At 41.9% G+C, this 71,724-nt stretch overlaps 3 protein-coding genes across 4 annotated transcripts in view; all 3 read left to right on the forward strand.

Moving 5' to 3' along the window:
* Window positions 1-6,028: 6,028 nt before the first annotated feature.
* Window positions 6,029-22,160, forward strand: LOC130868229 (vomeronasal type-2 receptor 26-like). Its single transcript, XM_057760486.1, has 6 exons — window positions 6,029-6,237; window positions 9,869-10,160; window positions 12,400-13,197; window positions 15,198-15,407; window positions 18,250-18,373; window positions 21,184-22,160. Exons 1-6 carry the CDS (start codon window positions 6,029-6,031, stop codon window positions 22,158-22,160), a joined length of 2,610 nt encoding a protein of 869 aa, XP_057616469.1.
* A 5,056-nt stretch (window positions 22,161-27,216) lies between these two features.
* On the forward strand, window positions 27,217-56,913 carry Znf606 (zinc finger protein 606). Of its 2 annotated transcripts, XM_057762160.1 has the most exons (7): window positions 27,217-27,517; window positions 28,856-28,935; window positions 30,321-30,377; window positions 30,814-30,905; window positions 49,864-49,990; window positions 50,263-50,358; window positions 53,982-56,913. In XM_057762160.1, the coding sequence occupies exons 2-7, from the start codon at window positions 28,905-28,907 to the stop codon at window positions 55,955-55,957; spliced, it is 2,379 nt and encodes a 792-aa protein (XP_057618143.1). In that variant the 5' UTR covers window positions 27,217-27,517; window positions 28,856-28,904; the 3' UTR covers window positions 55,958-56,913. The 2 variants fall into 2 exon arrangements, with proteins under 2 accessions (XP_057618143.1, XP_057618144.1); XM_057762161.1 differs by lacking the exon at window positions 28,856-28,935.
* Window positions 56,914-68,431: 11,518 nt separating this feature from the next.
* C2H19orf18 (chromosome 2 C19orf18 homolog) overlaps window positions 68,432-71,724 on the forward strand; it is an 18,025-nt gene continuing 14,732 nt past the window's right edge. Inside the window, exons 1-3 of the mRNA XM_057760498.1 lie at window positions 68,432-68,537; window positions 68,643-68,729; window positions 71,297-71,392. Of these exons, the coding sequence (XP_057616481.1) occupies window positions 68,432-68,537; window positions 68,643-68,729; window positions 71,297-71,392 (289 nt within the window). The remainder of the gene's footprint in view (window positions 68,538-68,642; window positions 68,730-71,296; window positions 71,393-71,724) is intronic.

Below are 71,724 nucleotides of genomic sequence, written 5' to 3' on the forward strand. Positions count from 1 at the left end.
ATTTTCTTTCTTGGTTGGGTCTTTGTGTGGTTTTGGTGTCAGAGTTACTGTGGCTTCATAAAAGGAATTTGGCAATGACTCTTCTGTTTCTATATTGTGAAATACCTTAAGGAGTATAGGTATTAGGTCTTCTTGGAAGTTCTGGTAGAATTCCGCATTGAAACCATCTGGTCCTGGACTTTTTTTGGAAGGGAGGTTTTTGATAACCGCTTCTAATTCTTCATGACTAACAGGTCTATTTAGGTTGTTCACCTGGTCCTGGTTTAACTTTGGTATATGGTACTTATCTAAAAAAGTGTCCATTTCTTTAACATTTTCCAGTTTTGTGGCATACAGGCTTTTGTAGTAAGATCTAATGATTCTCTGAATTTCCTCTGTGTCTGTGGTTATGTCTCCCTTTTCATTCTGATCTTATTAATTTGCAGATTCTCTCTCTGCCGTTTGATTAGTTTGGATAGGGGTTTATCAATCTTGTTGATTTTCTCCAGGAACCAGCTTTTTGATTTATTGATTCTTTCAGTTGTTTTCTGTGTTTCTATTTTGTTGATTTCAGCCCTCAGTTTGATTATTTCCAGTCTTCTACCCCTTCTAGGTGAGTCTGCTTCTTTTTTTTCTAGAGCTTTCAGGTGGGCTGTTAAGTCTCCAATGTGTGCTTTCTCTGTTTTCTTTAAGTGGGCAGTTAGTGCTATGATCTTTCCTCTCAGGACTGCTTTCATAGTGTCCCATAGGTTTGAGTATGTTGTTTCTTTATTTTCATTGTCTTCAAGGAAGGCTTTAATTTCTTTTTTTATTTCTTCCTTAATCCAGGTATGGTTCAGTAGTTGACTATTCAGTTTCCATGAGTTTGTAGGCTTTCTGGGGCTAGCATTGTTGCTGAATTCTAGCTTTAATCCATGGTGATCTGATAAGATACAGGTGGTTATTAATATTTTTTTGTAACTGTGAATGTTTGCTTTGTTACCGAGTATGTGGTCGATTTTTGAGAAGGTTCCATGAGCTGCAGAGAAGAAGGTATATTCTTTCCTATTTGGGTGGAATATTCTATAGATGTCTGTTAAGTCCATTTGATTCATTACCTCCATTAATTCTCTTATTTCTCTGTTAGGTTTCTGTCTAATTGACCTGTCCATTGGTGAGAGAGGAGTATTAAAGCCTCCTACTATTAATGTGTGCGGTTTGATGGCTGCCTTGAGTTTTAACAATGTTTCTTTTACGTACGTGGGTGCTTTTATATTAGGGGCATAGATATTCAGGATTGAGATTTCATCCTGATGAATTGTTCCTGTTATGAGTAGAAAATGCCCTCTCCATCTCTTCTGATTGATTTAAGTTTGAAGTCAACTTTGTTAGAAATTAGTATGGCCACACCTGCTTGTTTCCTAGGTCCATTTACTTGATAAGCCTTATCCCAGCCCTTTACTCTGAGTAGGTGCCTGTCTTTGTGGTTGAGGTGTGTTTCTTGTAAACAGCAGAATGTTGGATCCTGTTTTCGTATCCAATCTCTTAGTCTGTGCCTTTTTATAGGTGAATTGAGTCCATTGACATTAAGTGATACTAATGACCAGTGGTTGTTAACTCCGGTCATTTTTTTTTAGTGGTAGATTTTGTGTGTTTCCCTTCTTTGAGATGTGCTGGTAAAGGGTCTCTAGATGTCTGAGTTACTGTGGTCATTGTTGGACTCCTTGATTAATGATTTTCCTTCGATTACTTTCTGTAAGGCTGGATTTGTGGCTACATATTGTTTAAATTTGTTTTTATCCTGGAAAATTTTGTTTTCTCCATTTATAGTGAACGAGAGCTTGGCTGGGTATAGTAGTCTGGGCTTGCATCCATGGTCTCGTAGTTTCTGCAGTACATCTATCCAGGACCTTCTGGCTTTCATGGTTTCCATAGAGAAGTCATGTGTAAGTCTGATAGGTTTACCTTTATAAGTAACTTGGCCTTTTTCCTTTGCTGCTCTTAGTATTCTTTCTTTATTCTGTATGCTTTGTGTTTTGATTATTATATGGCAAGAGGATGTTTTTTTTTGATCCAGCCTATTCGGTGTTCTGTATGCTTCTTGAACCTTCATAGGTATATCTTTCTTTAGGTTGGGAAAGTTTTCTTCTATAATTTTATTAAATATATTTTCTGGACCGTTGAGCTGCGCTTCTTCCCCTTCTTCTATTCCTATTATTCTTAGGTTTGGTCTTTTTATTGTGTCCCATATTTCTTGAATGTTTTGTGATGAGAATTTGTTGGCCTTGCTGTTTTCTTTGATCAGTGTGTTTATTTTCTCTATGGTATCTTCAGAATCTGAGATTCTTTCTTCTATCTCTTGTATCTGTTGGTTATGCTTGCTTCTGTAGTCTCTATTCATTTACCTAGATTTTCCCTGTCCAGCTGGCCTTCTGTTTGTGTTTTCTTCTTTGCCTCCATTTCAGTTTTTAAGTCTTGAACTGTTTCCATTATCTGTTTGATTGTTTTTCCTTGGTTTCCTAGGGTATCATTCACTGATTTACTCAGTTCTTCAAACTTTCTGTTATACTTCTCATCCATTTCTATAAGGGCATTTTTTACATGCTGTTTAAGGGCATCAATCACTTTCATAAAGTCAATTTTATCTACTTCTTCATGATTAAGGTGTTCATGTCCTCCTGTTGGGAGGTCGCTGGGTTCTGTTGGTTTCATATAGTTTTTCAGATTGTTGGGTGAATTCTTGCATTGGCACCTGCCCATCTCTTTCTCCGAATGCTCCCCTATGGATCTTCTTTTACCGGATCAGGTCTCCTTGCCTACTGATGTACCTTCCCAGTGATGGCACCCTGCAGTGATAGCTCTCCTGGTGCTCCAGTGATGTCTCTCCTGGTACCAATATCAGATCTCCGTGCCCAAAGACGGCTCTCCTGGTACCCAGATTAGCTCTCCCACTGATGGCTCTCCTGGTGCCAAGATCAGATTTCTGTGCAGGTTGGGTAGTTCATAAAAAAAGCTCCTACCTTGCTTGGTGCAGGCAGGCCAGTGAGACAAAGGAAGTCTCGCCTGCCTACTTGCCCTGAGGATTTGCCCCCAGCGCCAGACAGACTGAGCTGGATGGTGTTATGTGCCCAAAGAGGAAAGGGGGCAGAAGGAAGAAGGGTTCTGGATGCAAGCTGGGTGGGACAAGAAGAGAGAGGCAGTATGCAGGGTGTAGAGCCCCTGCAGGGAGCCCAGGGAGTATAGGGTGGGGGATGAGGAACTTCAGAGTTCCCTGTCCAGGGCTGCTTCCGCCGCCGCTGGTCACAAACTCACCCGGCTGCTGTCTCTCCTGGTGCCTAGATCAGATCTCCCTGCAGGTTGGGTAGTTTGTAAACAAAGCCCTTACCTTCTTGTTGCAGGCAGGCCAGTGAGACAAAGGAAGTCTCGCCTGCCTACTTGCCCTGAGGATTTGCCCCTAGCGCCAGACAGACTGAGCTGGATGGTGTTATGTGCCCAAAGAGGAAAGGGGGCAGAAGGAAGAAGGGTTCTGGATGCAAGCTGGGTGGGACAAGAAGAGAGAGGCAGTATGCAGGGTGTAGAGCCCCTGCAGGGAGCTCAGCGGCTCTGTACTTCTTTAAATCAAAGCTTGTTGTTAAAAGGAACATTCAGAGTTTCTGTTTTATTTATTTGTTCGTACTTTATGCATGTGTTGGAGGAGGGTCAGCTTATTTGTCCTGGCTGCCCAGCTATCTTAACACTGAAATAATCATAGAGAAATTGTATTAATTAAAACACCACTTGGCCCATTAGCTCTAGCTTGTTATTGGCTAACTCTTACATCTTAATTTAAGCCATTTCTATTAATCTGTATGTCATCACGAGGTCGTGATCTGCTAGCAAAGTTTCAGCATGTCTATCTCTGGTGGTGGCTCCATAGTGTCTCTCTCTCTGTGCCTTCCTTCTCCCAGCATTCTGTTTAGCTTTTCCTGCCTAGCTCTGTTCCCCTACAGCTCTGCTGTAGGCCCAAAACAGTTCCTTTATTAACCAATGAAAGCAACACATAGACAGAAGGACCTCCTACATCATTTCCCCTTTTCTGTTTAAACAAAAAGGAAGGCTTTATATCAAAACAGGTATCAAACAAGAACTACAGTTACAATATTTATATCTACTTTATCTTTTATTATAACTAAGGAAAACTATAACTATAAATTCTTCAACTCCATCAAAGACTCCAGAAGGATATAATATTACCTAAGTAATCAGGAAGTGCATTGTAAGCAACTTCCAAAACTCTAGAATTGACAAAGACATCTCACTACCTGGACAGTTACCCAAAGTTCTTCTGTACTGTTGGGGCATCAATCTTCGGCCCATAGGCCCATTGTATCTGGCAGACTTTTCCATGAAGCAGGAAATTTTAGACAGTTCAGTCATTTCTTCTGTGTCCTGCAGAATGTCTCGCAGACTCTTTCATGAAACAGGAACCCCAAAGGATCATCTCACCTTTAGGCAACTTCAATAGTCATTTCTCTGTGAGTCCTGCATGTCCAGTGAAGCAATCCAGGCATTCTTGCCCAAATGGCTAACCAACTCCATAAGGAGCCTCTTCAACGCCCATCATCCTTTGAAGTAGCTTGGTGCTGCCAGGAGAAGATGTGTCTCACCATCATGGAAAGTCTTAAGTTCTTAAACATTTTAAATGCCATATTCTGAAGCTCTCTGAAAGATTTGAAGAATACCTGTCCATCTGAAATACATCATTGAACATCTAGAAAATCTAACTAACATGACTACAATATTGACTTTTATAGATAATTTTCTATTAACCTAAATGAACTACATAATCTCAACATTTTAATCAAGAGCAGAAATATACATATACATATAGCAATATTGACCTTAAATTTGTTATCAATAAATCAAGATCTATACCAATGCAAATCTCTATGGCAGTGTGTGCATGTTTCTGTCCATGTTTTTGGAGATGCAAGTGTCAAGGCACTATGTAGAGATCAGAGAGTAAGTTTCAAAAGTCAGTTCTTTCCTCCAATCATGTGGGAGGGACTTGGTGATTTAACTAAAGTCATTAGGTTGCCTTTACCTGCTAAGAGGATGAGCTATCCTTTAGACACTATTTTTGACTTCATATGGGAATTATGATTGTGTTGAAAAATTCATTTATCTGTTGAACTAACACTTTGGAATTTGTCTCCTTACTTGAATTTATTTTGTATGTGAAGTGTGCATGTGTATGTGTGAATACACACAGGTGTATGTCATAATTTCCATGTTGAGTCAGAGGATAAGTGTATAGAGTTGATTCTCTCCTTCTAACTTTATGCTGATTTTTGGGATCACACACAGGCCATCAGGCTAGTATATCAAGTGAATTTACCTGAAAACAACCTTGGCAACCTTGGAATCTGTTTTCAAATGATAGACAAATAGGCTCAGTACCTTGGGAAGATGAGCAATGGCTCTACAAAGACATGGATATTGTTTTATGGTGTTTGGTTGTGTGTTATTTCCAAATTGTGCTAGATAAACTTTTCTGAAAATTCCTTAAGGAACAGCAAAGACCACCCCGAACATGGATTGGTGGATCAACACAGTGGAGACACATGGAGGATCTATGCAGTGGCTATAGAGTGTGAACAGTGTGCTAAATATTTCACTTCAGCTACTGGGCTGTTTGCTTCTTGTACTCACCTGGGGTTTCTCTACCAAACATTGTCCTGAGCACAGCTGCTCCTGGGCTTGCAAGTCCCTCAGGAGACAATCAGACCCATTGCTGCCCTTCCTGTAGTCTGCAAATGATGCACAGAACTGTGACTGTGAATGCAAAGAGGCTAGGAAACCTCAGAAGGAGGAGATAAAAGTTTTAATGACTCTGGGATTTAGTGGTCACCCACCTCCATCATGTCATGATCAATATTCTCCTCACAGCCTGCAAACCTAGAATTCCCAGTGTGGTCTTAGCCTCAGGTCCTTGATTGGGAGCTTCCTCACAGATAAAAAGCCCCCTTCACTGCTCGCCACTGCTCCATATGAGGCCCTCCTGTCACTAATTGCCTGGTGCCCAGCAGGCATGTGGCTGTGTACTCTCTTTCCTGTTGTCTTTGGCTGTGTCTCTGTGTCTTCTCTTTCTGCACCAAGAGCCTGGCTGTTGCCAAGGCAGAGGCTTCACTTTGACCGTCCTGGGGATGTAATGGTGGGGGGCAGCTTCTCCATCTTTGATCTCTCTATTGGTACCCTGTCTGACTTCACTGTCCCACCATCTGGACTGCTGGCTTCAGAGTAAGTGTTGGATGTGGAATGGGAGTCTCTGAAACCCAGCAGCAGCTTTACAAGGTTGTGTGAAGCCTTGGATAGGGGTTGATTCTCAGAGTCCCAGCTAGATGGCCACCACCTTCTCTGTGTATCCATGCAGTAGCTCTGTTGTTCTTCTTTTACATCACCTCTGTCTGTCTGTCCTTCTTGTTTGTCCTGGACTGAAGTATGGGTGCTCTTGTACTGGGTGTAATGTCTGCCCTCCGTAGGCCAGGTGGGGCTTCTTGATTTGTCTGTATATCCAAGGTTCTTAAATAGTGTCTATGTAGGTGTGTTTGCTGAATGGATTAATGTGTAAATAATAGATTTTCATCAATTATCAGCCTCTGTGATTCCTCTGTGCTGTATTCCTTTTGCTTGTTATTTTTTCTAAGCATCATAGAGTCTTTTTTTTTTTTTGGTTTTTCGAGACAGGGTTTCTCTGTGGTTTTGGAGCCTGTCCTGGAACTAGCTCTGTAGATAATGTTTTTTTTTTTTATTTTTTTTATCATAGAGTCTTGAATTCACTAGGTAGTCAAAGATGAGCTTGAGTTTCTGTTAGTCATACTTCTACCTTCTGAGTGCTGAGATAGTGGGGCCACATCACCACATTCAGTCTATGGTCCTGGAGATCAAACTTAAGAAGTGAGCCATATTCACAATCCCACTTTTGGATATTTTTATTTCAGCTTTTGCAATACGATGTTTCTCCGTGTAGTTTACAAAACAAGTTTCTTGGTTATTTATTTATTTTTATTTTTTTTAAAGATTTATTTTTTTGTTTTGTTATTATGTATACAGTTTTCTGCCTGCATATATGCCTCAAAGCCAGAAGAGGGCACCAGATCTCATTCTAGATGGTTATGAGCCACCCTGAGGTTGTTGGAAATTGGACTCATGATCTCTGGAAGAGCAGCCAGTGTTCTTAATGTCTGCGCCATCTCTCCAGCCCCAATTATTTATTTTTTAAATGTTTATATTTAGCTTTATTTGTTTTTAATTGCTGCCATGACTGAGCATAGGGCATATGGCTGTACTCCCACAATGCAGGAAGCTGAGGCAGGAGTATTATTAGTTCCAGGCAAGATTGGGGTATATGATGAGATCTAAGTCAAAAAAGTTGTTAAGTGGTTTTTTTTTAAAGTAACATCCATCTCTTTTTATTCAGCCACAAACAGAAGAGAGTTTCATTACTGATTTTTTTACATTTGCCATTACTATTTTCTTTTGAGATAGTATTGCACTTTGTGTTCAGGCTAGTCTGGAACTCCTTTTGTAGTTCAAGCAAGCCCTCAAACACAGGACTTCAGGCATGAGCCAACACATTGGCCACATTGGCTTGTCCTTGAATTTTTTTTTTTTTGAGAGAGAGAGGCTCTTACTGTGTAGATGAGGCTAGCCTAGAACTCACTATCTTCTTGAATGCTGGAATCATAAGTATATGCCACCATACCTGGATCCCATGTTATTTTTTAAGCCAATGAGTAATAATTGTATGTATGTATTGGGTACATTGCATTATATTTATAGAATGATTAATCAAGCTCACCCCACTCACAAATCCATCATTGTGTATACTTAATTTTTGCTGATGTGAATGTTTATAATCTACCATGGGAGGCAGAGACAGGAGAATCTGAAAGTGAAGGTCTTAATGAAGTGTCTGCTGTGCAAGCATTAAGACCTGAGTTTGATTCCCAAAACCCTCATGAAAGTCTGGCATTTTGAGCATCTGTAACCCTGGTTAGGAACAGAGAGACAGGCAGAGCCCTAAAGGTCGCTGGCCACTGAGCCTATCTGAATGGATGAGGTCCAGGTTCAGTTAGATGACATGTCTCAAAAAATAAGGTGAGTAGCCTTATGGGGGAAAGTGCTTGGCATGCAAGCCTGATGGATGACCTGGCCCTTCCTGGAACCCACATAAAGGTGGAAGGAAGGAATTGACTCTCAAAGTTGTTTCCTGACCTCCATGTGTTCTAGCTTGTGTGAGTATACAGACATACCACATACACACATGAACACAGGATAATGTTTTTTTTAAAGGTGGAGAAAGTATTGTGAAAAATATCCTGATATTCCATCAGTCTTCACCTTTTAAGGGGAAACACCCATGCACACAAATACAACACCACACACATACACATGCACATGCACACATACAAACACAGAACACGCTTAAAGACAGTACTAGTTGTCAGCTTCTGGCTTATACATACACATACACATCCATTGAAAATTCATCATCATTCTTGGTTATATAGTGAGTGTGAGGTCAGACTGGGGGACAAGGAGACTCTGCCTCAAAACAAAGCAAATCTACTCTCAACATTAATTCTGAACAATTTAATTAACATAAATAACATCAGCTGGATATGGTGACATTTTGTTTTAATTCCAGCATTCAAGAGGCAGAGGCAGGCAGATACCTTTGGATTCCAGACCAACAAAGGCCATAAAGAAATTCTTTGTCTGAACATCCCCATGTATCTATCTGTATCCTTATATCTATATCTTTGTCTATATCTATATATATATATACAGCTATATCTATCTATCTATCTATCTATCTATCTATCTATCTATCTATCTATCTATCTATCTATCTATTCCTCTACTCCTTCCAACGCTTCCCATTAGCCCTTCTTTTCTCTCAAATTTATGGCCTTTTATTTTTAATTATTATTGCTTAAACATGCAAGCAAATATATTAATACATAAATGAGACCTGTTGATTCTTTTTCATTTCATTTTATTTTTTTGAGACAGGTTTTCTCTGTTAGCCCTGGCAGTTCTGGAACTCACTCTGTGGTCCAGGCTATCCTCAAATTCGTAAATATTTGCTTGCCTATGCCTCCCCAGTTCTGAGATGAAAGGCACGCGCTGTCCCCACCCAGATATGACCCACTGAAATTAACCAAGGCTGTCTGTGTGGCTGAAGGTTTGGAACTGTACAATGGAGTTTTGGGGTTCATCAGTTGGGTATGTGTCTAAAGACAGTGAGTGTCTTTTTGCCAGATTACATCCATTGCCAATAGTTCAGCAGGGAAGAGTAGGGCCACACAAGGAATTTTCCAATGCATGATTGGCTGTTGGCAGACTCAGATGTCTGCATCAAGTCCTGAAGACAGTATTTCACATCTCCTCTCCCTGTCTTCTGGCTCTTACTTTGAGCAATTCTAAAACAGATGTTAGTTACTGTTAATTCTAAGCAAGTTTACTGTGCAATAGAATTTTCTTTGCTTACATGAGAAAGGGTCTCTCTATGTAGCTCCTGGTACTTGGGTCTGTCTCTGTGTAATCCATGCTGGTCTCCACCTCTCAAAGTTCCATCTGCTCTACCTCCAGAGAGCTATTAAACTATTAAACAAGTGTGCCACCACACCCAGCCTGTTCAATAGATCTTCAGGTATCCATTCTGTCTTCTGAAACTGTCCCCTCTGATTACTGGCTCCACATTCCCTCTGGCTCCCCTTTGAGTATTCTGAACTGTGCTCCTCTGCACATCGGTGTAGAAATACTTGTGGAGATGTTGTTCTACCTGTATCTCTTGAGTTCCTGTGTTTATTCTTGTTCAGTTTACCCCATCATGAGGGATAAATGTGGGCTTCTCTTCCCTCAGCGTTTCCAAGTGGGGCTACCGGGTGGCCCAGAGTTTCGTCTTTGCCATCGAGGAGATTAATAGGAGTGCTCACTTGTTGCCCAATTTGACTCTGGGCTTCTCCATTCGAAACTCTGGGGACTCAGTGCATGGAGCCCTCTACCAGACAATGAGCTTTCTTTCGAGGCAGGAGGAGCCCATCCCCAACTATACATGCCAGCATGGCTCTCCTCAGGCTGCTCTGGTTGGGGACACACGGTCATCCCTGTCTGTCTCCATGGCCAGACTTCTGGGGCTGTACAAGTTTCCCCAGGTGAGTTACTCAAGCCTTCTTCCTTCATGAATGTAGTGCAGTCCCTTAATGATGATAGAGAAACAGATGGTGATGGCCACAGGCGTGAGCAGCTCTGCAGTGGAGCCAGGCTCCCTGCACGTATTCTCCATGTGCAACATGGTTCCCCTCCATATACAGATAAAGATAGTTTAGAGAGAACTATCATCCCTCTCAGTGAGGTATTGAAAATTTTTTTATTTTAAAATATATCTTTACAGAGTTTTTTATTTTTATTAGTGTATATGACTATGTACATTCTTATATATATTATAGATGTGCTACACATTTGTGGTACATATCTACATATATAGTCATATGAAACATACATCTTTCATATATATATATATACACACACACACACACACACACACACGCATGCACGCACTCCATGCCTGGTGCCAATGGACATTCACAAAAGGTCATTGGCTTCCCTGGAAGTTGAGTTACAATTTTTTTTTTAACTGCTGCTAGGGTGTTGGGGTTTGAACCCAGCTCCTCTGAAAGAACAGCAAGTACTGTTAACCACTGCACCACCTCTTTAGCACTGTGTGTGTGTGTGTGTGTGTGTGTGTGTGTGTGCATGTGAAACCAGTGCAATGGTGTCCATGTGCAGGTCAGAAGACAAATTTAGTGTGTCAGTTATTCTACTTTTTTGATTTTGGGGCTTAAACTCAGGTTATCAGACTGGTGGCCAATACCTTTACCTGGGGAGACATCTTTCCAGCTCCTAAAGAAATAAGTTATTTTATTTGTTTTTTAAATAAGTTGATCAGTAATTTTGCTTGGCTGTAGGTTCTTGCAATTTCAATCTAGGCAATTGGGCTCATGCTACTTGCACCCATCTACCCTCTGGTTATGTAACCCAGACATTAGCATCATTCCCACAATGGAGGCTGTGTTTGACAATTATCTCTTTAGTATATGGTTTTAAGAGGTGACTTGAAGATAATTTATGCATTTAAGGTTAGCACTTCAGTGACTTTCATCTTAGGATGAGTACCTCAGTTGATTTGAGAACATTTTTCATTCTCTTGCGAAAATGCATTCTCCTGAATCCCATTGGTACCATATCCCATCATTCCTACGCTGAGGCAACCTATGAAATATGTCTGATCTTTACATATGTACCACACACACAAACACACACACACGCACGCACACACCACCTATTTTAAAAATAACAACCTATCCTCAAGACCCAGTAATACCACTTTTGGGTATATATCCAAAGGATGCTCAATCGTGCCACAAGGACATGTGCTCAACTATGTTCATAGCAGCTTTGTTTGTCATAGCCAGAACCTAGAAACAACCTAAATGCCCCTCAACCAAAGAGTAGGCAAGGAAAATGTGGTACATTTATACATTTACACAGCAGAAAGAAAATGACATCTTGAATTTTGCAGGAAAATGAATGGAGCTAGAAAACATCATTTTGAATAAGGTAACCCAGACACAGAAAGACAATTATCACATGTACTCACTCATAGGTAGTTTGTAAACATAAAGCAAAGAAAACCAGCCTACAAACCACAATCTCAGAGAATTTAGACAACAATGAGGACCCTAAGAGAGACATACATAGATCTAATTTACATGGGAAGTAGAAAAAGACAAGATCTCCTGAGTAAATTGGGAGCATGGGGACCTTGGGAGAGGGTTGAATTGGAGGGGAGAGGCAGGGAGGGGAGCAGAGAAAACTGTAGAGCTCAATAAAAGAAAAAATAGCCCCAACAGTTTTGTGCAAAGCACACAGTCGCAGACCTTGCTGAGGCACAGGAATGAAGTATTACAGGACAGGTGAAGGACAGATGCTGAGAGGAGAGCAGGTAAAGCTATGGTTCTGGGTTCATTCCAGAAGCCACCAGGCTGTAGAACCAACACAGTGCAGGATGCTCAAGTTCTTTACTGAAAATTATGTTTTAATATTTAATGTGTGTGTGTGTTTGTCTGTCTGTGTGTCTGTGTGAGTCTATACAGATGCAGGAGGAAGCCAGATGAAGGTATCAGATTTCCTTGACTCAGAGTTGTAAGGAGATGTGAGCCCTCTGCTGTGTGTGCTAGGACTTGAACTTGGGTCTTCTACAAGAAGAACAAGGGCTCTGAATTGCTGAGCCATGTCTCAAGCCTCCTCCTTCCCACCTTTAAACCAGATCATCAGCCTATGCGTAAGTCCCAGTCTCATTCACCCTTCTATTGCCTGGCTCTTCCTTGACAGGTCAGTTATGCATCCTCACTACCCAGCCTTAGTGACAAGATCCAGTTCCCATCTTTCCTTCGGACCGTGACTAGTGACCTCACATCTTGCCGTGCAGTGACCCAGCTGATCGTTCACTTTCAGTGGTCCTGGGTGATCATTCTGGCCCATGATGATGACTTTGGGCAGCAGGCCAGCTTTCTGGCCAATCAGGAGCTGAGCCCAGCTGGTGTGTGCATTGAGTTCACCCTCCACGTCCCTTCCCATGAGTCCATGGGGAAGATCGGAGAGATTGTCCAGAAGATGCAGAAATGCACAGCCAGGGTTGTTTTGGTTTTTCTAAGCAATGTAAATTTCCAGGCCATTTTGCATGGCTTACAAGACGCCCCTGTCTCAGGACAGGTCTGGGTCAGCAAGGACACTACGCACATGGCACTTGCCCTGTCTGTTCCAGGCATTTCCCATGTATTGCATGGCACATTTGGCCTTCTGCTTCATAGCAGCAGGGCAATTGGCTTCCCGGAGTTCCTTGCTCACCTGCGCCCCAGCCGGACTCCAGAAGACATGTTTATAAAGAAGTTTTGGGAGTTCACGTTTGATTGCACATGGCCCCACCAGAGCATCACAGTGACAGAGGGTGTCCAGCTGTGCTCAGGGAATGAGAGTCTGATAAACAAGCAGTACCCTTTCCCAGAAGTGAGTAAAATTGATATTGCTTACACAGCTGTCTACAGCATTGCCCATGCCCTGCAAGACATGATAACCAGTGGACAGCAGGATGGGAAAAGTACAGATTCCCAGGACTTCCAGCCCTGGCAGGTGAGAGAGACATGTGCAGAGCGGGTGATTTAGGACTGCTTGGGGAAGAGGACATTGGTTCTCACTAGGCTGAAGAAAAGCTGTCTATTTTCTTCAGCAAGGATGCCTCCTACTTGCAACTGAGGGGCATCTTAGAAGGAACAATGGACAAGGATTCCATGCAATGTGTGAATCTCAGATGAATCCAGTCCTTATAAGGTTGCTTGTCTTAGCAAATAAAGGATGCCTAGTAAAATTAAAATACCTGAGAATAGTAAATAGAAATATTTTAGTGTCTTTACATTGAATTTTAATACAGTGGTTGATTTTTAGTATAGGCATACTACAAATCATAATTTCAAAGAAATATCAAATTCATTTGTCCTCTTTTGGATGTGTGATGCTTGTCTGTGGTCACATGTGCATAGGCATGCAGGTATATGTGGTGGGGTGTGCACTCATGTGTACGTACATGTGGGAAAGTCAGAGAATGATATGAGAAATCATCTTCCTATCACTCTTCAACCTTATTAGTTAGGGCAGGGTCTCTCATTCAGTCACAGAGCTTGTTGATGTGGCTAGAATTGCTGGCCAGCTTGCTCTGGGCACCTCCTGTGTCCACCTTCTTAGGCTGTAACTACATATGTGTCGTCACACCCACCTAACATTTAGGTGGGTTCCAGGTATCTGAAGTCCAAACCTCAAACTTTTATTGCGTGTGTTTTTCAATCACTGAGCCAACTCCCAAATCCTTACTTATCATTCTTTTTAAAAATATTACTGATAAATTCATATACATATAATGCATTTTGGTTTTCTTGGCAAAAGCCTATCTATCTATCTATCTATCTATCTATCTATCTATCTATCTATCTATCTATCATCTATCATCTTCTCAACTCCATTCAGGATAGCATAAGCCTACATATGTAAGTGGACCCTTGGAAGAAATGTTGCTCACTGGTGAGGTAACTAGTGAGAGTGGTGGCCAAGGAGGGGGTATATTTTTATCACTTGCTCTAAGATGACCTGAGTCTCTACTGAGTGTCTGGTGAATGCTCATTTGGTTATCAACCATATGCATAGTGATTGTTGCTGTCTCTTTGGCTGAGAATGACAGATTACAAATTACACAAGATCTGACTTGGTGATCCATGCCTGTCATGCCAGCACACAGGAGGTTGAGGCCATAAAATCCTGAATTCAAGGCCAAATAGGACTATACAGCACGAACAAGATGACTGTGGTTATAACAGTGTGTGTATTCTATGAATAGGATAGAAAGTAGACGGAGTGAGGAGTGAGGGAAAGAAGGAAAATTTTCTCCTTGTGTGGAAATATCTGAATTTCTGACAAGAGGATGAGAAGTCTCATCTTGGGAAAAAGTGCAGATAGCAGGGACAGCACGTATCAAGACTCTAGAATGGAGACACATAGCAGAGTCACATAGGTGGACTGATGAACTGTGGGAGACTGGTTAGAGTTGTTGGGCAGTCTAGGTGGCCTGGGGCCAGTCTGCGGAATTCTTACTAGAGTTTGGAATCTGCTGAGTGTAATGGGAAGACTGAGGACAGCAGTGCACAGCCAAATGAGACTCTGGAGCAGGAATCACATTGTCATGTTTGGGGATTTAATTTTAAGGCTGCTGAGATGGCTCGGTGGGTAAAGATATTTTTCCCCAAGCATAAGTTGGATTCCTAAGTCCCACATGGCAGCAGAAGGAGAGAATATTCCTGAGAGTTGTTCTCTAATTCTATAGTGTGAGCTGTATACACAGACAACACAGTATTAGGTTTAAAAATTATCTGGATTAAAGATTATACACTATTAATTATTAAGCCTAATCATATTTGTGATTCCCTGAAAATATCACAGGTCCTTTATTTTCCTCATGCCTAATGGTGCCTAATGTCTTTGGTTGAAATGACTCTGTCTCATTGCAGAGGTGAATGGTATGTTGCATTTTAGACAAAATCCTGAGCTAGTCCTTGTCAGTGAACAATATCTCCCTTTCTTGTCAGCTGCTTTATGCTCTGAGGAAGGTGCACTTCAAGACTCCTGATGGAATCGAGATTATGTTTGATGGAAATGGAGATTTGGTGTCAATATTTGATATTCTCCAAGGGCAGAAGACCACTGAGGGTGTATTCCACTTGGTCCATGTAGGAATGATAGACCCTCAAGTCTCTTCGGGGAACAAAATGATGGTCCATTTGAAGGAGGAAATCCAAGTGAGTTGCCTGAATGCAGAGATGACTCCTGTTCTGGTGTGTTAAAGTCACAGGGAAATTCCAAGTCCAGGGGTCTTTATTGCTCGGGGTGCATGAAGTTGATGCGGCTCTGATTGGGTCAGTCAGTTATAACTCGTTATGTTGTTTATCTCATTAGAGATCTTTCTCTGAATGATATTGATTCAGCAGCTAAAAGGAAAATATAAAAGGTGGGGTTGGGAGATTGCTCAGTGGTCAAAGTGTTTTGTATGAGAGCACAAGAACTAAACTTTAGATCTCCAGAACACTTGGACATGCTGAGTGGACAGTGGGTCTCACCTGTAAATTCATCCCTGGCAGATGGAAACAAGGTGATGTCTATAGAAACCTGACGAGTATGACTAGCCGTATCAGTGAACTCTGGGTTTTCCTTTGAGCCTCTGCCTCAGTGAACACAGTGGGAAAGCAACTGAGGATGATTCCCAACATTAACCTTGGACCTCCACATGTGCTTGTTTATACATGAACACAAGTCCACATAGATGTACAAATGCATGCATACATATTTACACCATAAACACATAAACACTGGGGAAAAGAATCTATCAGATTCACAAATAGAGTGAGAATCTGCACCTGGTGATGCCTTGGCAGTATTTTCACAATGTCTGTGTTCAGGATATTCTCTGAGAAGACAGTGAGTGACACACTCAACCAGCTGGGAAGTGGGCTTGATAGACATTCAGTTTACTTGCTAAGTTAGTTTATTTTCCCCTCCATCACAAATACCTGAGAGTGAATTTCAAGTCAGGAAAGGTTTTTAATGCCTCATGGTTTGAGACATCCAGTTTGAGATGTATCCATTGCTTTGGGTGTGTGTGGTTGAGGCAGTAGGTCACGAATGGAAGCAGGCAGCATGCCTTTGTGGTGAAAGAGGTTGTTCAGTTCATGGGCCAAGGGAGTGAGGAGGTGAAGAGCTGGACAGATAGGTAACCAAGTTACACTGTATGAGTGCATTGTCCCAGGACCCACTCCCCCATCTAGGTCCCACATCCTATTTACAATATCTGTAATAATTCATCAAATTATGATTCCATTGAGAAATCAGTCCACTGATTTGGTCAGAGGCATCAAGACCCAATCATACTTCAAAACCCTACCATCTGGTAACTCATGGTCCAAAACATGAGACTTTGGGAACATTTGAGATTCAAACCATGACAATTTATTAACAAAATTAGGAACAGTGTTGACATAGGTATGTCTATGTATGGAGTCTGGTACATAGAAATGGCTCAGCTCCCTGTCCTGTGCCAGTGAAGAATGAGTCCCCTCCTCTGCAACTTTGTCTAAGTTTTGTTCTGGTGGCCTCTCCAGTCAATGGTGGCCTTAAGTTTTTCTACATGAGAATGAGGTTCCCATTCTTGGATTTCTAAAGCAGAAATGATACATGCTAAGTGTTCATAGGATTCTTTTGAAGAATCTTTCAATGGTCTTGATCTGGGTGGGAAGTTTCTGCTGTCTTCTTTTGTGGTAGAGATGTCAGCACCCCACACTTTCGTCTTTGTGATCCTTGCCTGGACCTAGAATTTTGCTATGAGAAATTGAATCATCCTTGGCAAGTCCAAGGTAAATGAGAAGACTACCACGTGTGTTGTGAAGGTGTGTGTATGTGTGCATGCATATAGTTGGACTTTTCTTTGGTCTACTAGCCATAGATAAAGACATGGAGGCTTATTAATTATCAATGGTTGGACTTAGCTTATGCATTTCCTCAACTAGCTCTTATAACTTAAATTAGCCCATCTATATTAATCTATGTTCTGCCATGTGGCTTGTCACCTATGCTCCATAATGTATGTCTGACTGCCTTAGTGTCTCACTGGCATCTCTTCTGCAGCTAGATTCTAACCCCGAGTTTCTGTCTCCTACTGGAAGTTCAGCCTAACCTCTCTGGCCTACCTATTGTCTGTTCAGCTTTTTATTAAGCCAAACACAGTGACATAACTTCACATTTGTAAATAAATATCCCACAACATCTCTCTCTCTCTGTCTCTCTCTATGTTTCTGTCTCTCTGTGTCAAAGGCATAAGTACCTAATTTTTCTCTTAATGAATCTCAAATATACTTTATTATTAGAGTACAAGTGAAAAACATAAGGGCAGCTAAATTGTAAACCTCAACAACTTCACAGAGGGAAATGAAGAAAAGGAAGAGAGACACCCATGTTTTCTGAGTTAGGCATGGAGGTTTGCAAGCATTCACAGGTTTTGGGACACTCTGAGAAAGAAAGAGAAAGCCATGACCATCAAGGAAATTATGCCCAGGCTATGGACTCGTGTAATGTCTGCCAATACTTACAATTATTTTCCTTTTATTTTGCCTATATGGATGTTTCCCTGAATGTGTATTTGTGTGCTGTGTGTATGCCTTGTGTCTGTACATAACAGAAGAGGGCATGAGTTCCTTTGGAACTCTAATTACAGTATGAGCTCCTCTATGAGTGCTGGGAATTGAATTCTGCTCTTTTGGAAGAGCAGCCTGTGATCTTAACCACTGAGCCTTCTGTCTTGCCTGCATGCATTCAATTGTTGATAGAGGAGCCCCACAGGGACTGGAAAGACAACAATCATACTGTTTATCTGTGATTTTGAATGCCTTAACCATGGCATCCTGACGTAGCCTTTCCCTATTACACTCAAAAGTACCTCTCTAGTCTGGCATCTGCTCTGATAGACATGTTTTCTGAAAGGCATCTCATCTAGTGGGCTGAGAGGGAACTCTCCTGTTCTGGTTCTTAGGGTGAGGCCAAGCATCAGTATCCCTAAAGAGTCACTGGTGACACTATGCTCACTGTTACTAGGTGCCCACCTCTGTCTGCAGTGAAAGCTGCCTTCCAGGGTTCAGCCAAGTGCCCAGGCTTGGAGCGCCCCAATGCTGTTTTGATTGCAGTCCCTGCCCCGAGGGACAGTTTGCAGACAAAAAAGGTAAGGACATGTGGATCTGGAATCTGAGGGACCAAAGGGAATTTTGAGCCTCCTGTACTTCTCCATTGTCTTAGTTACCATCCCACTGCTCTGAAGAGACACCAAGGCATAAGACCAAGGCATCTTCTTATGGTTTCAGAGGGTGAGTCCATGACCATCATGGCAGGACGCATGGTGCCAGGCAACAGTTTCCACTCTGATCTACAGGAAGCAGGCAGGCAGAGAGGTGGAGAGTGGGCCAGGTGCGTGAGTCTGAACTTTCAAAGGCCACCCACAGTGACACCCCTCATCCAGTAATGCTATTCCTACCAATCCATTCCCAAGAACCCACCAATTAACAACCAAACGTTCAAATATATGAGACTATGGGACCATTCTCAGTCAAACCATTACACCCATCTATCCACTGGATGCAAAAACTTTGCTTTTCTGTGGTACACCAGTCAGAACACTGCTCTTATAGTTGTTCTTAAGTAAATGCTTTATTGAGACAGACAAGTGCCTGAACCGTAATTGGACTGTGGACAAGAATCAGGCATAAGCTATTTCCACAAGCTTTCAATGGTCCAATGAAAAACTTTTTGCTGAAACTGATGAATTCCACCTGCTTTTTAAACTGCATGGAAGTGGCAATATATGTAGATGTTCTTTAGTGATTTCCTTCCTCCTCTGTATTAGTGGTGTTCACCCTATGTAAAATAGCAGCCGATCACCACATCCCATACTGTCTGAGCTGCAGAAGTTATTCCTTTACCATTTTGAACACTGGAAATGCAAAACCAAGTTATCCTCCAGGCTGGTGTTGTATGAGGCCTCACTTTCCCCCTAGCAGAGCCATCCCCTTACTGTGTGCTCTCATTTCAACCCCTGGTGTGTGTGTGTGTGTGTGTGTGTGTGTGTGTGTTCCCTCTTTTTTTGGTTTGTTATTTGTTTTTGAGACAAGGGTTGACCGTGTAGTCCTGGGTGGCTTGGAAATCACAATGATACCAGTTTGTCCCCACACTGAGAGAAACCCATCTGCTTCTGCCCCTCAAGTGCTGAGATTAAAGTTTTGTGCAGGCACATCCAGCTCCAGTTCCCCATTCTTATTAGGATAGGAGCTTGATTAGAATTAGGCTCTACCCTGGTGAAATAATTTTACATGTATTAGAAAATCTCCAGTTTACTTATGGCAAAATACAGTGACACTTTGAGGTGCCAAGTAACAGGACTTGACAAGATGAATTTTGTGGACACAACTCAGTCTAAAACATTTGTTAATATGACCAGTTACTGATACTACTGGAAAAATGAAACATTAAAACTCATGTAAGAGATCAGGTGTGGTGGCACAGTCCTTTAATCCCAGCACTCAGGAGACAGAGTCAGGAAGTTCTTGGAGATTGTGTCTGATCAGTGTAGCCAACTCAGTGATCTCCAGGTTCAATAAAAGATTTAGTCTCAAAAACTATGATCATGCTGATGGGAACTCACCAACTCTAGTCAGACAGGGAAGGAACCAGTATAGATCCAAACTAGTCCCTCTGATTGAGGGTGACAGTTGTATGGCTGGGGCAGACTGCAGGGCCACTGGTAGTGACACCAGGATTTATCCCTACTGCTTGTCCTGGGTTTTTGGAAACCCATTCTCTTAGGATGGATTCATTCCTTGATCTACATAGATATAGTAGGGAGGGCCTTGGACCTTCCCCAAAGCAATTACTCTCTCTGAAGAGTGGATGGGGGGCTGAAGGGGTAGGTGGAAGGGTTGGGAAGAGAAGAGGGAGTGGGAACTGGGATTGGTATGCAAAGTGAAAAAAGACAGTTTGTTTTCTTTAAAAAAAAATAAAATAAAGTATAAAAAAAGAGAAGGAAGAAAAAATATTCTTCTGCTGGAGAGGAGACGCAGCGGTTAGGAGCACCTATATGGGGTCTCACAGCCATCTGTAACTCCAGTTTCAGGGATCCAATGTCCTCTTCTGACGTCTGTAGGAACAAGGCATGCACATGTTTTCCATATATATGTACAAAAAAAACTCAACAAGAAAAATAAAATAAATAATTCCAAAAATAGTTGTTGAGACTAGTGAGATGGCTCATCAGTTAAAGCATTCACTGTCAGCCCTGACAGCCTGAGTTTGGCTCTTGAGACCCACATGGTGGAAGGAGAACACGACACTGGTGACAGTTTTCCTTAACTTCAGGTGCACACCAAGGCATGCCTTAGCCCACAACACATACACACAGGACATATACAAGTATACAAGGCATGCCTTAGCTCACAACACATAAACACAGCACATGTACAAGTGTGCAAGGCACGCCTTAGCCCACAAACACATACACACACCACATGAACAAATAAATTTCATTCGGAAAGTAAGGTGTGAAAAATGAGTAAGAGACAATATCTGATCATCTCTGGTTCCAACAAGCACTTACAACCACACACATACATGTATGCACACACAAAGCTGCAAACAAAGAAACTCACATAGGTTAGGTATAGTGGTGCAGGCCTATAATGACAGCACTTGAGAGGTTGAGGAAGGAGGCTTAGGAGTTCATGACCACCTTCTGCTACTCACCCTGAGTTCCATGAGACACTGAGTAGGAACAAAAACCCTCACAGAAAACAGACACAGAAATGCAGCCTTTTCCTTTGTGCCTCTGCCTCTAATATCACCCATCCCAGCCCAGGCCACCAAGAATAATTTATAAATCCAGACATGATGGAGAGGCTGTAAGGGCAGGGAGTGCTTGGGGCACCTTCCTTCTGAGCTGGTGCAGTTGGCACAGTGTTGGAGAAATGGTTTCTGTATCTCCCGTAGACATGAAGAGATGTCTTCTGTGCCCCAAGGAGCAGTACTCGAGCCACACCAGAGACCGCTGCCTGCCCAGGACAGAGATCTTCCTGGCCTTTGAGGAACCTCTGGGATTCATGCTGGCTTTGGTGGCACTCTTCCTGGCTGGTCTGGCTGTCCTGGTTCTGGGAGTGTTCCTGAAGTACAGGGACACCCCCGTGGTCAGGGCCAACAACAGAACCCTCAGCTACTTCCTGCTGATCTCCCTTTCCCTCTGTGCCCTGTGTGCCTTGCTGTTCCTTGGCCGCCCCAGTGTCCCCACGTGCCTCCTGCGTCAGACGACCTTTGCTATGGTGTTCACGGTGGCTGTCTCCTCTGTTCTGGCCAAGACCCTCACAGTGGTCCTGGCCTTCAGGGTCACCAGGCCAGGGGCCAGGCTCCAGGTGTGCCTGAGCCCTGGGGCTTCCACCTCAGTGGTCCTCATTGCTTCCTTCATGCAGGTTGTTCTTTGTGGGGTCTGGCTGGCCACCTCCCCACCATTCCCAGACAGGGATATGGTCTCGGAGCCCCAGCACATTGTCATCCAGTGCCAGGAGGGCTCTGGCACCATCTTCTTCTGTGTGCTGGGCTACTTGGGGTTCCTGGCAGGGGGTACCTTTTCTGTGGCTTTTCTGGCCAGGGGCCTGCCAGATGTCTTCAACGAGACTAAGTTCCTGGCCTTCAGCATGCTGCTCTTCTGCAGTGTCTGGACAGCGTTCCTGCCCCTGTACCACAGTGCCCGGGGCAAGTCCACTGTGGCTGTAGAGATCTTCTCCATCCTGGCCTCCACAGCTGGCCTTTTGGGTGGCATCTTCATCCCCAAGTGCTATATCATCTTGCTGAGACCAGAGAGGAACACGCCTGCCTGGCTAAGGCAAGGCCACCAGGCACAGGAAGATAGGCAGAGTGAGATGCTCCAGAGAAGGTGTTTCTCCAGATCCACATCACTTGCCTTGATGATCTAGTCCTCGGTGGAGGCACTGGTACCTTCATGTGATTTTTGCTACTGGTTTTGTATGGACTCATGGTATTTAAAAGACAGATCAAAATAAAAGTGAGACATTACAAAACAGTCATGACAATCATTTGATGTGGACACATAGATGGTTATTTACTATTCTCTATATATTGTTAAAATTTATCACAATTTAGAAATTTTGAAAAGGTGAGCTATCAAGATTTTTCAGTGTGTACAAATGCTTGCTGTGATACTTTGTGCTATAACAAATAAAGCTTGTCTGAAGATCAGAGTGTGGATCTAGCCACTAGTTATCCATAGAGACCAGGCAGTGGTGGCTCATACCTTTAATCTCAGTACTTGGGGAGTCACACACCTTTAATCCCAACACTAGAGAGGTGGAGACAGGAAGGGATATGGCTTGGTTGAGAGAGGAATATAAGGCAGAAGGAGTTAGGAGCTCAGTGAATTCAGTGTGAGGATTCCTGGAAAGAGGATCACCCATTGGATCTAAGGATTTGGGAGCGACAAGAGCTAGTGGCTGACTGCTCTGCTTCTCTGATTTTTCAGCATTTACCCTTTTTTTCTGACTCTGGCTTTTACTTATTAAGAACAATTAGAATTGAAGCAACAAACAGTTACCATTAAACATGGCAAGCTGGGTTTGATACCCAGGACCCAGATGTTGGAAGGAGAGAACTGACATCACTAAGTTGTTGTGTGGCTTCTGCTTGGTCACTGAAGTACACACAACACCCTCACACGCACACACACACACACAAAATTTAAATGCAAAAGTGTGAAAAGCATAATGAGGTGATGCTGATGTCAAGGGTTGGTAAGGATATGAGGAATCGGCAGGTAGATCATTCATCTCTCCTCTTTATTTTGAGAGAGGCAGTACTGGGGATTGACCCTTTCATGGACAGTTCCATCAGAGACTTACCTTCTGATTTAACAATCTCAGTCTTAGATATGTACCCAAGAGAAATACAAAAGTCTGTGAAGGCTGTAAATGAACCTTCAGAGAAGCATTGTGTGTACTAAAAGTTAAAACAATCTGAATGTTTATTGTTAATGAGTGGTTGGTATGGCTTACTCATCACTAGGACATTGTTTTTCAATAAGTAGTAAATATAAAAAAATAGAATGCTGTTTAATATGTGGTTAAACATTGAGAATGTTAAGAGATCCAGACAATGAAAGTAATATATTTTAATATTCCATTATATGAAATACCATGAATGATTAAATTTATAGAGACATATATCTGACTCATGGTTTCTTTTTTTTTTTAAAGGAATTAACCATTTTCTTTTCTTTTTTTTATTAATTAATTTATTTAATTATTAAAGATTTCTGCCTCTTCCCCGCTACCACCTCCCATTCCCTCCCCCTCCCCCAATCAAGTCTTCCTCCCTCCTCAGCCCAAAGAGCAAGCAGGTTTCTCTGCCCTGTGGGAGGTCCAAGGACCACCCACCTCCATCCAGGTCTATTAAGGTGAGCATCCAAACTACCTGGGCTCCCACAAAGCCATTACGTGCAATAGGATCAAAAACTCATTGCCATTGTTCTTCAGTTCTCAGTAGTCCTCATTGTCCATTATGTTCAGCGAGACCGATTTTGTCCCATGCTTTTTCAGACCCCGGCCAGCTGGCCTTGGTGAGTTCCCGATAGAACATCCCCATTGCCTCAGTGTGTGGGTGCACCCCTCGCAGTCCTGATTTCCTTGCTCGTGCTCACTCTCCTTCTGCTCCTCCTTTGGATCGTGAGACTTCATTCCAGTGCTCCCATGTTGGTCTCTGTCTCTGTCTTCTTTCATCGCCTGATGAAGGTTAATATTCAGGGGGATGCTTATATGTTTTTCTTTGGGTTCACCTTCTTATTTAGCTTCTCTAGAATCACGAATTATAGCCTCAATGTCCTTTATTTATGGCTAGAAACCAAATATGAGTGAGTACATCCCATGTTCCTCTTTTTGGGTCTGGCTTACCTCACTCAGGATAGTGTTTTCTATTTCCATCCATTTGTATGCAAAATTCAAGAAGTCATTGTTTTTTACTGCTGAGTAGTACTCTAATATGTATATATTCCATACTTTCTTCATCCATTCTTCCATTGAAGGACATCTAGGTTGTTTCCAGGTTCTGGCTATTACAAACAATGCTGCTATGAACATAGTTGAGCATATACTTTTGTTGTATGTTTGGGCATCTCTTGGGTATATTCCCAATAGTGGTATTGCTGGGTCGAGAGGTAGGTTGAACCCGACTTTCCTGAGAAACCGCCACACTTCAAAGGTCCAGAAAACATTTTTAACAATGACTCATGGTTTCTTGAGTTTTCTTGAGGGAAAATTGGAGATTAGGAGTGTATACTAAAGTGTTGAGTATTTCTGGGGTCTGCTGAAGGTCTGAAATTTATTAGGTGGGGCTGTAGAGGTGGCTCAGTGGTTCAGAGCACTTACTCCTCCTCCAGAGGACCCAGTCTGGTTGCCAGAGCCCATGTCAAGCCGCTGACAGACACCTGTGATTCCAGCTCCAGGGGACCCAATACCTCTGGTCTCTGTGTGCACCTGCAGTCATGTGCTCATTCTGCACGCCATGCTTAATTAAAAACATAATTTGGTAATGACTGTAAGACTCCACCAATATATGAAATACCACTCAACTGTTATCTCCTTTTGCTTATTTATTTATTTGAGACCAACTCCTTCCACATTGACCAGACTGGCTCCAAACTTATAGCAGTCCTCCTGCTTCAGGCTCTTAAGTGCTGGGATTTAGGTGTACTGCCACACCTGGAAAATTGCATAATGTAAGTTGATTAATTGTATACCATGTGAATTATGTCTCAATAAAGCTTGTATTGAAAAAGAATTATTCATCAATTACAGAGTATGAACATCCATTATAATCTGATTTCTAGGAAAAGATAAAACTATTGAAAGTATAAGTTAAATAACTATAGTTTTTAACTCGAGTTATTGCTGTTTAATTTATTTTGTTTTAATTGTATATATTTGTTGATTGACAGATTGGTGTGCATGTTTCCGTCCATGTTTTTGGACATGCAATTGTCAAAGCACTATGTGGAGGTCAGAGGATGAGTTTTAGAAGTCAGTTCTCTCCTCTAACCGTCGGAAGGGACCTGGCGATTTAATGAAGGTTGTCAGGATGCCTTTGCCTGTTAAGGTGCTGAGCCATCATTTGGACTCTATTTTTGACTTCCTACAGGAATTATGGTTATGCTGGAAAATTACATTTATCTGTTGAAATAACAGAGTTTGGAATTTGCCTTCTTACCTGAACATATCTGTTTTGTATGTATGAACTATGTGTGTGGGTGTATGTGTGTGTGTGTGTGTGCACGTGCACGTGTCTGTATGACATAACTTGCATGTGCCATCAGAGTACAACTTTGTAGAGGTGGCTCAATCCTTCTACATTTAAGTGTGTTCTTGGAGTAGATAACAAACAAGTGATCAAGCTTATGTATCAAGTGAATTTTCCTGAAAACTATCTTCAGCATTATTTCTCTGTCTGATCATTTTATGTGGAGCTTCTGCTCCACCACCCACATATTGCTATTCTGTTCAGTTCTGTATTTGTGCCCAAGCTCACCTTCCTGTCCACCTGGGGCTCCTGTCAGTCCTGTGGCCCTTTTATACTCTCTGATAGGCTTCTCTCAAGCTCATCTTTCCTTCTTAGTTTCTCTGCACGTGATGGGAGGCTTACTTCTTTTCTTCTTTCCCTTTGAGTGCCTATATTATTCTTACAAACCCGACCCACAGGCCTTCTTTAAATAACTTTTCCTCTGATTTGAAACTATTTCTGAGGTCTGCCTTGTTCATTGTGGTCCAGAATTCTAAATGACCCCCATATCTTGTTTCCTGAACTCCCTTCTCTATAGCAATTAATTAATTCATTAAACACACACACACACACAATGTCACCACTTCCCCACCTAAACTTTTCAGTTCTTCCCTAACTCACTAGAAAGAAGCTGCATTTCTAGGCTAGGGATGTAATTCAGTTTGTATAGCGCTTGCCTAGCATGAACAAAGGCTTGAGGTGAATCATCAGCATTGCATAAAACTATTGATGCCTGTAACCCTTGCACTCTTGAGGTGAAGGCAGGAGGATTAGAAGTTCACGGTCATTTCTTCTTCCTGTCAATCTCTGACACTCTCTAGTCTTACAGGTTTAAGCCATTTATCTTTTAACTCGCTTTTCATCTTTTCCATTCTCTTTCCTCTTAATACAGAGAACCATTCTAAGTACCTTTCATTGGGATAATGTGTTTTCTGGGGTCACCAATGCTTCTCTGTGATCTATAACTTCATGTTGCTAGTTCATGCCTAAACCACTTTTACTTGCATTTCTCAAATGTGGTCTTGCCCGGCATATATGCCATTCCACATGCCATAAACAGGTCTTATTTGGCAGAAGTTTCTTTGGCTTTTTTCTGTTTTTAATTGCTGCTCAGTAAATGCTGACTCAGTGAAATATCACAAAGTAATTTGGTAATTTAGACTCCCATAAGGTTTTTCCACCTTGAAAGAGATTCTTGAGACAATTCCTGATGTTCTTCATAGGCAAGTGGGTCTTCATAGGCAAGGGACACTCAGAATTAGGGTCTTCATCTAAAAAAAGGGGTATAATAACAACAACGAGGTTCTCAATTTTGTCAAGATTGAAGTAAGTACTTCCTAGAGATCATTCACCGTCGCCAAGCTCCGACTTCGAAAGTGGCTATTTGGGAAATGCCATTTTTCTGAGAGGCAGACTGAACTTCCTAGCCAATCAACCTAGTCCGGCTCTCAGGCTGGTAGAAATCAGAAACAAATGGAATCTATGAGTCTGAGTGCTGCAGAAGCCGGACTTCGGACAGGGGATGCTCCGAAAATGGCCTTGGCTGACTTCCGGTAGAAGGGCGAAGCGCGCATCCTTGAAACTACAACTCCCAGTAGTCCTCGCGTTGCGCCCTGGTCGACTCCAGGGGGTGCGGCCGCCATTGTCCACATAAGGACTGATCTTGGACTGCAAGGGAGCAGATATTGTTGTCACTGAGAGACAGGCGGGTTTGGGAACGATCACGAAGAAGCGGCGCCTGCAGGCGGGTTGCTTCAGTACCGGGGTGCGTCGAGCGCCTTGTTTCCTCGCTAACTCAGTGCCCGGTTGCCCTCAACCCTCCGGCTCCGGGGTCTGGGTGCGTGGTTTCTTCAGGCTGGGAAAGGCCGAGGGGGGCAAGTAGGCCAGGCCTGGAACATTGTCTCGGTGCAGGAAAAGCCGGACGCCCAGGGCAGCAGCCCCGAGCCAGCGACGCCGCAGCGCAGGATCAGGGCCGGTAGCTACGGGCCAGGTAAGGCGAGCAGCTCTCTGAAAGCAGTGCCTGGAGTGACCCGCTTGCGGAGGCTAGGAACCGAGATAGTGTCCGGTAGGCTCTCATCCCTTCTCTTGCAAGCAAGGATGCATGAAGGGCGTCAAACCTGACTTAGGAAGGGCCCGAGTTCTTTTCAATTTAAAGCGACACGGAGGTGCGTGTGTTGTGTTGTGTGGGTTTGCGTGCAGGGTTCTTGCAACTTGCTTGCCTTAAGTTTTCGGAGTGTGCGTTTGTGGGATTCTTGTAACTTGGTTGCCTTGAGTTTTGGCTCAAATCCCGGGGTATCTGAGTCTCTGTAAGCTTGCTCTTGGTTAGTGTCAAGCATTTCTCTGACACAAAGTCTCGGTATCCGTGCATTTGTGGAGTCTGACTTTGGAGTTTTGCCTCTGACTGACTCCAGGAGGGGACCGATAGTCTTGAGTGTGGAAGGCCTTGCAGGCGTTTTTTTGTTGTTGTCTTTAACATGTTGACTTTAACATGTACATACGATACCGCCTTGATGTCTATGGCGATGAAAACAAGGATAAAACAATCACATAGCACTGTTAACATCGTTTAAAAAAAAAACAAACAGATCAATGTTATATATGTGAAATACAGTAATAAAGCGATTTAGTGGATTTGTTGTATATACAGTGTGCTGCTGTAACCCCCCCCCCCATTCCAGAACTTTTCAGTACTGCCCCCACCAATCCTTCTGGCACAAATTTAGGAGTTACTCTGTTTCCCCCTTCCTTCAGCTTTGGAACATTAATGTATGAGCATTGTGTGCAGGTTTACAGCATTCTTTGTTTCATCAACCGAAGAGTCTTAAGTGGAATGGATCTCTTGTAATGAGTGATGTACACATTTTCACCCTTAACCAGGGTTGGTCGACCCTGCCCCCAAACCCACCCCATTGTATTCATTCTGCCCCACAGTTTTGTCATTTTTCTTTTTCTTGTGTGTGTCAGTGTTGACTGTGAGGTTGGTGTTGGGACTCTATCTTGGCTTTTGAGACAGGGTTTCTTACTGGCCCTGGGCCTTTCTGATTCCACTCTAATGACTGGTCAGAAATCCCCAGGGACCCTCCTGTCTCTGCCTTCCAGGGCCAGATTGCTTGCTTTCCGCTCACTGCACCAGACATATGTATTTACCATGTGGAACTCAGATCATCGTGCAGGCTCATCTCTCTAACTCTATCTGTTATGTTTGAAGTGTAAATTCTAGTTTTTAAAAGATCGTGCTTCTCAGGGGGCTTTGTGGACGGGTCTCTTTGTTCTTGCTAGCTCTTTTGTGAGAAAGGACCGATTTTGTCTTTTTTCACTTTGTCTTTAGGTTGGTGATTGCAATGCTGCGCAGGGCCCTGGTTGGTTAATTCTCAGGGATGGCAGCCATCAACCCGTGGCCCTCTTGGGGTGAGTCCAAATCTTGATTTTTCTGTACCTTCCCTACAGGAATTGACCTACTGTCACTATAGGTCAGGGATTGCTGGCTTTGGGAGATAATAGAAAGCCTAGTTGTCTTAGTATAAAATTAGAACTGATGAGTGGTTAAGGGGAAATTATCCATAAAAGACAACATAAATTTTGTATAGTTGATAGTCAGCTTCCGAAAAGGGCCTTGATGAGATATTCCAATAATTTTTGGGACTCTTTAGATGATAGTCATACAATATACACAATCAAAATGTTTTTTACTTCTGTGTTTTTCACCTTTATTCTTGCATTTCGTATATAACATTGATCTGTTTTTTAAAAACCATGTTAGTAGTGCTATGTGATTGTTTTAGACATCAAGATGCTATTCTGTTGATTGAAGTTTCTGTTCTGCCCATCCCACAGCCATTCAATCCCAAAGAAACACACAGAGGTCTACATTAATTATAAGCTGGTTGGCCTATTAGCTCAGGCTTCATATTATCTCTTACAGCCTTCATTATCCCATAATGCTTGTCTGTGTTAGCCATGTGATTTGGTTCCTTTTATCAGTGAGGCATTCTCATCTTGCTTCCTCTGTGTTTGCAGACTGAGCCTTTCCTTTTCCCAGAATTCTCCTGTTCTGGTCACCCTGCCTATTTTTCCTGTCTGACTACTGGCCAATCAGCATTTTATTAAACCAATACAAGTGACAAGTCCTTACAGGGTACAAGACCATTGTCCCACAGCAGTATTCTATGTACATAAAGAATAAGCACTGTTGCATCTTATCAGATCCTTATTCAGCCATTTAAAGGATTCTGTCTTTAATAGCCCTGCTGTTAAATCATATGCCATAGGTGCATTTCCTGTGCAAATCCAGGTTATGTTGGCTTTGTCATATGTCCTTGTGTTACAAAAAAATCTTTTTGTACACTGTGAAGATGTGCCTTTGCCAAGGTGTCTTCTGATTGGTTTAGTAAAAGAGCTGACTGACTGGTACCTAGGCAGGTCCTACAGGTGGGGCAGCCAGCCAGGACCCTGGGAGGAAGAAGGGCGGAGTCTTGGGAGTCAGAAGAGACCATGAGACTCAAAGTGAGCAGGATGAGAAGCATGTACCTGAGGTATGTACTCGGGGCAGCACATAAATTGATAGAAATGGGTTAATTTAAGTTATACGAACTAGCTAAACAAACTTAAGTTATTGGCTGAGCATTTATAATTAATAAACAATCTCTGAGTGGTTATTCAGGAACTGCCGCTGAGACACAGAAACTCCACCTACACCCTTGGACTGTGTATAGGGCTCTGCCATGCTCATTTTTTCTTATGTTACCTTTAGTTCCTGGGTTTTGTCACAGTCCTAACCTGAGGTTGCTCTGCAGGTGCCCTTATGGACCAGTCTTGGGGGATGGCAGCTGCTGACTCTTCTGCTTCCTGGGGTGAGTCAACAACCTCTATCCTCAACTGTGCTGTCTGCCATGTAATATCCTCTAGCTTCTGTGATCTGCCATAGCTGGGATTAGAGCTGGTGGTCCAGCTCTCACTCTACAGAGTTAGAATAAAGAGGAATCAGAAGAGAGGACATCTCTAGGACAGATAACATGAGAATTAGTGTCTAGACACTTAGGGTTCAGACCCAGAAAGGTTGTGAAAAGTGCTTCCTCAGAGATGGTTCCTCATAGCATAGGAGAGTGGGGAGTCACATGTTGTCACCTTCTCCAAGTCCCATTTCCTTCATTTGTGGGGTGAGGAAGTAGCTATCTTCCTTATGTGGATGGTAAGAGCAGGGGCAGGGCGTAGCCTTCCTCATTTCCATAGAGTACAGGAACTTACGGCAGGAGGAGGTACCTCCATGACTTCTTTTTTCTTTCCTAGCTCTGTGCCCTCAAGATCCAGCATGGCACATAGAGGGAAGCCCCGAGGAGGAAGAAAGAAGGACAGCTGGGCTCCCAGTAGCTCAAATCCAGGTGAGATAAAGCGTCTGCTTTTTCTTGCAAGGTCAATGTGTTCCCAAGGATGAGGATCCAGGTTTTCCTTGGCCATCCTAGTTGATGTGGTTCCTTGAGAGACAGCAGAAAGAGAATAGGCCAAGGAGTCAGCCAGTTAGCAATTCCTGAATGCAGTAGGGGAATCCAATTAGTTATCCATGATACAGAGCCTTGCTGTCACTCTGCCTGTCTGCAGAGCTAGACTCAACTATGTCATCACTTGTTTTGGGGAAGATGAACCATACCCAGTTTGGCTGGCAGCCCTTATCCCTTTCCTCTCGTTCTTAACTCATTGTGGCCAGAGGTTTCTATCGTGTCCAATCCTGCAGCCATTCAGCCCCAAAGAAACAGAGGTCTACATTAATTATAAACTGGTTGGCCTATTAGCTCAGGCTTCATATTAGCTCTTAAGCCTACATTAACCCATAATTCTTGTCTGTGTTAGCCATGTATCTTGTATCAGTGAGGCAATCTCGTCTTGCTTCCTCTTTGTCTGGGTGAGGCTTGCAAACTGAGTCTTTCCTCTTCCCAGAATTCTCCTGTTCTTGTTGCCCCACCTATACTTCCTGCCTGACCACCCCGCCTATACTTCCTGCCTTGTTGTAATTTGGAGCAGCGGGGCTGCATCCCCGCACCCGGCTGCCCGCATGGCTAGCTTATGCCCCGAAATAATTACACGGAGACTATATTCTTTTAAACACTGCCTGGCCCATTAGTTTCAGCCTCTTATTGGCTAGCTCTTACATATTGATCTAACCCATTTCTAATACTCTGTGTAGCACCATGAGCTGGCTTACCAGGAAAGATCTTAACCTGCGTCTGTCTGGAGTATGAGAATCATGGCGACTCACTGACTAGGTTTCTTTCTCCCAGCATTCTGTTCTGTTTATTCCGCCTACCTAATTTTCTGTCCTATTAAAGGGGCCAAGGCGGTTTCTTTATTACTTAACCAATGAAACAACAGATAGAAAGATGACCCACCTCCATCATTTCCCCTTTTTCTGTTTAAACAAAAAAGAAAGGTGTTCACTTTGACATAGTAAAATTACATATAACAAAACAGTTATCAAGCAAGAATTACAGTTACAATATTTAATCTATTTTATCCTTTATCATAACTAAGGAAAACTATAATGATAACTAACCATTCTTCAACTCCATCAAAGACTCCAGAAGGATATAATATTTCCTAAACAAACAAGAAATAAGAAAACTCTAGAAATGACAGAGACATCTCGCTGCCTGGACAGTCACCCAAAGTTCCTCTGTACCATTGGGGCATCCATCTTCGGCCTACAGGCCCACAGTATCCAGCAGAAATTTCCACGAAGCAGGAAATTTCAAAGACAGTTCAGTCACTATCTGCTGTGTCCTGCAGAATGTCTCGCAAATTCTTTTATGAAGCAGGAACCCCGAAAGACCATCTCACCTTTAGGCAAGTTCAGCAGTCCTCTCTCTGCGGGTTTCTCTGTGTCCAGTTTATGCAACAGTCCAGGCAAGAGCAGTTTCTTGCCCAAATGGCTATCAAACTCCATAAGGAGCCTCTTCGATGCCCATCTTCCTCTTGAAGTAGATTGGTGCTGCCAGGAGCAGACGTGTCTCATTGTCATGAAAAGCCCTAAGTTATTAAAACATTAAATGCCATATTCTGCAGTCTTTGAAAGATATGAAGAATGCCTATCTAACTGAAATATATCTATGCACATCTAGAAAATCTAACTAACATGACTAAAAGCTTGACAGTTATCGATGATTATCCATTAACAACCTATATACATTACATTTTTAAATGAACTACACAATCACAATACCTTAATCAAGATTAGAAATATGCATATACATATAACAAAATTGACCTTCAAATCCACACCAATGCAAATTATTCATATCTATATCATATCCCCCTTTAAATGTAAAAGAATGTTTATAAACCATATTTGGGAACATGGGCGCAGTTTATTCTCTCCAAACTGCTTCCTGCTGAATGGGGGCGTCGTTAATCAGGTCTTTCATGGTATAACCTGTGTGCCAGGTTCATCTCAGTCAGCAGTTGAGCGAAGTAGTTTTTTGAGGGTGTTCACAGCAACCTTTCAGGAGGGCGTGGTCTATCATACCATATTGGGATAGAAGAAATCCACAGGGTCTCATCCTCTGTGAAAACAAAAGAAGACCCTCTCCAAAGCATCATATCCTTAGACCCAAATTCTGAAGTCATAATACCTTTAGAACATATGTGCAGGTTCAGCTTAGCAGTCCATATAATGAAATGTCTCTCTGTACTTAGCTCCTTTACAGTCAAAAATTTTAAAGAAAACACAGTAATACAAAGAATCCAGACTCTGTGAATTTTCCATTTTTACGTGGCTTATTTTTACTCTATCACTTTACTTTATTCTGTCTCTTTAAAGACTTTACCCTTTTAACTTTATTCTCTGTTTTTTTTTTTCTTCTCTCTCTCAAGCCTATGTACACTCATCCAACACTGTGGTCTTTTATGTCTAAATCTGTTTTATTGTGAATCTGTAATTTTTTTATTATCCAGGAGCATTTCTTAAAATGTTAAGCATTTCTTAAAAACTTAAGTTGCACCATGTACAAGTAATACGGTACTGTGTCCTGCCCAGTCTAAACCTTAACTGTGCTGTTATTATGGTAGTTACGGTAGTTCCTGCCTGAGACCAGCACAGTTCAGCATGGTGGAGCTGAGCCGCTCCTGCCTCAGAGCCAGCTGGTGCCCTTGAGCCACACATAGTTCCCGACACACAGCAGTTCACATTGCCATCAGCAAGCCGTAGCATTTTACTCCAAATGCTCCATTCAAAAGCTCTGTCTCCCGCAGGAGCCAGACAGAGATTGCGATGGTGGCACAGCCCAGAAAGCCGGCATTTTAAAACAGCCAGTTTTCCTGCTGCTGAGTCAGAACAATTTCTTTGGGGCACACAACCCACAAACAGCAAAAAGCTGTCTTAAATTCTTTATCTGTCCTTTTTAAGCCCTCTCAGGTTTTACGTGGAGTTCATTATCACGTTGGGTGCCACTCTGTTGTAATTTGGAGCAGCGGGGCTGCATCCCCGGCACTCGGCTGCCCGCATGGCTTATGCCCCGAAATAATTACATGGAAACTGTATTCTTTTGAACACTGCCTGGCCCATTAGTTTCAGCCTCTTATTGGCTAGCTCTTACATATTGATCTAACCCATTTCTCATATTCTGTGTAGCACCACGAGCTGGCTTACCAGGAAAGATCTTAACCTGCGTCTGTCTGGAGTAAGAGAATTATGGCGACTCACTGACTAGGCTTCTTTCTCCCAGCGTTCTGTTCTGTTTATTCCGCCTACCTAATTTTCTGTCCTATTAAAGGGGCCAAGGCAGTTTCTTTATTACTTAACCAATGACACAACAGATAGAAAGATGACCCACCTCCATCACTGCCTGGCTACTGGCCAATCAGCATTTTATTAAACCAGTACAACTGACAAATCTTTACAGGGTACAAGAGCATTCTCCCACAGCACCTCATGTATTCAGACCCAGATTCAGGCTGATGCTGTGTAGTATACTACGTTCTTGCTGTGAGAACAAGAAGAGCTGTGAGCCTTTACCCTGAGGACCTAACAGGCCACTTTCCAATGTGGTTCACTCAGGTAACGACACTTCACAGCTCCCCTGGGGCTACACACACACTCTGTAGGATATAAGAAGACTGAGACATGGAGGGAAGCCCTAAGCCCCATTGCAGCTCAGTTCACTGATGCCTTGGGAGATGAGACAGTCTGCATAGAGGTCAGTAGCAGTGCAGAATTATGGAGGTGGAGGTTACCTTGAGTAAGCCAAGAGGTAAAAGGAAGGCATCAGATGGGTGCATCCTGGTAAGCAAGGGTCTGGCCTGCCCGTTGCCCCACAGGTATGCTTGAGAGCTGGGGTGTGCTATATGACTGATGTCTGCATACACACTGATTTTAGTTAGGAGAGGCTAGGAGAGCCCAGGTGGACCTGCATGCCTGCTGCGGAGCTAGGAGCCTCAGAATTGTCAGCAGGAGGCAACTGTGAGCCAGAACATGGCTGGAAAGGGGTGTGAAGTGGAGAGCGTGTGAGAGGCTGCTGCTGTCAGAGGCTTCAGTCTGATCAGGGCCTGGGAGCTGGAGAGGAGAGTTAAGATCAGAGAGACACAAGGGAGTCCAGCAGTGGCTTTGGGACCAGGAGAGCACTAGGGGAGCTCCCCAGAGAGGACAGGAGGACAGCAGTGTTAGTGTGGATTAATGTCACTGCTTCCTTTCTTGCTTAGGCCTTCATCAGAAGCAACCACTTGTCTTTTTATTCCCTTTTAAAAATTTAATAACTATTGAGATAATATCTACATACTAGAAAATTGATCTACATACTTAAAAAGTTACATAGTTTATTGGTTTGTAAAACAGTCACAGAATGGCGCTTCCAGCCTCTAACTCTAGAGCATGTTTGCCACCACAAGAAGAAATCTCGTATCTATTAGCAGTCTCTCCCTTTCTCCCTACTTCCAGGCCCTGGCAACCACTAATCAGCTCTCTAACTCTGGATTTGCCCACTGAGCTGCCCAGTATGGGTGCTTGGGTCCAAACATTGGTCTTCATGATAGAACAGCACTTGTGTGCTTTAGTGCTAGCGTGTGTTTAAATGCTGAGCTGTCTTGCCAGCCTCTATGGATCAGTATGTATTTCAGAAAGCCCTAGAGTTTCTTTTCACAATTCAGGTACAGTTGTTTTTTTCTTGTTTTCAGTTTCTTAATTTTTGATGTTTTTAAATGATAACTTTTAGAAATTTATTTTTAAAAAGTTAATTAAATTTGCATTTATTCTATTTGCCCCCTGCTATGAAAGGTGGGAAAAAATAGTTTCAATGTTTCGGCCTTATACTTATAAGTTAAAATAGTGTAGCAATGAAGCAAGCAAATATGAGGTACTAAGATATAAAATGTTCTAAAATAATGTCTCTATTAACTTCATGTCTTTCCTCAAATTAAAAAGAAAATAATAAAACCTCCTACAGTGTCAAAGCTGACAGGTGAGCTGCATTGATGTGTGCTGTCACCACATGGCAGCACCGCTGTCCCCGAGAAGCAGAAGGGCCCGAATGGGTGATGATTATCTGGCATCAGACTTTGGTGGCCAAGGCTCACTGCTGTCACAATGTGAACATCATTTTCAGATCCTATAACAAAATCCCCAGCAGTGAAGATCGTCTAGGAAGACTAGATGGGTCCCGGGTCAGTGTCAGGGAACAGAGTTAGCGATAATTAAATGCTGTGAAGAAGCCTGGTTAATCTCTGTGCTGTACTTGATGGTTAACTCTGTGAGAGTTTCTGAAAATGACTAGTTATTGCTGAGAAAAATAAAGCAATTGAAATAACAACACCTTGTAATGTCTGAAGAGTTGTGATTTCTGAGAACATGTTCCTGGCCCCCTTTGGAATTTTCCCTGTTGGAAACTTGGACTTGAATTTTGAATTGTTTTTGCTTTTTGAGATTGGATCTCACTGTGTAGTCCTGGTTAACCTGGAACTTGCCTATGTAGACCAGGCTAGTCTTGAACTGATAAGAGATCCTTTCCCTCTGCCTCCCAAGTGCTGGGATGAAAGGCATTCATTACTACGGCCAGCTGTGTCTTCTTAATTAAGCAGGATCTTGAGGAAGGTAGTGGACCTGCTGTCCCCATATAGGTCTTTCCAAGTTAAATAATTATTGAAATAAATATTCACCTGATGGAAACATCACAAGCTGCCATCTCTCAGCTGAATTCATTCTTGGAAATATATCAGTAAAATTTCATCCAGCCAGATCCTAGATACTGTTCTTTCAAGGAATAGGGGAAATATATTAGTGATAATATCATAATATTCCAGTTTGCTTAAAAATAACCTGGGAACCTGTCCAAATATGGAAATGCCCTCTATACTGATCCACTGAGAATTTCTGCATACCATGGCAAATGAGTGGTATGTACTAATCATGTATGATCATCATGGGTGAAGGGTGACTATATGTTTTTGTTTTTAAAGAGCTTGTGTTAAAATGCTAATAATAACCAGGGATGGCATGCCTATAATCCCAGCACTTTGGAGGCTAAGGCAGGAGAACTATGAGTTTGACGCCCTGTCTTAGAAAAAAAAATAAATAAAGGTTGGGACTGAGGTGCTGGCTCTGCCTACAGAGCACTTACTGCCTTTCAGAGAACCTGAGTTTGTTTTCCAGCATCCGTGATAGGTGGTTCACAACTTCGCATGACTTCAGCGCCAGAGGATGTGATAACCTGCTGTGGATTTGGGGGCACCAGCACACCGTGGCATATAGTCACACAGACAGACATACATAAATAAAAAAAAAAAATTAGTCCTTAAAAACCAACAAGTGGAAGACTGGTGAGATGGCTCAGCTGGTGGAGTGCTTCCAACCCAACAGTCTGAACTGTGCCATGGCACACACACAATAATACATTAAAAATATAAAAGAGCCCTGAACAAAATATAAATAACGAAAGGTAATTTAGAAAGCATTGTGAATGCCACAGGTTCCATAAAGGAGCAAACTTGAGAAGTTCAGGTAGTAACCTTTCTAGGCAGACAGCTAAAACCTAGTTTATCAAACTTAGGTCCATGGTTTAAATGTGGTGGGTGTGTAAACACCCTAGGAAGTGCTTTAAAATTTGGAGTAGTATGTGCAAGAATGTTTTTAAGGGTTTGAGTGAGACATCTGCAAGTCATTCCACCGTGAGACTGGGCCTGTGAACACTGTGTTCTGCAGTCTCACTCCGGTGCCTCGGGTACTGCTGAACCCTACATTTCCTCCCTGCTCCATCTCCATAGAAACTGCTGCCTACCACCTTCTAGTATCACTTTCAGAAGCTTCTGGGCTTTTCATTTGCAGTCCTAAAGATGTCTGTCTTCTCACTTAACCCTGAGGTGAGCCCTCCTTGAGTTTGTGACCCCAGCCGGGTCTATCCACCAGGAGGACTCATTGTCTTTCCAGGCCTAGTTGCATATTTATTTTTTAATTCTAGATTTTTTTTTTTGGCAAGTTCTGCAATTACAGAAAAGAGTAAAGATGAATAAAAACACCATCTCTGAATAAACAGCTATTTTGGCCGGGTGTAGAGACACATGCCTTAAATAACAGCATTAGAGAGGCAGAGACAGACAGGTCTCGGTGAGTTCAAAGCCTGCCTGGTTTGTGTATTGAACTCCAGGTTAGCCGGGGATACGTAGATCCTTTCTCAAGGAACAAATGAAAAAACAAACTAAAACCAAAACAAAAACACCCTTCCCCAATAAAACCCAATAGTTTTTATCATCTCTGCTCTATTCCAATCTTTATGTAGTCCTCAGTCTGTCAGAGCTACTGAGCTTGGGTAGATTCCTTGTATACACAGTTCATTTCTATATGTACACTGTGTAGGCAATGCAGTCTCTTTTCTTAAAGCAATTCTACAAGTAGCTTTGAAAGAGGTGTTTTTTTTTTTTTTTTTTTTTTTTTGTTTTTTACTTCATTTTATGTGTATGGGTGTTTTCTACCTGCATGCTGTGTGTGCTCCAAGTGCATACAAAGTCTGTGGAGACCAGAGGAGGGCGGCGGATCCCCTAAGACAAGTTACTGGTTCTTAGCCGCCATGTGGAAGCTGGGAGTTGAAACCAGGTCCTATGCAACAGCAACAAGTGCTGTTAACCCCTAAACCTTCTCTTCAGCTCTACGTGTAGTTTTTAAAAAGCCTACTTTGATAAATTTTGAGGTCTGTTCTCATTGGTAGACAAACAGGTCAGGTTTGTTTTTTTTCTGTACTACCTTCAGAAAGTTACAGTTTAGTTCATTTATGGATTGGTTCCCAAGCTCTACACATGTCATCCTTGCCATGTCAGCCTAAACTGTGCCACTGCTCCTGTTACCTCTCTTGGTGTATGTGTGTAACTGCTTTCTTATGTATGACCCTAGAAGCAGAACTTTACTGGGTCTTGGGATTTAGGTTCTATTTTTCTGATGTTAGTGTCACCATGCTGGTCTCCAAAGACTGACGGCACTGCTCAGTATCCATTTTGGGAGAAATAACACCCATTTTCTTGAATCTTTGGTAACATTTAGCATCAAGTTTTATTATTATTATGATGATGATGATGATGATCGCGAGTTCAGAAAGGTACATTGCATTACTTTAGTTTGGATGTATTCGATTGCTTCTGAGGCTAGTATCTATTTCCATCCCTTTGCCTCATTCTCCTTAACTCCCAGATTTCTAGCGACATCCTTCTCCACATGCATTCTGGGTCCTGAGTATATACGGACAATCATATATATGATAATACAAGTTATCTTCTGTTTGTCTTATCTCTTGCCAGTTAAAATGGGTACTGATATTTTGTCAAATATATGTGTTTGTTCATGGCTGATGGCTTCGCATCTTTTAAGATACCCTGTATTCTTTTAAAAAGTAGTTCTAGCCTTTATATTCTTTCTGAGGTCTCCAGCTGGATATTGAGTTTCTTAGATAAACTAGCTGCCAGACTTTCTTCCTATGGGTCATGTTCTTTGTAGAGTTGGGAGCCCAGGAATCTCTGCCCCCACTGAACTCTTTGTATCCACTCATTTCTGGCCTGTCTTTTCTTCACAGCCCATGAATTCTTTCCTAAAACAGCCTGTCCTGAAGCATCCTGTTCTGCTTTGTATTACAGCCACTCCAGGCTGAGAGCCTGGGAAGAGGTCTTGCAGGTGCTCGAAAGCTGACTCAATTGGCTGTCTGCATTTGTGCCCCTTGTCCACCCTGTTGTGTCTTTACCTGTGTGGCAGATGTTCCTGCCTCCTATCTGTTGTCACCTAGAAAGGTCTGCGGGACTGCTTGAGTCTTGCTGGGCTACTGCCCCACAGTTTTGCCTCCTGATTGCTTCCCCCATCCACCCTCTCTGCCTCCTGCTTTCCTGCCAATCCCATGGGTTCCATGGGCCTGTGGGCTAGGATCAGTTACTTAGTTTTGCCTTCAGTTTCCTTAATGCAAAGTGACAGGCCTTCCCACCTTCTTTGTCAGACTGAAGATGTCTCAGCTCATTAGTCAGTCTGAGAACCTCCCACACTCTTGAGCTTAGAGGGCCTGTGGGAATTTTGCGCATGTGTCTAAGTGACTGCTGCTGGTATCACTATCTACAGGCTCGAGTGACTGGTCACGTCCTGAGCACAAGCTTATGCCCCAGGTCTTCCCAGGCTGATTTCTTGCCTACCTTTGCTGTATTGTTTAAGCTGAGAGGAAAGAGTCACTACTGTGGTCCTCCTGCATTGCAATCTTGCACACTATGTGGGGGTGGGGGTGTAGAACAGGGAAGCCTATGTACTATCCTTTGCTTGGTTAGCATTGTGACTGGAATGTGGAAAATTCATGGTGCTTATGGTCTGTTCTTTTCATAGGATGGGATATTTCCTTTAACTGAAAAATACTTTATGTGTTATAGGTATTTTGACTGCATAGATGTACATGCCACACATGTGTATCTAATATCCTCAGGGCAGAAGAGGGCATTGAATTCTTTAGAAGAGAAAAGTACAGCTGTAATCCTCCATGTGCATGCTGAGAATCGAACTTTTTTTTAATAGCTTGGTCATATTTATTTATTTAATTGTATTTTATTTATTTATTTTTTTTCTGAGACAGTGTTTCTCTGTAATAGGGCTGTCATGGAACTAGCTCTGTAAACTAGGCTGGTCTTAAACTTACAGAGATCTGCTTGCCTCTGCCTCCCAGTGCTGGGATTAAAGGCACGCACCACCACTGCCCGGCTTTATTTATTTTTTTAGTCTTCTCTCTTCTCCCTTCTTCCCCCACAGTCTTCTCTCCCCTCTCCTGCAAATCCACCCCCTCTGCCTCCCCTCTGAAAAGGGCAGACCTCCCAGGCACATTCACCAGACACAGCATACCAAGCTACCGTAAGAAAAGACACATACAGTCACATCAAGGTTGGATGAGGTAACCTACCAGGAGCAGAAACGACAGACAAGTAGGCAAAAGAATGAGAGACATCCTGCCCTCCCGCTATTAGGAATCCCACAAGAAGGCCAAGTTCCTCAGCCATAGCATATATACACTGCATATTTAGACACTGTGATCTGTAAGGACCTGGGTCAGACTCCTGCAGGTTCCCTGATCTCTGCGAGCCCCCATGAGTCCCAAGTCAGTTGGTTCTGTGGGCCCAGTTTTCATGGTGTCCCTGACCCCTCTGGTTTCTCAGATCCTTCCTCCCCCTCCTCTGCAGGATGCCCTGAGCTCTGTCTAATGTTTGGCTGAGGGACTCTGCATCTATTTCCATCCATTGCTGGATGAAGTCTCTCTGATCTTTTTAATTAAAAAAAAATTTAAACTTACTTCACATACCAACCACAATTTCCCCTCCCTCTTCTCCCATCCCCTCTCCCCACCTCCTCTGTATCTCACCCATTCCACACCTCAGAAAGGATAGAGTCTCCTATGGGAGTCAACATGACATATCAAGTTGAGGCAGGACCAACTCCAAGCTCTTCCCATCTGCATCAAAGCTGAGCGAGCCATCCCACCATAGGGAATGGATTCCAAAAAGCCAGTTCATGCACCAGAGACAGATCCTGGTCCTACTGCTCGAAGTCCCGAAAACAAACTAAGCTACCCAACTGTCACCCCTATGCAGAGGACCTAGGTTAGTCCCTTGCAGGCTCCCTAGCTGTTGGTTTAGAGTCTATTAGCTGTACTCTCTGGTCTTCTTGATTAGGGTTTTGCTAGGCTCCAGTCCCAGAGCACTGCAGGCAGGACACACTGTAGGTCGAAGGTTTTGTACTTGGTTTGGTGTCCTAGTCCCACTTGAGGCCTTCCTGATTACAGAAAATGGCTCCGTGTCCCCTGTGACTATGAGGCTGCTAGATTTGCTCTCGTAGATTCCATGGTGTTTTCATTGCACTAGGTTTCCATCTTGCCTCTGAAATGTCCCTCAATTCCAGTTGTTTCTTCCAGTATTTTCTCCCTCGGATCTGATTTCTTCTGTTTCCAACCCTACCCAACCCCAGTCCAACCTGAAAATCTATTTCTCTTGTCCAGGGAGGTCCTTGCATTCCCCCCTTAAGCCCTCCTTGTTACCTAGCCTCTCTCAGTTTTGGATTATAGCATGATTATTTTTACTTTACAGCTGATAGCCACTTTTAGGTGAGTATATATCATGTTTGTCTTTCTGGGTCTGGGTTACCTCACTCAGAATGATTTTTTTTTCTAGTTTCAGTCATTTTTGCCTGCAAATTTCATGATGTCATTGTTCTATCTATCTATCTATCTATCTATCTATCTATCTATCTATCTATCTATCTATCTATCTATCTATCTAATTTTTCTTTGTTCCTCTCCCTTTCTCCCTCCTCCCCTTCTACTCTCCTCCATGCTCCCCACGCTCCCAATTTACTCAGGAGATCTTTCCTTTTTCTACTTCCCATGTAGATTAGATCCATGTAGATCTTAGGGTCTTCATTGTTGTCTAGGTTCTCTGGGGTTGTGAACTGTAGACTGGTTTTCCTTTGCTTTATGTCTAAAAGCCACTTATGAGTGAATACATATGATAATTGTCTTTCTGGGTCTGAGTTACCTCACTTAGTATGATGTTTTCTAGATCCATCCATTTGCCTGCACATCTCAAGATGTCATTGCTTTCTTCTGCTGTGTAGTACTCCATTGTGTAAATGTACCACATTTTCTTTATCCATTACTTTGATCGAGTGGCATTTGAAAAACATAGGACACGGTCAACAAGACAAAACGGCAGCCTACAGAATGAGAAAAGATATTTACTAACCCCATATCAGACAGAGGGCTGATCTCCAAAATATATAAAGAACTCAAGAAATTGATCATCAAAAGAACAAATAATCCAGTAAAAAAAAAAATGGGAGTACAGACCTAAACAGAGAACTCTCAACAGAGAAATGGCTGAAAGACACTTAAGGAAATGCTTGACATCCTTAGCCATCACTGAAATGCAAATCAAAACAATTCTGAGATTCCATCTTACACCTGTAAGAATGACCCAGATTAAAAACACTGATGACAACTTATGCTGGAGAGGATGTGGGGTAAAGGGAACACTTCTACATTGCTGGTGTGAATGCAAATTGGTACAAGCCCTTTGGATGTTATTGTGGCAATTTCTCAGAAAATTAGGAAGCAACAAGATTCAGCAATACCACTTTGGGGTATATATCCAAAGGATGCTCAATTGTGCCACAAGGAAATGTGCCCAACTATGTTCATAGCAGCTTTGTTTGTCATAGCCAGAACCTGGAAACAACCTAAATGCCCCTCGATCAGTCATAGTTTTTAACAGCTGAGTAATATACCATTGTGTAAATATACCACATTTTCTTTATCCATTCTTTGGGTTGAGGGACATCTAGGTTGTTTTCAGTTTCTGGCTCTTATGAATAAAACTGCTATAAACATAGTTGAGCAAATGTCCTTGTGATAGGATGGAACATCCTTTGAGTGTGTGCTCAAGTGTGGTATAGCTGGGTCTTAAGGGAGATCCATTCTCAGTTTTCTGAGAAACTGCCATACTGATTTCCAAAGTGACTGTACACGTTTGCACTCCCACCAGTAGTGAAGGAGTGTTCCCTTTTCTCCACATCCTCTTCGGCATGAGCTCTTGCTTGTGTTTTTGATCTTAGCTGTTCTGACTGATATAAGATGGAATCTCAGTTGTTTAGTTTGAATTTTCCTGAGGGCTAAGGATGTCGAACAGTTCTATAAGTGATTCTCAACCATTTGAGTTTCCTCTGTTGAGAATTCTCTGTTTAGATATGCACCCCATTTTTTAATTGGATTATTTGGTATTGTAATGTCTAGTTTCTTGAGTTCTTTATATGTTTTGGAGATTAGCACTCTGTTTTCCTTTTCTTCTTTTCTTCCCCATCCCGCCCCCGAGACAGGGTTTCTCTGTAGCTTTGGAGCCTGTCCTGGAACTAGCTCTTGTAGACCAGGCTGACCTCGAACTCACAGAGACCGCCTGCCTTTGCCTCCCAAGTGCTGGGATTAAAGGCGTGCGCCACCACCATCAGGCTAAGCCCTTTGTTAGAGTTGGTGAAAATCTTTTTCTACTCTGTGGGCTGCCATTTTGCCCTATTGATGGTACTCTTTGCCTTCCACAAGATTTCCAGTTTGTTGAAGTTCCAGTTATTAATTCTTGATCTTAGTGCCTGTGCTATCAGTGTTCTGTACAGAAAGCGGCCTCCTGTGCCAATGAGTTCAAAACTCTTCTATCAGGTTCAGGTATCTGGATTCATGGTGAGGTCTTTGATCCACTTGTACTTGAGTTTTGTGCAGGGTGATAGATATGGATCTATTTGCATTTTTCTACATTCCATCCAGTTAGACCAGCACTATTTGTTGAAGATGCATTCTTCCATGTGTATTTCTGACTTCTTTATATAAATCAGGTGTGCATAGGTGTGTAGTTTTACGCCTGGGTCTTCGATTCAGTTCCATTGATCAAGGTGTCTGTTTTATGCCAACACCATGCAGTGTTTCTTACTACAACTCCATAGTACAGCTTGAAATCGGGTGGAGATGCCTCTGGAAATACGTCAAATGCTTATAATCACTGAGCCACCTCTTCAGCCCCCTAATTAAAACAAACAAATGAACAAAGTAAAACAAAAAGATCTTTAAGTAGAAAAATAGAACATAAACTGAGGATTACCTTTGTGTTGCTGCTGCAGCAGATTAATAGAAGCTTGGGCGCTCACAACAATTTTATTCCCTTGTTTTGAGCTTAGAAGTCTAAAAAGGGCCTGCATATTTGGGAGTACTACCACATGCCTGTAACCTCAGCACTTGGGAGTATCAGTTGCATACTGAGTTCAAGGATTGAGTTTGAGGCCAGCCTGAGCTACTTAAGATCCATTTGAAAAAGACTAAAAACAAACTCTGCAAACCAAACAAGATACTGACAGCACCAAGCATCTAGGATGCGGTTATGTGTTTTTCATTGATGCTCCAGGAGAAATTTGTCTCATTGTTTGACTTGTATCCTTCTTTTCTTGGACAGTGAAGGCAGTACCGGGAAGTTAGTCTCAAACTTTGGGCATGGTAGGCAAGCACTCTATCACCAAGCAGCATCTTTACCCTTCTCCTTTCTTAATTCCCACTTCTGCTTCCATCATTTCATTTTTGGTCTTCCTACCTCTTCCTTCTTCACATATATGACCTTCTGATTACACTGGATCCACCCAGACAGTACAGGCTACTCTTGTCGCAGCATCTTTACCTTAGTTACATATGTAAGTCCTATTGTTAAGGTAACAGATTTTGAGGGTTAGGAAGTGGACATCTTTCTGCTCTTACTCTGTTTTCCGTATACACTCATGCCCATCTCCTTCAGCAACATCCAGCTTTCAGTTTCTGCCTGTGACTTGTTCTAACATAGCAATTTCGTAAAGCTAGAAAATTTTAAAAACAAATCCCAGAATTGTATGACTTTTACCTGTATTTTTGGGTATTTGATTTAGAATATAACTAATAATACCTTTTCCTCACAGCACACCCAGCGAAAGTTACCTAATGCTCAGCTCACATTCCATTTTTTCTCACTTGTTTCCACCACGTCAGAGTCTTATAGTTGGTAAAATCAGGGTCAAAACCAGGCACTCATATTGCTTGTACTTTTTATCTGAAGAGACCAGATTTCCTTGGCTTCTTCCTTTCCTGATTTAGCATTCGTGATGTCGTTTAAGTGTCATCTTCTCAACCCCCTGGAGACAGGTAGTTGGATTAGAGGCCTAACAGATTTATTTGACAAGAGTGCTTCTTGAGTGGTGTTTTGTCCCTCATTTGGGGAGTGTATGTAGACAGCTTTTGAGAGCTGGTTCTTTGCCTCTACCCCATGGGCCATAGGAACACAGCTTGTAGGCTTGGTGGTAAAAGCCTTTACTTGCTGAGTCATTTCACCAACTCCATTGTGTTTCTTTTGTTGTTGATTTTTAAATAAAAATTACTTCATTGTAATGACCTTACAGAAACATCACACACTATTTAAACAAGCACTTGGCCATTCCCCAACTCTATATATTCCAATAAACAATTAGAATAGCCATTCCGAAGCAGTGTAGCTTTGCTAAGGGTAAAACATACTTTATTTTCAGACAGGTTCTTTCACTGTCTGGGATATGCTGGTAGGTTAGGCTGGCTGACCAATTAACTCCAGGGATTTGCCTGTTTCTGCCTCCCCAGTGCTAGGGTTACAAAGTCGGTAACCGCAGGTAGCTTTTTACGATGGTGCTGGGAATTGACCGTAGGTCCTCATGCTTAAATGACAAGCCCTTTGCCAATTGAGCTTTCTCTCTAGCCCCTACCTCCTTCTTTACATTAGTGGGCATATGGTGCTTGGTTGTTTGATTTTTTTTCAGATGACAGGGTGGATTGTCAGCTGCATGGTGTTACCTTTGTTGCACATCTCTCAGTCTTCTGTCACCTGAGGTTCTGTGGTTATTGATAGTTGTCACCAGTGACCACTGTTTTATTATTCCTGAGTTTGTGAAACCCTCTAATGATTTCATTTGTCTTGTGTCTAATTATTAGACGTTCTTCTATTAACTTTTGAACTTACTTAAAAGGGTAGGATGTGAATTTGTGGCAGCCTACAGGGTTGTCAGTTGCTAGGGTGTGGGTGTTGACTTCTTTAATCATGTTGAAGCTATTTTGGAAGATGCTCCTACTCCCATCCTTCTGGAGACCAGCTTTAGTGGGATTCAAGTCCCAAAGAGAAGATGTGGAGTTGGTGGGGATGGAGGTTGGTGGGGTTGAGGTGTGTATAGATGTGATCTGAGGGTGAATCGGGGACTACACCTTTTATGCTCAGTAGTTTAGCCACAGGCAAGATTGAAAGCATGCTTAATGATTCAGGGACAGAAAGTGGCCATTAACTTCATTACAGCATTTTTCCTGAGACAAAAGTAGTAAGTTCAGTAAGAATCTAAATATTGTTCTCAAAGGTTCAATAACCACCAGGACCCCTCTTGCATCAATGGAAGGCCACGGAAGTTCCTCCTGCCAGAGTAAGGGGATGGCTACTTTTAGCAAAGCCCCTGAGGGAATGGAGGCCTGTATCCAAATGCCTGACCTTGGGAAAAGGACTTCATCTGGGGACTAGACATTCCACTAAAATTTAAGAGCAATTTTCATTCCTCAAGAGGCATGATGCAGTATAAGTACTGATCTGTTTCCTAATTGTGTTCCTTTGTGTCTTAATCTTACTGTATAGGCCTTTACTCATTTGCTCCCCAAAAGGGAAGGTCCTGATGTCAGGCTCTTTCCCCCTTATAAGCTACCATTCTCATTTCTCTATACTTACTAACTAAACTCTTACCTTTAATGGCCTCAGGCTCTGGATCTGGATTGTGGGGGTCAGTTGTGTCTAGCAAGTAAATCTCTAATTTCCTATTCCTTGTATAATCAGGAGGGCATAGTGGGGGTACCTGTGTGCAGAGTCTTCACACTATGTGGTTTCACAGCGGCAGGGATTTTTTTCCCAAAGAATTATTTTGTTTAAAGAGACTGCCATTGTTTACATTTTCATTCTTCAAAACCCACACAAAATTTCTCAAAGGAACAGACATAAGGAAACTCTAGTAAAACATAATGAGAATCTTTGAAAATGAAAATAAAAAGGTGATGGAGAACTGTCATCTGCAATGTAGAAATGCTGGGATTTTGTCAAATAGCGGTGGTCACCATGTGGCCCATGCTGTTACTCCAAATGGGTGAGGTGGTATGAGACAGACATGGCCTGGGGAGCCTCTCAGCTTGTCCCTTTCATGACTGCCCTGTGAAAGTTCACTGTGCTTAGATTTTTATGCCTCTCTGTCAGATTGCAGGAAATTTGAAGGCGACAGATCTGGGAAGACATGAAGCAAGAAAAGTAGGGAATTGACCTTGTCACCAAGGATGGGAGGGTTTCTGGGAAGGGGTATGGTACAGTCAGCACTTTTAGGTGCTTTGTGTTAGGAAGGTGGAGGCAGAAATCCACATCCAGGCTTACCAGTTTCAAAGCAACAGGGATCTTGATAAGAGCTTGCTGAAAAGATTCACCAGTGTGTGCCATTGTCCCCAGATTCTTCAGTATAGATCAGCAGCAGTGAGTGTGTCAGGGTGTCTGTAGGAGTTGGGTTTTGGGGTTATAAGGAAATCTTTGCGACAGAATCAGACAGGAGTCGAGTTTTGAAGCATAAGGCAGTCTTTGCAACAGAAACTAGTTTTTGTCTTAAGTGAATCATTTTATGAAGGTAGAATGAGTGTATTTCTGTTGGGCAGAATAAAAAAAAGTCAGTATATTGCAGAGAAGGCAGCAAGGGCTAGCTCAGATCAGAGATGACAAGTTGCTTCTAAGAGGTGATAAACAGACCCAGAGGAGGACTATGAGGGCAGCTGTATCTAGGTCAGAGAGAAGCCAGGAGCTGTCAAGGTCAGGAAAGTGGATCTGGTGCAGGATACACATAGCAGCCCAGCAAGTTTGTCTTAGGGTTGATTGTGTATCAATGGTAGAGGTAACCAGGAACCCACATTCCAGTTAGGGATTTGGCCCTTGTGTGTAGGTAGGTTGTTGGGGCTGAGGAGTGAGAAGAGGATATGAGGTTTGTGATCTACCATTCATACACTCTGCCCTGCAGAGGAGGCCTCCCATGTTCCACTCTCAGGACGCTCAGACACTGGAGTCTCCCATCGATTTCTTAGAAGGAGTATAAAGGTATAATCATTGCAAAACTCAGACTTTGGTTAACATTGTGTCCATCTTCTGTTTTCCTTTTCCCCTTTGGATTTTGTGCTTTTGTTTGCTTAGAAACAAGTTCTTATTGGGTAACCCAGCCAGGCTCCAAACTCTGATTCTTTCTCCTTGATGCTGAGTTCCTGGATTATAGGCCTGTTCCATGCCCGGTTTCTATATTTTTGTCACTATGTTGCCCAGGCTCACATTGAACCAGGGAACTCAACTCATCCTCTTCAGTCCCTGACAAGAAACTGGGATTATAGTGGATGCGACTCTGCCTGCCAGTCTGGAATTTTTCTAACTCAACTCTTTTTTCTTTACTCCAGTAACCAGTTCCCTCCCCCCAGGTTGCTCTGGGCCATCCTTCTTACCCTTAGTTCCAGCCCTTTGATGGAAGTGACCAGTGAATGCAAACTTTCTCCTGTAGTCAGGGTAGTAGATGATAGATTCCACTTTCCAAGTATCAGATCCACATATTGGAGCAAAGACTCTTTTAATACAAGTTCTCTGGCCCACAGACGTCCTCTGTGTACTCTGGTTCAGGATATAGTCATGTATTGAGAGAATAGAGTGTTGTCAAGGTGGGATTCCTGTTCACACTGGCCATTTTTATCAGAATTAGTTTCTAATAAATAAACTGGGGAATATATTGAAGATTCTCTATGTCTTTTACTGTCTCCAGGTTTCCCTTTTGGCTCTTGACACTTTAATGTATGTGCATGTTTTCTTCTAGGTTGGAGCTTTTTGAAGAACACATTTTTGATGAGCACATTTTTGCTGTGGTTTCTGCAGCTGAAACTGGTATATTCCAAGCGTATCCCAAATGCAGGGCCCTGGACAGTACTCAGTTAAACTTGACACATATCAACTAGAAGCTTCTACTTAGTTTTTTTTTTTTTTTGATATGTTCTCTCTACATAGTACAGGTTGTTCTAGAACTCACTATGAGTCCAGGCTGGTCTTGGACTCAAAGAGAGCCTTCTGCCTCTGCCTTCTGAGTGCTAGGTTTAAAGTTAGTCACCATATCTGGGTAGAATCTTGATAACATCTAGTAAGTTTTTAATATCCTGTCTTCTCTCCTCAAAGTCTGTCAGCCTCATTCCATCCCTAGAAAATTTGGAAAGGTTTGCCACAGGCTGAGCAGGGTCATATATGTTCTTTCAGGAACCAGTGACTTTCAAGGATGTGGCTGTGGCCTTTACCCAAGAAGAATGGGGGAAGCTAGACCTTGTTCAGAGGACCCTATACCGTGATGTGATGCTGGAGACCTATGGACACCTACTCTCTGTGGGTAAGGCAGAAATTGCATAAATAAATAAAGCTATTTCCTCTGCAATATCTTCAGCTATTCTGTGAAAGTAGTATGGTGTATCTCTGAAGGGCTGAGATGGTCTTGGACTTTGAAATTCAGGGATGAAATTCTTAATACTTAGAGAATACAAAGAGGGAAGGGTGTGTTTCTTCCACTCCAGTGAGGAGTCACAGGAGGAAGAGGCAAGGGAGAGTTCTTTGGCAACTCCAAAGCTTTGTCACCAAAGTTACGTGTCTTTCTTCTCTCTGTAGGGAATCAGATTGCTAAGCCTGAAGTCATCTCCCTGTTGGAACAAGGAGAAGAGCCTTGGTCAGTGGAGCAAGCATATCCCCAAAGTACTTGTCCAGGTGAGGTGAAGCCTTGGCATTGAATGAGGAACTTCTCAAAGGTCTCCTTTTTGATAAATGGGCTATGGGTAGAGGGGTTATTTTCTAGTACAGTTAGAGTCCCCTGTAGGGAGCTTTCTTCTTCCTCCTCTTATTTCCTTTCCATCTACTGCGGATTGAGAGCAGAGCCTGTCTCAAGAGGTTGCTGTTGTGTGCCGAGTCCCCCACCCCCTTCTGTCTGCTCTGTGCTTGCTGTTCATATTTGCTGTACCTTCTCTAAGTTTTCATTTATTTATCTACTTAAACATTTACTTTTTAGATTTCCAAATTGCAGTCTATGCTTTCAGGCACTTAAAAAACAACAGACAAACCGGGCGGTGGTGGCGCACGCCTTTAATCCCAGCACTTGGGAGGCAGAGTCAGGCGGATCTCTGTGAGTTCGAGACCAGCCTGGTCTACAAGAGCTAGTTCCAGGACAGGCTCCAAACCCACAGAGAAACCCTGTCTCAGAAAACAAAAAAACAAAAACAAAAACAAAAACAAAACAAAAAACAGCAGACAAAATAGTTTTTGAGTATAAGCAGTATATTCACGTGATTCAAAAAAGTCAAAGCTCTATAAAATGTATGTTGAAAAATTATGTATACTCACTGTTCTTTACTTACATTACTATTACTTCCCAATACAAGATAACTTTCTACTCTTTTTTCCTTTTTTACTATTTTTTTTTGCTGCATTCATATTTACTCACTATGAATTTGCTATTTTATTGTGGTTATTGTACAATTACACCATTCTCCTTCCCTTTCGTCCCTCCACACCCTATCATATATGCTATGTGATCTATTTCATATTCATATTTACTGTATTGCAGGGTTCCCCCCACCTCCTCTCTCCTAGACTCCATGTTCCCATCCTCACCCGCCCACAGTCCACTCACGAAATCTCTTCTACTTCCCTTTCCCAAGTAGATCCAGGTGCCTCCCTGACCCCATGAACCCTCCTTGTCATCTAGTCTCTCTGGGTCTGTGGATTGTAGCATAGTTATCCTTTATTTTACAGCTAATATCCACTCATGAGTGAGTACATACCATGTTTGTTTTTCTGGGTCTGCGTTACCTAATTTAGGATGATTATTTTTGTTTCTAATTCCATCCATTTGCCTTCAAATTTACTGGTGTCCTTGTTTTTAACAGTGGTGTAGTACTCCATTGTGTAATGTACCACACATTCTTTGTCCATTCTTCCATTGCGGGGCATCTAGGTTGTTTCCAGGTTCTGGCTATTACAAGTAAAGCTGCTGTGAGCATAGTTGTGCAAGTGTCCTTGTGGTGTAATTGAGCATCCTTTAGCTATATGCCTAAGAGTAGTATAGCTGGGTCTTTTGGTAGATTGATTCCCAGTTCTTTGAGAAATCACCACACTGAGTTGCAAAGTGCAACAAGTTTGCACTCCTGCTAGTAATGGAGGAGGTTCCCCTTGCTCCAAGTCCTCTACAGCATGAACTGTTACTTGTGCTTTTGATCTTAGCTATTCAGACAGGTATAAGATGGAGTCTCAGAGTAATTTTGATTTGCATTTGCCTGATAGCCAAGGATGTTGAACATAACCTTAAAGGTTTGTCAACCATTTGAGATTCTTCTGTTGAGAATTCTCTATTTAGATCTGTACCCAATTTTAAAAGTTAGATTATTTGGTTTGTTGATGTCTAGTTTATTGAGTTCCCTATGTATTTTGGAAATTAACCCTCTGTTAGATGTGGGGTTGGTGAAGATCTTTTCCCATTCTGTAAGCTGTTGTTTTCTCCTTTTGATGGTGTCCTTTGCCTTACAGAAACTTTTCAGTTTCATGAGATTCCATTTATTAAGTGTTGATCTTAGTATCTGCACTGTTGGTGTCCTGTTCAGGAATTTGTCTCTGAGATGGCTCAGTCATTAAAGGCTAGGCTCACAACCAAAAGAGTTGTCACTCTTAAAGCCTCTGTGAGCATGTTGTTGCTCAGTTTTTCCTTTCTATCTTTTTGTTTATTGTATTGTTGATCTCACTCTATGCCCTACATCAATTTCTTGCCAGAAATTGTTAGGACTACTTGCTTCCCTATTTTGCTAATCAAAGACAAGCCTTTCTTGTGAATCTTCAGAGAACCCTAGACAGATAAAATAATGGTTGTTTTGGGTTGCTGACTTCTAGAACTATAAGGTAATAGAACTGTATTATGTAATTCACTAATTATGTGATAATTTATTATAATAGAAATATGAATTAAAACAGATACTCTGATAACCCAGTCATGACAACACATTGCTGATCACACACACACTCACTCACACACACACACACACACACACACACACACACACACTTGCAGGCATTTTGCTGGATTCAGAAACTTGCCTTAAGCCATCACAAAAGCTCGCTCATGATTAGTGGTAGAGCTAGTATTTAAATACAGATGTTCAAACTTTAACTCGCTGTGCTGTTTTTCCAGTCCATTTCTTTTGTCACTGCTGTAAAAATGATTCCATAGTGGTCACAGGAATTACTTCTCTAGGACATTCTTTATACTATGATAAGATTTCCCTTTGAGCTGCTAAGTCTTATGTGTTTAAATCTTGACTGGACTTTGGAACAACACATATTGTAGTAGTAGTTTATTATAAATAACATCCTGGCTTAAAATCTTTTGTTGATACTTTCTTATAGCCTCCTTCCAATACTGAGATGGGAAGCAGGAAGACATTATAATGCAGAAATAAATTGTAACTCTGTTTAATGAATTAAATTTTACTTGCCAAAGGCCTGCATACTTATTTATTAAGCCTTTCCTCATTCCTTCCATCCCTCCCTCCCTTCCTTCACTGTCCTTTTGTCAGGGGTATCCAGGGCTGCCATTGATTCACTAAGATGACCTACAGGATTTGAAACTCACTACCATCAATATTATGGTTTATTACAGTAAAAAGAATAGAAAGTAATATTATAGAGTCCAGAGGAAGCCAAATATAAGTTTCTGCTGATATTTTCACTATGGAGTTGTATAAATCTAGCAAGAAATTGTGATGGTCTGTGACATTGTGTAGTAGGAACCACAGGTGAGTTTAATCCAGTATTCAGTGTGCTTATTTGAAGTTGGTCATATAGGCAGTAGTACCATGACTGAGATTCCCCATACATCAGATTCCCTAGAAAGAAAGCACATCTTCACTAGAAATTACATCGGTTCCAAGCTGTCTAGAGAAATTGGTATAGTTTGCTTCAAGTTTCTGAGCATGAAAAGCTGTAATAACATTGATGATATTTCATAGTCTCAAATTCTCAGGAGTGGGCTAAGGTTGAGCCATGAAGTAAGCTAGTTTGATAATGTACATGGCTTAAGTAGCTCAGTCCTGCAAAGTTTACTTTTTCCTGTAAATGTTACTTTTCATGTGAGACCACTCCTCAGTGGTTTTATTAGTGTGATTATGTGCTTTCTTTTGTAGTTACCAATTGTTTACTTTTCACTATTCTCTATTATGATATTTCTCTGTCTTTAATGTCTGTACTTGAAAATGAAATATGCTGTAGCCTTTTCTATAGTGTGAATAATCTCTTCAGTGAATCCCAAGGTCTTTATGCACTCACAGCTTCTCCTGCTTCTGTTTCAGAGTGGATGAGAAATGTTGAAAGCAAAACATTGGTTCCAGCACAGAGTATTTTTGCAGAAGAACAATCCAGTGGGATGGCATTAGAAAGATATATATGGAATGATCCTTGGCTCTCCAGGCTAGGAGTTTTGGGATGTAAAGACCAATTAGAAATGTATCACATGAATCAGAGTACAGGTATGAGACAAATGGTCTTCATGCAAAAACAAGTACTTTCTCAACGACGTTCTGAATTCTGTGAACTTGGCACAGAGTACAGCAAAAGCTTAAACTTGGTTCCATCTCAGAGAGTTTCTCAATTAGAACATTTCTATAAACCTGATGCACATCTTGAAGGTTGGAGATGTAATTCAGCTATAATGTATGCAGATAAGGTTACCTGTGAAAATAATGATCATGACAAAGCCTTCTGCCAGTCTCTTCAGTCTGTTTACCCTGCAGGAATGCAAACTGGAGATAATCTGTTGAAATATACTGATGCTGTGAAATCTTTTAATCAGATTATACATTTTGGTGATCATGAAGGAATACATTCAGGAAAAAAGCTCTATGAATATAAGGAATGCCACCAAATCTTTAACCAGAGCCCATCACTTAATGAACACCCAAGGCTTCAAATCAGAGGAAACCCGTATGACTATAAAGAATATGAGAATATCTTTTACTTCTCATCTTTCATGGAGCATCAAAAAATTGGTAGTGTTGAAAAAGCATATAAATACAACGAGTGGGAGAAAGTGTTCGGGTATGACTCACTACTTGCTCAACATACAAGCACTTACACTGCAGAGAAGCCCTACGAATATAACAAATGTGGAGCATCTTTTATTTGGAGCTCTTACCTTATTCAGCATAAGAAAACTCATACTGGAGAGAAACCCTATGAATGTGATAAATGTGGAAAAGTTTTTAGGAACCGTTCAGCCCTTACTAAACATGAGCGGACTCACACTGGAATAAAGCCCTATGAATGTAACAAATGTGGGAAAGCCTTCAGTTGGAATTCTCATCTTATTGTCCACACAAGGATTCATACAGGAGAAAAACCTTATGTATGTAATGAATGTGGGAAATCTTTCAACTGGAACTCCCATCTTATTGGACATCAGAGAACTCATACTGGAGAGAAACCTTTTGAGTGTACTGAATGTGGGAAGTCTTTTAGCTGGAGTTCCCATCTAATTGCCCATATGCGAATGCATACTGGAGAGAAACCCTTTAAGTGTGATGAGTGTGAGAAAGCTTTTAGGGATTATTCAGCCCTTAGTAAACATGAACGAACTCACTCTGGAGCAAAACCATATAAATGTACTGAGTGTGGAAAGTCCTTCAGTTGGAGTTCCCATCTTATTGCTCACCAGAGAACTCACACAGGAGAGAAACCCTATAACTGTCAAGAATGTGGCAAAGCTTTCAGAGAACGCTCAGCCCTTACTAAACATGAAATTATTCATTCTGGAATTAAACCCTATGAATGTAATAAATGTGGAAAATCCTGTAGCCAGATGGCTCATCTTGTGAGGCACCAAAGGACTCATACCGGAGAAAAGCCCTATGAATGCAATAAATGTGGAAAGTCCTTCAGTCAGAGCTGTCACCTTGTTGCCCATCGGAGAATTCATACTGGAGAGAAACCCTATAAATGTAATCAATGTGAAAGATCCTTTAATTGTAGCTCTCACCTTATTGCACACCGGAGAACTCATACTGGAGAGAAACCATACAGGTGTAATGAATGCGGGAAGGCATTTAATGAGAGTTCTTCCCTTATTGTACACTTGAGAAACCATACTGGAGAGAAACCCTACAAATGTAATCACTGTGAAAAAGCTTTTTGTAAGAATTCTTCCCTAATTATCCATCAGAGAATGCATAGCGGAGAGAAACGCTTTATATGCAATCAGTGTGGAAGAGCCTTTAGTGGTCATTCAGCCTTAATTCAACATCAGAGAAGTCATAATGAAGAGAAACTGTAACTAAATTGGTCAGAGACTTTTCTTTTATTGTGTTTGACCACATACAATAAAAACATACAACAGTGGGAGAAAAAAGCCTACAAGTATTACCGAGAGGGAAGTTTTTCATCAAAAATTCAGTAAGACTGTCTTTATTATACAACAGGAAGTCTCTTTTTAGAAGAAACCTCATGAGTGACAGCAGTGAGAAGACTGGGGAAACCCTTTGGCAGTTATGTAGCCCCTGTTCAGTGTCAGGGAATTATCGAAAACAGCTCCCAAGCTTCTCGTATGATCCACAAGGAGTCCATATTTGAGGAACATGATTGGGGAATGAGTCATTCCATCAAGAGCTCTTATTGGTAGATTGGTGTACATTATCATGGGGAAAGTCTTGTGCCATGAAGAGTGTTTTGGCTTGAAAGACACTGCCTGGACTACTAGATGGAAATCTTTACGTTAACATTTTGTGCATAATTATAGAAACAGGTTTTGCTATTACAAGGGGAGGGGCTAGGTGCTGTTTAAGTGATAGAATGTCGAATACTAAATCTGAATTTAAGAAAAAAAAACTAGTGCAGTATTGAGTGGGGTATTTACTGTTGATCCAGGTTAACTTCTTTAGAAAAGATTAGTAAAGGAGATCACTGAGGTTAGAAGATAGAAATGCTGTTGCCTAGAAATATGAGACTGAGTTTTGAAACAAAGTGATAGTTAATAATCTAGTGTGTCAGTGTCCATTGGTACTTATCAATGAATTGCTGGGCAGTTAGTTTATAATTCTTTTAGGCAATCACTATAAATTATAATTGTGGACACTGGAGATATACATAACAGAATGAACAACCATAAGGGTGCAATCATTTATAAACATCTATTGTAACATCTAAAAATGTGTTTGAATAAAGACCTCTTAGATTATTGGAGACATTAATCCAGTTTTTGTTTTTCTTTTACAAATACATAAGCACTCACCATGTGCATGGTTTTTTTTTTGTTTTTTTTGTTTTTTTTTTTTTTTTTTGGTTTTTCGAGACAGGGTTTCTCTGTGGCTTTGGAGCCTGTCCTGGAACTAGCTCTGTAGACCAGGCTGGTCTCGAACTCACAGAGATCCGCCTGCCTCTGCCTCCCGAGTGCTGGGATGTGCTTGGTTTTTTTAAACATTTTTAAAAATATTAACTTGTTTGTTCAATTCCCATAACTCTGTAAAGTAGGCTTTGTCGCTATCCCAGTTTTACAAATGGATAGATAGAAGCAGAGATGTTGAGTCACTTACCCAAGGGACACAGTAAAGTGTACAGTTGAAATCGTTTGGTTCCAGAGTCTGTGTTTTTAACTACTGTGTTTTCTTACTTTTGTTCATTGTTTTTATAATAAATATTTGATAATAAAATTCAAGAAAATCCTCAGTAATGAAAAATGAAGTTTCCTGCTTCCTGTGTCCTGGATTTTCGCTAACATGTGAATCAAAATTCCTTTGAAATATGAACAACTCCGAGAAGGACATGGGAAACCACTGGATCCTGGGTTCCATAGAATTCCACTGCTCACAGCTTTGAGGGTTACAGACAGCAGGGCAGTGTGAACTTGAGCAAGTGTAAGGACTGTCTTATGTGGCTTCAGAAATTCTAATAAAGCAGAGGCAAGGGTATTTGTTCTTTGACGTCTTGGAAAGTAGTTCCATCGGCATCCCAGTCTTCAAAGTTCCCTCGGAGTTCATTGTTAGCCTTTTTCTCATCACTTGATAGGAGGGAGAATTCAGGATGAGATTTCTGTTTGAGTCCATTACCTATAGTGAGGAAGTTCCTTTTAAAGGAGAAAAGGAACAAAAGGAGTTCAAGGACTCAGGCAAGGGTCACTTATGGATATGCTTCAAGGGTGTTAGGTAGAAATTTGGGGCACACAGGGTTCATCTAGCCTTCAGGGCTCCAGGACTTCCTGGTGGTGAGGAGTGGTGGTGGCATACTAGTGTTAAAATGCTGTGTTCACTTCTGACGCTTACAGCTTTAGGCAACTAGGGTGTAACGTTTTTGCCCTCTGCAGAGTTTGATAGTCACTTAATAAATGTTATGGGAAAAAAGTTGATGGCTTTTTATTGTGGTCTTTTGCAATAACTCTTGAAGAAAATAGTAATATGGCCTATGTAAGAGAGTGAAAAAATATATTTAGAATCATACTGCCAAAATGATACGGATCTTACAATTTAATACTCCAAAAGAAGCCCCGTTTCTCAGATTTATGGACTCCCAAGGAATTCCTTGTGGTGTATGCAATAATCAATAAGCACTCTGGCATCTTATTTTAGAAGCTTTATTATCTCTTAAAAGTGTTTTTAAATGGGTTTTCTATGGTGAGTCTACACTGGAGTCAAAAGAAAGTTCTAGGGCTAAGAGGGTACTACAGGATAGAGGTCTTGCTTAGCTTGTTCAGGTACAAGGTCTAGGTTCTGTTCTTCAGCACCTCATCCAAAGTTCCCAGCCTACTGTCTCACCCCTGGAAGAATTCTCTATCACTCCTTACATATGCTTGTGTATGCTTACATGGCGCTGGAGTGTCAAGGCTATGGTAGCCCAACACTCCCAGAATCCTTTTTCTTATTTGGATTCCAGATTATTTATTTAGAGTTCAGATCATTGCCTGTTTGGCTTGTCTTCCACCCCTCCCCAACTTAACCCTGCCCAGTCCGTTTCCATTCAGTTATGTGAATTGCTGTTTCAGTTTCCTACCTGCAGTTTCAGCTGTGCCCACTAGGTGACTGACTGCTTTTTTTCTTCTAATTTTTGCCCCAGATCATCTAGACTGCTCTATCCATTCTCTCTAAAACACAGATTTGACTCAGGATACTCATTGTTTCTAGCTATAGTCCCGTACTTTAGGCTCATCATCTACAAATCTTTCCTGCCTCTGCATTGGAATTATTTGTAGCACAATTATTTCTGGTTCTAACACATTTTGATAAATCTTATGTTTTGATCTTGAAATTCCTGTGGCTTCCTCTGACATATATGCCCTCAGTCTCCATAGTCCCTCTACTTTCTGTTGAAACGTCCCCTGCTCTTCTCATCAACTGATGTTAGCTTTCCATTGCTGTGACAAGATACCCAAGGCAAAGGAAGCAAAGTTGATTTTGGTTGATGGGTTGAGTCCATGGCCATTTGAGATTCAAGGTGTCATTTGATAAAAAACATGAACATTTGACTCTTGTATTTTGAGGCTGGGTTTCTCTTTGTAACAGCCCTAACTGTCCTGGAACTAGCTCTGTAGGTCAGGCTGGCCTCAAACTCAGACATCCGCATGCCTCTGCCTCCCAAGTGCTGGGATTAAAGGTGTATGCACCACTGCCTGGCTGAACATTTGACTCTTCCTGGATGCTATGCTGCAGAGGCCATAGAAGTGGTGAGCCTAAGGAGAAGAATGAGAAAGTTAGGGGCAGAGAGAATGAGATGAAGTGATTGGGAGCAAAAGAGAATGAGGAACAAATGGACAGAGAACATTGTGTTTTGTCCCAGGCTTGGGGACTCCACCATCTTTGAACACAGTTCACCCTGGAGATGATTCCTTCAGGAGTTTCAGCCTCCAGCCTTATCTTTGCCTCATTCCCCACTGCACTTTATTGGGCACTGCTTTCCTTTGTGATCACTCCAACTAGAGTGAAGGATTTTGGCAGAAATGTTTCACAAAAAAGGTGTAGTTCTTTGTCAGTTTCAGGGAACATGTAAGACCATCTGCTCACCTGAGCCAGAGCATCTACTAAGTAGGTGCAGATGTGGTGAGACATGGAACATAGTTGTCATTAAACATCACCCTTGCACTGAAAACTTGGTAAAGGAAATAATGGGAAAAGGGAGTGGTGGACTGGTGGGAAAACTCAGCACATAAAGGTGCTTGCCACCAAATGTGATGGCTGAAGTTCACTATGTGGGATTGGTATGGTGGAAGGAGAGAGTTAACTCACACAAGTTGTCCACTGACCTTCAAATATATGCAGACATACCAATTAAAAAAAAAAATAAAATTAGCCAGGCAGTGGTGATGCACACCTTAAATCCCAGAACTCAGGAGGCGAGACAGGTGTATCTCTGAGTTCAAGGCCAACCTGGTCTACAGAGCAAGTTCCAGGACAGGCTCCAAAGCTACACAAAGAAACCCTGTCATAAAAAGCAAGCAAAAAAAATTAAAAGTAAGTAATGAGTTCACAGAGAGAAAATGATCAGTGTATATTAGAGATACAGCACCAGGGACAGGAGAGAAGAGCTCCCACAAAGAAAGATGAAATTCTATAGGATGGCTGGCCAGGTCAGAAAGTAGGAGATAGGAGAGCTGGTGAAGCAGAAGCTGGTAGCCTTCTACATGTGACACAAAAAGCTGACATCACTTATGGGGGCGGAATATTAGGAAGGAGAGTATTTCATGTCGTTGGAATCAAGAATCATAGAAAGCAGTAATAGTAACTTTGAGATGAGGTTGAGCCCTGAACATGTTTGACTTCCTCAAAATAAAGGGAATCTGAAGAGAACACTTAAACCTGAATTTAGAAATATGTGTCCCACAACATTTGATGAGATGACTGGAAATGTCTTCAAGCTGGAGATGTTAAAGTGCTTGCTGCACAAACATAAGGACCTGAGTTCAGATCACCAGAACCCATGTGAAAATCTGAGTGCAATGGTGTGTGACTATAATCCCAGAACCGGGAATGGAAACATGAGGTTCCTTGGGGTCTGCTGGCCAACCAATGTGGTCATATTTGCAACTTCTAGGATCGGTGAGAGACTCTGTCTTACATAATAAGATGGAGGCTGCAGGTGATACTGTAACTACTGTCAATCTTCTGCCCCATTGCAATATACTCAACAAACTTTGTCCTGTTAAAGAAGTGGAGAATTATTGAAGGAGACACGAAGTTGCTTCTACATATACGTGCATGTGCATACACGGACATACACATGCATACACACATGAGCATGCACACTAAAACAAACTATTCAAAGGACTGGGATATAGGTCAATGGCCACATGCTTACTAGCTTTCATGAGGTCCTTGGGTTCAATCCCCAGTGTGAGTACCTCCAGAAGAGACGCCTCAAAGTGCTGAAAGTAAATGTCATTTTTTAACATCAAAGATCTATACAATTTAAGAATAATATTTTAAAAGATTCATTTTTCGTATCTTTGTATGGGCATCACATACTTGCCCGAGGAAGTCAGAAGAAGGTGCCTGATTCTCTGATACTGAGATCTGAAGTTATGGATGATTGTGAGCCACCACGTGAGACCTGGGGACCAGACTCCGGTCCTCTGGAAGAGCAGAAAATGTTCCTAATTTCCAAGTTACTACTCCAGTCCCAACTGATCATTCTTTGCTCATTAGGAACGTCCTTCATAGTTTTGAGGTATGATGTCTGCCTCATAATTCTACTCTTCTAGACAGAGGCAGGAGAATCTCAAATGGAAAATCCTGCCTTGAAAAATAACATCTTTCTGGAAGTGATGAAATATCCAGGTGAATCAAAGGGGATCTGCACTGAAATAAAGCAAGATGATTCTTTAGGAAGAAGGAAAATCAAGCAGAAACATGAATATGCAGGAGGTGGTGAAGAGCAGATGCATATATTTTCGCTCTGAGTGATTGACTACCTGGTGAGGCTGGATCTTTGCCTTCTTATTTGGGCCCCAGATCCTAGGTTATTTGGCAACCCTCTCTGATCTTCCAGCCAATGCACTTTCATCTCATTGCCATGCTCAAATATTGTTTCATAGCGCAATATGTTTCATAGTAACATACTCTTTTGTTCTTTATTGTTGACTCTCTTCCCCAATAGTACACAAGGTTGTGAACTCCATGAGAATAGGGACTTTGTTAGCCCTGTGCTGTTGACCATATTAACAGTTATCATGCTGTGGATATTTGGAGGCATACCATAACATAAGTAGATTGTTCGGTTTGCTTTTATGGTTCTAGGAATCAAACCCAGAGCCTTTATGGTGGGCAAATATTCTACCACTTAGCTATACCCCAGTTTGCACCAAGTTCTTGATTAGACTTTGTGAAGCCTGACCTCATTAGATCAAGACTCATGAGTTGCTCCTGTCTGCTTCTGTTGTGTATGGGAAGGAAAAAGTAGGGTTGAATGTGAAGCAGGACCACAGGAAGAGGAGGTTGCAATTTCAGATAAATGTTCAAATGGTAAAAGAATTAAGTAGTCACTTCAGAGAAGCAGATTACCTTGGCCTTGCAGACAGATGTGAGAAGTAGGAGTGAAATGGGCAATGTGTGTGTGTGTGTGCGTGTGTGTGTGTGTGCGTGTGTGGTTTCAATTGCATGCATGGTCTTCAACCAGGAGAACCTTGATTTCTGAAGATACTATTTCTCCCTGACAACTGTTCTGCCTTGTGACATCACACAGAGTAAAACTTTATGCAGGTACAGTAGGCAGCAGTCATTAAGGAGCATTTGCACTCAGGTGTATCCTCCTGGGAGGAGAGTGGAGGAAGTTTAGTGCCACAAAGAGGAAGAATTCATGCAGGAGAATTGGGAGCCCATACAGATATTTCATCCAAATTATAAAAAGAACTAAAATAGCCATTACTCTTCAATTCTGTTTTTCTGAGCTCTGAAGAATTGCACTGCTTGCTCATTAGCTCTGTGAACTAGGTACTATTTTTTATGGCACTTATACATGAAGAAACTGAGGCTGAGGAGATTTAAGTGAATTGATGAAACAAAAATTTAACTTTAGAATAATTGGGTTATCTATCTAATTGGTAGATAACAGGTAGGGAGGTCATAAGCCTTAGTGAAGCATGTGTTATATTGTTTTGCTAAATGGATATGTCAAAAATCTCTTCTTATATCCATATTTTATAACTATTCATTAATGTGCTCTCAACCTTTATCAAAGAAGGTTATTCAGGCAAGAGTTAATGCAGACAACTGTTTTGATCACAACTGATCAAAATACTGAGAATAAGTGATGGTGGTGCTTAGTCCTAAATGGAACATCTCTATCACTCCCTGCTAGGCTCAGGGACATCATAGAAGGATGTTAAAATTTGAATATGGGGGGTTATGTTGTAAAAGGATGTTTTCTGGACACAACATGGTCATTGTGCTCACGAATTCACAGCATCTATTGTTATTCATACAGGACCTGCACAGGATTGATCCTGAGGGCATTCATCATTGATTGGGGAGGGACTCAAGAGGTTCTACTCCTTTCTAAAGAGCTAGAGGCGGTTGGTGTTTGCTGTGTATATGTGTGGAGTTGTGTTGGTTGTCTTTTTGTCAACTTAACACAAACTTAGATATATTTGTGAAGAGGGATTTTTTTTTTTGGTTCTTTGAGACAGGGTTTCTCTGTAGCTTTGGTGCCTGTCCTGGAACTAGCTCTTGTAGACCAGGCTGGCCTCGAACTCCCAGAGATCCACCTGCCTCTGCCTCTCGAGTGCTGGGATGAAAGGCATGCGCCACCACTGCCCGGCTGTGAAGAGGGAATCTTAACTGAGAAAATATGTAAGGTTGGGCTGTAGGAAAGTCTGCGGCATTTCTTTTGATTAATGATCGATATGGGAGGGTCCATCTTATTACTGATGGTTTTAGCAGGCTGAATAAGTCATGAGGAACAAAGCTAGTCAGCAACATTCCTCTATGACTTCTGATCCAATTTCTGCCTCCAGTTTCCTGCCCTGAGGTCCTGTCCTGATTTCCCTGGTTAGTCCTTATTTATTGGGGAAGACATTGTACACTTAGGACATGGTACTTTAATGATTCAAGCTATGTCACACACAAGAGCTCCCTTCCTGAGGTCTAGCTACCAATAGTTCCAGAAAGTATCATGCAAGCTTCCAAGGGAGAGAAACAATTAATAGCCCTTACTAACTGTGACACCTATGAATCACAACAGGGATCAACATGGCAAGATATCCATAAAGGTGCAATAGTGGCACTCACATGTTGGTAGTAACCCACAGATGCCTAATTGGACTTAAAGTCTACTCAACAGATAGGAAAAGATGTCTGGCACTAGAATCCTAGCCAACTACCTGGAGTTTGTGAGGTTATGAATCTTAGCTATACTACTGCCATTTTTCTAGGTCAGCATAATTCCTAATTATATTCTAAAATATTAACCTTATACCCATATATAATTGTAGTCATCACCTATCATCAAAGAAGATTTTACTTACAGCAAATAGAGACTATTACAGAAAACCATATCTGAACGCACTGCAGAGATCAATGGATGGTGAAGATTCCGGTTCCAGTAGATAGATCTACACCACAGTCCTTGCATCTATGACTCAGGAAACATCACAGAAGAGGGGTAGGGAACATGTAAAAAGCAGAATACTAGGAAGTCTGCTGTGAGATCATCTCTGTTAGAAATGACTACATAAAGAAGAACTGAATGATCACATTATCAATAGACACACCAATAAGGAAGAGAAAAAATTCTCACAGGATCCTGTCCCCAGGCAAAGAGCTATAGGCAACTAATGACTGCTGAGAGGAAGAGAATTATCCAGGGATGTGCCCATTAATTGTTTATTTGATGCATCTAGCATAGCTCCAGGAACAGACTTGGTTAGGATGAATAAAGAAATGAAGAAAGATAGACAGATACAAGGGCTATGCAGAAAAACTGGCATTGGGTGGTGGGGCTCTTCTATGGAGAAACCTGAGCACCTTGAAAGATAAGTATGTTTACTAGGTAGAGTTGATTTGAGAACTAGAGTTATTGCATACAGTTGAACAGTTAAGGAGGCAGGATTTGTATTATATAGATGGATCAAGGAGACAGATTTATCTGGTCTTGGTAGGGGTAGTCTCTGGAGGGGAGCATTCTTAAGGTCATAAACATCTAGGCAAAGAAAACTTTGGTGGACATCTTCTGCATACACAGTCAATATCCACACTTGGACCAGAGAAAGGCTTTGCCATGTTCCTGAGCCTCCCCCTTCAGGAAAGGGATTGCAGGGGGTGGTTGCCATTCGTTAATCAGTCTGAGACTCTGAGGTACTTGAAATCGCCATGCCTATGTCAACAGCATACATTTATTCACTCAGGACTTCACTAACTTAGGGCTTCCTCCCTACAGTTATCTAATACAATGTGGTCAGCCCCATTGTATGATTATAAACACAACAAAACAGACTCAGCAGATTGCACTTACTTATTGGTATCATCTATCTATCTATCTATCTATCTATCTATCTATCTATCTATCTATCTCTATCTATCTATCTATCTATCTATCTATCTATCTATCTATCTATCTATCTATCATCTATCCATCTATTATCTATCATCTATCTATCTCTGTCATCTCTGTGTGTATAACATGTATGTACATATATATACATATATATATCAAAATACATTATATAGAACAATAAAGAAAACAGGATATAAATTTGAGGATGGGGACATGGGAGCTTCTGTAGGGAGAAAGAAAGGGAAAGGGGAAGTTATATAATTACATTTTAATTTAAAATGTATAAAATAAGTTTTAAAAAGATGGTTGGACCAATGGAACTGAATCAAAGACTCGGATATTAATCCATACATCTACAAACATCTGATTTTTGACAAAGAAGCAAAAAATATAAGATGGAAAAAAGAATGCATACCCAACAAATGGTGCTGGCATAACTGTATATTAGCATGTAGAAGAATGAAAATATATTCATATCTATTGCCATGCATAAAACTCAAGTCCAAATGGATCAAAGACCTCAACATAAAGCCAACCACACTGAACCTCATTGAAGAGAAAGTGGGAACTACAACAGAACACATTGGTACAGGAGATCACTTCCTAAATAACCCCAGTAGCACAGACACTGAGAGAAGCAGACACTGAGAAGCTTCTGTAAAGCAAAGGACATGGTCAACAAGACAAAATGACAGAATGGGAAAAGATTTTCATCAACTCCATGTCAGACAGATGGCTGATCTCTAAAATGTACAAAGAACTCAAGAAATTGGTCATCAAAACAACAAATGATCTAATAAAAAATGGGATACAGACCTAAACAGAGAACTCTCAACAGAGGAATCTAATGACTGAAAGGCACTTAAGGAAAAGCTCAACATCCTAGTCATCAGAGAAATGCAAATTAAAACAACTCCGAGATTCCATCTTTTTAAAAATTTTTTTCAAATAATTTTTAATTAAATTATTATTAATTATTAAATAATACCATTCAAAATTTCCACTTCCTCCTTTCCTCCCACTTCCCTTCTGCTTTCTTACTCACCCTTCCTCCCTCCCCCACCAGTCTTTTTTTCCCTTTTTTCTTTTTTTTATTAAAAAAAAATTTCCGCCTCCTCCCAGCCTTCCATTTCCCTCCTCCTCCTCCCATTCCTCTCCCCCTCCCCCCACTCCTTTCCCCCTCCCTCTCCAGTCCGAAGAGCAGTCAGGGTTCCCTGCACTGTGAAAAGTCCAAGGTCCTCCCCCCTCCATCTAGGTCTAGGAAGGTGAGCATCCAAACTGGCTAGGCTCCCACAAAGCCAGTATATGAAGTAGGATCAAAACCCAGTGCCATTGTCCTTGGCTTCTCATCAGCCCTCATTGTCTACCGTGTTCGGAGAGTCCGGTTTTATCCCATGCTTTTTCAGTCACAGTCCAGCTGGCCTTGGTGAGCTCCCAATAGATCAGCCCCACTGTCTCAGTGGGTGGGTGCACCCCTCGCCGTCCTGACTTCCTTGCTCATGTTCTCCCTCCTTCTGCTCCTCATTGGGACCTTGGGAGCTCATTCCGGTGCTCCAATGTGGGTCTCTGTCTCTATCTTCATCCATCGCCAGATGAAGGTTCTATGGTGATATGCAAGATATTCATCAGTATGGCTATAGGATAGGGCCATTTCAGGTTCCCTATCCTCAGCTGCCCAAGGAACTAACTGGGGACATCCCCCTGGGCACCTGGGAGCCCCTCTAGGTTCAAGTCTCTTGCCAACCCTAAGATGGCTCCCTTAATTAAGATATATGCTTCCCTGCTCCCATATCCATCCTTCCTTTATCCCTACCGTCCCAATTCCCCAAGTTCCCCCCATCCTCCCCTTCTCACTTTTATGAGATTCCATCTTAAACCTGTAAGAATGGCCAAGATCAAAAACACTGATGACAACTTATGCTGGAAAGGTTGTGGGCGAAAGGGAACACTTCTACATTGCTGGTGGGAGTGCAAGCTGGTACAACCCCTTTGAATGTCAGTGTGGTGGTTTTTCAGAAAATTAGGAAACAACCTTCCTCAAGACCCAGTAATACCACTTTTGGGTATATATTCAAAGGATGTTCAATCATGCCACAAGGGCATGTGCTCAATTATGTTCAAAGCAGCATTGTTTGTCACACCCAGAACCTGGAAACAACCTAAATGCCCCTTGTCTTGGGTAAGGAAAATGTGGTACATTTACAGAATGGAGTACCACACAGCAGAAATAATTAACGACATCTTGAAATTTGTGGGCAAATGGATGGAGCTAGAAAACGTCATACTGAGTGAGGTAATCTAGACCCAGAAAGACAAATAAAATATGTACTCACTCATAAGTAGCTTTTAGAATAAAACAAAGAAAAACCAGCCTACAATTCAAAATCCCAGAGAACCTAGAACAACAAGAGGACCCTAAGGGAGACATACATGGATCTAATATAAATGAGAAGTAGAAAAAGGCGAGATCTCCTGAGTAAATTGGGAGCATGGGGACCATCGGAGAGGGTAGAAGGAGAGAGGAGAGAAAGGGAGGAGAGCAGAGAGAATTATATAGCTCAATAAAAACAATTTAAGATAAATAAAAAAGATGGTTGACAGAATTATGATCAAAATACATTGTATATTTGAGTATTTACATATGGTATGTTTATAAATATATATTTATTTGTAAGTATAAGAATTTGTGAAAGAATAAATTAAGAAAGATAAGGTTTAGAATATAGAGTTTTCTTTTTTCAAAATCTGAGCCTGAATTACAATATAGTCTGCTGCTTTCTCTGTAGCCTTCTAGGTCTTATTGTTGTGATCTGCTTGTTTTTAAACAAGGGGTTCATGTAGCCCAGGCTGGCCTTGAGTTTTCTAACTTGTTATATAGCTAAGGATGACCTCAAACTGTTGAACCTTCCACCTCTACCCTCTCAGCGCTGGGACTGCACATGTGTGGCACTGCAGCTAGCATCTGTCACTTCTGACTTGTCACACTGAATCAAGATTCTTGCCCACCTCCTCCCTAATCTGCATTCTCCCTGAAGGCACGGACCTAGTCTCATTCCTATCTGCCTTGCTATAGGACACCAAGCTCATTTAGTCAGTCTCTTTGGCTGCTCTGGTTCTGGGAAGGAATTCCAGGACAGCACAGTAAACTGACCTCACACTAGGGGCTCTAAATCAGAACCCAAACATTCCATGGGTAGCAATGTCTTGCTTCTCCAGTCGCTGGGCTGTTAGATAAACACTTCTTTCTAGTGTATGAAAAAGAACTGATAGTTTTAGAATGATGGTCAAGGTTCAGAGTTCCTCTATGTTTTTATTTTGGTTTCTGTTGGAATGCCTACTTCATATCTGCTTACCTTACACAGATGGGAAAGCAATGGACTCACCAGGTAGCTTCAGCAATGGCCTTTCTTATTTCGGGGGAACTAAAGATTGTTTTCAGGGAACTAAAGAGAAGTTAATTATATTTCACTGCTACAAATTTTCTTTTCAAGGGAGTAGACAGTTACAAAGATCAAAAGCTCTTGTGGAAGAACCCAGAGACCTCATTTCAGTACTTCATTCAACCCCAGGAACCTCAAGTAAGTCACTGTATTGTTTATTGAGGGGAAGATCAGAGCCGGGTGTGTGTGGTGTGTATATGTGGTGTATTGTGTGTGTATGTGTGGTCTGTGGTGTGTAATGTGTGTACATGTGCATATACGGGCTGTGTCTGTGGTGTGGTGTGTATATTTGGTGTATTGTGTGTGTATGGTATGTATGATATATGTGTGTATGTGCATGTGTAGTGTATGTGTGTGTGGTGTATATATGGGTATATTGTGTGTGTGTGCTATGTGCAGTATATGTGTGTGTATGGTGTATTTGTATGTATGTAGTGTGTATATGTAGTTTATTTGTGTGTATGGTGTATGTGTGTGCATGTGTGGTGTAATTGTGTGTGTATATGTGTGTGTGGTGTGATGCATATATGTGGTATATTATGCATGTGTGGTATGTGCAGTGTATGTGTGTTCATGTTGGCGTATGTGTGTGGTGTGGTATATATATGTGGTGTATTATGTGTGTGTGGTAAGTACAGTATATGTATGTGCGTGTGTGATGTATGTGGGTGTGCATGTGGGTGTGTGTGTGGTGTGGTATATATATGTAGTGTATTGTGTGTGTGTGTGTGATATGTGCAGTGTATGGGTGTGTGCATGTGCATGTGTGGCATATGTTTGTACACAAGTGTATGTATGGTGTGTGCATGTGGTATAAGTGTGCGTGATATATATGTGTGTTGTATGAGTGCATATGCCTTGAGTATTTGCGAGTATAGATGCAATATCAATAGATTTTGAGGTGAGAGAAGTGAGGAGATAGGATCTAGAGGAAGGATCTGAGACAAACTGCCCCTCAGGGTAAGAGGTTTATTAGGTGAGTATTTTAGTTACTGTCCTATTGCTGGGGGAAGACACAATGACCAAGGCAACTTAGAAAAGCATTTAATTAGGGGGTTTGTTTATAGTTTTCAGAGGATTAGCCCATTGTCCATCATGGTTATCATCTTGGCTGGGAATGTGGCTGCAGGAAGATAGGCTTGGTGCTAGAACTCCCATCTAATCTGCAAATTGCAGACAGAGAGAGAGGGAGACTGGGCCCAGTGTGGTCTTTTGGAATCTCAAAGTTGACTCTCAGTGACATACCTACTCCAAAAATGCCACACCTTCAAATCTGTCCTAAATACTCCATGAATTAGGGACCAAGCATTCAAATATATGAGCCTATGGAGGACCATTCACATCTAGACCACCACAGTGAGTTATTATTGCCACACAGAGTGTGGTGCAGTTCTAAAAACTTCCATCCAACAAATAAAACATGATTCTTTCTCTTAAAAGTATCCAGGGTTTTCTATTTACATGTAGTCAGGCTGCCTTAAATTATTTGTGCAGCAGAGGGAAGAAGAGGGGCTCCCAGCTGATAACAAAGGGAGAGAGGCTTCTGTGGGAGCCACTGAAGCTCTTATTCTAACAATTGCTTTAACTTTTTACTCAGAATGTTGAACTAGGAATAGTGTTTACTTAAAAAAAATAGTATTTTTTTTTTCTGAGACATGGTCTCACTATGCAGTCTTGGCTGATTCAGAACTGTAGTAAAAGGAGCGACGGGCTGTGTCCTGCCGCCTGGCTAGCTTACACCCAAAGTAAGTACACAGACTGTATTCATTAAAACACTGCCTGGCAAAATATCTCCATCCCCTTCTTGGCTAACTCTCACATATTAATTAAATTAACCCATCTCCATTAATGTGTATTGCCACTTGACTGTGGCTTACTGGCATAAGTGTAACCAGCATCCGTCTCAGGCAGGAGAATCATGGCGTCTGCCACACTTCCCTTTTCCCCAGCATTCTGTTCTGTCTACTCTGCCCACCTAAGGGCTGCCCTATCAAAAGGCCAAGGCAGTCTCTTTATTCTACCAATGAAAGCAACACACAAACAGAAGAACCTCCTACACCACAGAACCCACTATGTAGATCAGGTTGACCTTCAACTCACAGAGTTATACTTGCTTCTGCTTCCCTAGTGCTGGGATTAAAGGCCTGTGCCACCACACCTGGCTGGGATCTATTTTAATGGTGGAGGGGAAGGCAGGACGAAAGCCTGGTACCTCTACTTCCACTGTGTTCTTCTTTTTTACTTTGGGTCAGATTCTTACACATGATAATCTCTAAGGGGTATCTCTCAAGCTAACCTGCATCATCCACTTTCTGAGACTGGAGCCAAGAAAATTCTGGGAGGACCACCTCAACTAGGACTGTTTAATTGCTTCAATTTAAACCTAATGCTCATATTACTACTCCAAGGATGAATTTGGGGTCACTAGACCCCTTATTTGTTCTACTTCCTAAAGCATCAGTTGAATGTCTCTTTAACACACATTTTTAATGGCATATCAGGTGATCAAGACTAACTTATTGGGGCTGCAGGAGGTGGGGCTTATGCAGTCACCAAGCTGAGCCATTTCTTACTCCTTATTTGTAGCAAAATTCACATAAGAATTTCCTAAACTCAGCATTCAAGCTCTTTCCTCTTGTTTCTCAGCTCTGCTTTAGTCCTGCCTCTCTGTACAAAAATCATTCTTCTTTACTTTTAAATTTCAGAAACATCACAGACTAGTGATACACCTGAGCCTTCAGAGACAACTCATGAGTTCACGGCACCTTCTGCAGTCCTTAGATCCAACTCTTGGAAAGCAGGTATCTGGGTTTACACCATGAATTGACCTGTGGTTTCCTTTTACTACAGAAACTTAACACCTCTAGGCCATTAGGGCAGTATCTTAATCATAAGCCAAGGTGACATATGGGAGGTGCCTGGTGACAAGAATTACTATCAAGGGTTAGTATATCTATGGGCAAGGAGTTAATTTATCTACAGGTTACAGGTGCTGTGGGTCAGCAAATCTATAGGTGAAAAGTGTTGTTATAGTGACATCCATAGTGTAAGAATGAGGGCTTGAATAAGAGGTGACCACAAGAAGAAAGTCTGGGGTTTGGGGGAGTAAAATTGAAAAATATTAAAATTATTG

This window comes from Chionomys nivalis, chromosome 2 (genome assembly GCF_950005125.1).
Source record: "Chionomys nivalis chromosome 2, mChiNiv1.1, whole genome shotgun sequence".
Lineage (NCBI taxonomy): Eukaryota > Metazoa > Chordata > Mammalia > Rodentia > Cricetidae > Chionomys > Chionomys nivalis.

What these genes read in the sequence shown, in the direction of transcription:
- LOC130868229 (XM_057760486.1), top strand. Translation starts at nt 6,029, where the DNA reads ATGTGGCTGTGTACTCTCTTTCCTGTTGTCTTTGGCTGTGTCTCTGTG. An exon ending in TCTGGACTGCTGGCTTCAGA is followed by an intron (nt 6,238 to 9,868) that starts GTAAGTGTTGGA and finishes CTCTTCCCTCAG; the next exon opens with CGTTTCCAAGTGGGGCTACC. An exon ending in ATTTGAAGGAGGAAATCCAA is followed by an intron (nt 15,408 to 18,249) that starts GTGAGTTGCCTG and finishes CACTGTTACTAG; the next exon opens with GTGCCCACCTCTGTCTGCAG.
- Znf606 (XM_057762160.1), top strand. Translation starts at nt 28,905, where the DNA reads ATGGCAGCCATCAACCCGTGGCCCTCTTGGG. An exon ending in CAACCCGTGGCCCTCTTGGG is followed by an intron (nt 28,936 to 30,320) that starts GTGAGTCCAAAT and finishes GTTGCTCTGCAG; the next exon opens with GTGCCCTTATGGACCAGTCT. An exon ending in TGGACACCTACTCTCTGTGG is followed by an intron (nt 49,991 to 50,262) that starts GTAAGGCAGAAA and finishes TTCTCTCTGTAG; the next exon opens with GGAATCAGATTGCTAAGCCT.